The following is a 72,089-nucleotide window of genomic DNA, read 5'->3' as shown; positions in this document are numbered from 1 at the left end:
ATCAAGCATGCAGCTTCCTATTTTACTTATTCATAAATTCAACCCCCGGTCAACATGACCATGATTCCGATGACTTTATGTAGGCCCTACATGGCATATAAAACCATAAAACTAACTATGAGTATGCCTATAGGTATAGTGACGATGATGAGGGGAATATCGCCAAGATTTCGCAACACATAAATTGCAGATGATGTGCCGGCGCGAGCACCTCCCATGGGTATTATTATAGGCCTATGTATTTTTCCGTAGGACCTACATAAAAATATTCAAGAGATGATTATTTTTCCAAAACCTGACAATTGGTATAAAAAAGCTTTTTCTTCCATAAGTTGACTTTCAAAAGTGCTTATTTTCATACCCCAAACAATGCAAAGTAGGCCTAGGCTCTTTTATTTTGCAAATTTATTCCCCTATAGGCCTACCATGTGTTATACAGGAGACTTGCCAATATTATTTGAGCCGTTGGCACTGATGGGCAGTAGCTGAACGGCAGATGAAGAAGTTGGTTCAGAAGAACATGACATGCAAGCTGTTCTTGAAATAAATTACGAGGAGCGCCTATAAACATACATAGGCCTTCAAAAAGGCTATATGCTACAAACTAAATGGGAAATATTATAGGCCTACACTTATTTTAATCCATGTATGGTTAGGACCGGGGTAGGCCTAGGCTGTACGAAATTGATGTCAGTCATTTCTAAAAACGAAATATCCAGCCAGGCGCGCTGTATTTTACAAGATTTACCCAATCAACATTAACTTTTAACTGTAGGCCTACCTTTGATAAAACTCTCGGACACTTTGCACTTTCAAGTATCCGTGGGAGTTGAGATTGGATTAGGCCTATACATTTCCCCCGGGCATTTCCATAACGTAAAATAAAGGCGGACAGTAAATATTGTTCATATGATTGTTTGGAGTGGCCTTTATATGTTCCTCTCGTGGTTCTTTATCTTTAAATTTGTTTCTCATTTTTCATAGGCTTTTAAAAATAAATAAAAATAAATTTTGGCTTTTATATAATAACGCCTTTTCCCAGATCTCGGAGGGTTCAAACTCAAAGCGCTGTAATTTCGCTGCCATGGTACTTATCACAATCACATCGCATCATCTAGACTGGATGCTGCCGAACCTGTCGCAAATCTAGCCGCACTTGGATTGTAACATCCGCCAATTATCTTTTCAGCTCCCCAAATTTCATTGGGTGAAGGAAGTTTTGATAACCAAACAACTAATCACCGATTTTTGAGAAGCAGGAAGAAACTGGAGATCCCGAAGAAAACCTGCGGGATCGAGATAAACCAAGTTCACATGAGGTTTAGGCCGGCCGCGCGCCAGGGGCTTGAAGTTGAACCCGGGACCTCAGTAGTGGTGCAAGGCGAGGAAACAACCGCGCCAACTCGCTCTCCCGGCCTGACTTTTGTTTTGAGCCTGGTCCCATAAGTGTGTCTCTACACGGAGCGACCGTTTAGAAACAAGCAACCCACTTTAATCACTCGCAATTCAACTTCCAAACTTCGGAGTCAGTATCGGCTTGCGTTTTAGGCCTGGCGGTTAAGGCCGTAGGCCTATATAAAATTATTGGGTTTTTTTTTATATAGATTTTTCAATTATTTTAGACTTTGGAATGATTTATGAATTTTTCATACATAGGCCTATAAATAAGTTCCTATAACCACTTCCAAGTCTTTTTGTGGTAGGGCCTACTCTAGGGGGTTTATCCCTCAAAATCTCACATTTGAAAAAAAAAGTGCGTCATCGTTTCCTCGAGCACTGTTGGAAAAGACCGAAAACTGCAGACAATGCTGATTTTACACTGAAAAAAACACCTCCCTCCCTCATCAAGTCATGAAAAGCCTCTGGACGATAACCAAAATATTAGTTTTATACGGCCTAACCTAGGCCGCACGCCCGGGAGGTAGGCTAATCAGGCCTAAAGAAATTAAGTCGCTTGTCATGGGCTAACCCGAAACATCATTGTCTTCTCTTTCCTATCCTCACCAGATATTTCAGAGGAAATATAAATAAAGAGTTGCTATATCAGAATGCCTCAGTCAAAACAAAATGATACTCTCTTGCAAACGCCGAGCAGCTAGCACTGACAGCTTTAACTTTGTCAATATGAAGGCCTAGGCCTAACTTACTTTTGTTTCCCCGTTGTTGGCCAGCTTTGTAGGCCTAGCTAGAATTTATATATAGGCCTATCATAGAAGTCATTGTAGCTTTGTAATTTATATTATAATATCCTTTTTAATATACTTGTTAGGCCTAAAAGAGCTCAAAAGGCACATAAAAGTTCATTGCTGTAAACACGTTCATGCGTTGGTTTAGGACCAAGTCTGGACTATGCAGTGTTGCCATGCAGCGGAAAGAATAACCACTTTGACGTCACAGGGGTTGCCACGTGTCTCTGCACATATGAATTGGGCGGAACGACGCGACATTGGGCGCTTTGTCTTTATTTGCTGATTTGGGGGGTACAATGAAGGAAAATTGCGTTTATCATTTTAGAAATGGATTCTATATGTTATTAGCTTTATTTTGATACCAAATATGTTTTTCTTTCAATGGTCCTTTAAACACTGTGATTATCCCCTTATTATAACTATTTTGGATAGTTATTTGTGAAAAACTAAAAAAAAATAATTACCTCATCAATTATGCAAATTAGGGCATGTGTACAATTGTACACATTGTGACTAAGTGACGACGTTTGCAATGATTTTTGGATACAATTGTACACATTATGACTAAGTAATGGCAGTAAAACAAACTTAAACCCTTTGTTTCTTTTTTCTGTTGTCTTCATACATCCGTATCGGTAGGCTCTTAACTGTCATTAATTTGGTATAAAATGCTAATAAACAGTTCTTGTCTTTGGAGAGACCGAGAAAGACATCACACTTAATAAACTTGATTTCTGAGACTAATTTTGTTACTCCACTCTACACGATCCATTTTCGGGCCCATCACCGACCAGTTACTCCTAACTATTTCTGTAATAATAGGCCTACAGAGTGGTTTTGCCAAAAAATGTATCCAGAGCAAATTATAAACTGAATGGAAGTATTAACAAAAGAGTTAAAAAATTATTTATAATGATGTACAAAGTATACTAAATAACTCCTACATATTGATAAGATTAGTCACACTGTGTACAACTGAACGCAATATATTGTGTATATAGTTACAAGGTGAGACACAATGTGTACAATTGTACACACCATTTAAAAAAAGATTCTACACCACATATGTTTGAAGCATTTGATCAAAAATAGTGTTCCGTGTTTTCTACAGGTCTTACACTAACCCACCCCCTGACTAGAATTTAGCTTGTCCACAATGATATTTCATATAAAATTAAAAAGGGAAAGTACCCGTCTTCTGGCAACGTGCTGTAGTGGGTGATGCCCTCTTAGATTATGAAAAGTGACATTCAGTTAGGCGAGGGCGCTCTGCACTGGAGGATAGCATATGAGTACACAATTGTGCACATGGTGTTTGTTTGCAGTAATAAGCTTCCCCTGGCATACAGGGAGCAATAGAAGTCCATGTGTACAATTGAATATATGAATACAAAAGCCACCCAAGTCCATACTTTGGCCAAATTGAGTTAAGCATGGGAAAGTGTTGCTATACATAAGCCTGTCATATGTATGAAAGAACAACTCAAATTCATCCTCTGTGTCTATTGAGCATGTGAAAAATAGCATGTATGAAAGAATCAACCCAAGTCCATGATTTGAGTCTTGTAACACATTGATTGAAATCCAGTATGTATAAAAGTCCACTTGTAACACATTCATTGCTGGAGAGTGAATTTTGAAAAAAAAATGGGTTTAGTCAAGGAAAGTATGTGGTTTATATTACATGGCAGAATGCTTATCAACATTATACATAACTGTGTGCTTTATTTTGTATTATCTTACTAGTGGTAATCTCATTCCAACCTTATTGTCTTAGTATATGATTCAAAAACCACCCAAGTCCAAAATTTAAAATGAACCCCACGAAGTCCCTGAAATGCTAATCGTCATACCTAATACAGTTTAACCCACCCATTTGCACGTACAACTTACCATATTGACCAGGTAAATCTAACTGACGGAATTAAAATGATACACATGTTTTTTTCTCAAAATCACTTCCCATGGACTTGGGTGGGTTTTGGATTCATGTATTCAATTGTACACAGTATGTACGAAGGGGGTATTTTCCAAGTGTAAGGATACTTTATAGGCGCAGTATATAATGTTAATAGCGATACATATATTTTTAATAATTTCACTCCCAACAAGTGATACGCATTTGTTAACCTATATACAATTAACACACGGCTTTCGGCTTAACCACGAGAAGGATATGTCAGCACATACACAAAAGTGCCAAAATCTGACTATTGAGGATTTTTAAGATCCTCCGGATGAGCAAATCAGCAATGAGCTAAATAGATTGAAATAGATTTGTGGATTGACTCTCATTTAAATCATGAAAATCTTCAATGGAAAGATTTAAGAGAGTGAGTTTGAGCCGGATGGGAAAAAGGAAAGAGAGGGAATATACAATCCGCATTAAATTAAAAATTCCGCTGGGAGGGCGGGTTAGTGTAGTCTTCTCAATTCCGGGTTCAATTCCCCGCGGCGCCACATGTGAGTTTGGTTGCCGGTCCATGCTCGTCCTCGCAGGTTTTTCTCCGGGTGCTCCGGTTTTCCTCCTGCATCTAAAATCGGACCTCTTCCCATATTCCTGTCCCGTCATATCCGGATGGCGTCCCTTAACTTTAATAGCCTCTGGGCACTATTGGGATTAGCCTGGCTTCGGCCGAATGTTATAAATAAAATAAAAAATCTTCACAAGCTTTGAGGCATCTTCCGTGTAGTTCATTTCCATATCCAGATATCAACAGGTGCAATTAACTGTTATTACATTCATTTATATTTTATCCATTACCGATAGTCATTAGCAAATATCATTGTACTTATATTATAGCAATAATAATTATGTCAATATCAATCAATTACACAGATCGGTTTTGTCTAAGTTATCATACTTTTGGTTATATTTTTGGTTTGTACCGGGTGTCCCAAAAAAGGTAACACGTAGATGGGCATTTCGTGATCCACAGCATCCCCCCCCCCCACACACACACGTTTCACTTTTCTATATATAAAAAAAAGTTAAGATTTGTATACCACTGGAAACCTCTGGCTACATGTTTATTTACAAAAAAATTCTTGCAGATTAATTCGTTAAGCAAAAAACATTGTGAAATTTAAATTACGTTTTGGTACACCAGAACGAAATTACAACACATCGTCTATGGAGCAGCATATAATAGACTAGACATCATGCATAACATACAAATGCAAAATCGGAATGATGTAGATATCCACGTAAAGAGCTTATTCCCCAAATTTCAGTTGATTCCGCCGGAATCAATTGAAATTTGGGGAATAAGCTTTTTTCGTGGATATCTACAGAAAAATGTTGTAGAAAGAGGATGCTAGGATCAGGAATACTCCTTTAACAAATATTAATGTCCTTTTCATGGCATAATCTATGTAGTCTACAAGAACCATGTGAAAAGTCAAGTTCACAACCTACATACATAGCCCGCATTCCTGAGCAAGCTGTTTACGTGACATAATGCAACATTACCACCATCACAGCCACCGAGCATTTGGCAGGACTTTTGGGTAGGCCCAGCCATATCTAAGTGGGCACACCTGACGTTGAAATCACGTTGAAATTTCGATGTCCGGACGTTGAAATCACGTTGTATTTGTAAATGGACTTCAATCTGATTTCAACCTCCTTAATTTTTGTATTGAAAGTTGGTTGAAATCAGGTTGAAATTTCAACGTTGTATCAACGGTCATGTCAAGGTCATCTGAGGTCTGCTGTTGCATGCTACGGTACGATCCTTTGATGTGTATCAAAGGATCGTACCATCGTACCGTACCACACGCCATATGTGATGTGATCAAGCAAAATGAGTCTGATGTCGGGAATATTGATTTTGAGATGTAGCCAATAGGCCTAATAGTATTCAACTTCCTTTGTATTTAACTGTTCTGAGCAACACTAAAATGGCTATATCTCTGGACATCACATATACCAGGAAAGTTGAAATAGAAGGAGGGAGAACGGAATTATATCCTTGAGATAATCCCGTAGGTAATCCTGTCGCGCCTATTCATAGTCCTTTATTCTCAAGTAGTTACACATCTACTTGAAAGTAGCCTTTGATGTGATGTGGGTTGCCGACTACGGTTGATTAATTTTCACTCCAGAATTGAAACCATATCCAATGTTTCTATAGAGAATCCCTTGAAAGTATGACACGTGTGTGTTAAGTACCTGATGTTGCTCTGAACATGAAGGTAGTAGAGAAGGAGTGAGCTCGCGTTAAGCTCATTACGTAAATCCTATTGTAAGCACAATAGAGACAGATATACCTTTGATCTAATGATCATTGCCGATAATTTCTGGAATGACTCCGTCTAATGGGGGGTTCATATTTAGTAACAAGTAAGTCACGTATGCGCCAAACATGTATTATGGATGCGCATACATTTACTTAGCTGTTGAACTTGAATATTCATATTTCATTTTATATATGACGTTTTTTACGAATAATATGTTGAAACATGTTGTTCCAGAATGTTTCTAAACAGTTTATTATGGAATGGTGCAGTTCACACACATTTTAAGGACGGGTAAAATTGTTTTTACCACTGTTTTAAAAATACGAAGATCTTATTAAAACAAATTGCACATTGTTAAGTTGAGGAATTCTCCCATCAAACGAGAAGTATCTCAGTGTTGCCCGGTACTGCCCGAGTTGATCCGATTTTATTTGTTTACCCAAAACTTTAACAATTGTTCCTCCCCCGAGGTTTCAAAATAAACCGCGTCTTGAGCCCTCTTTTAAACTAGGCAATGAAAGCATAATGTGCATCATTCTCTGTTTAGAATGACTTATGCTGTTTCAGCATATTTATAGCGCACACAAGTGTGCGACCATGCATGTATACAACACAAAAGATTATAAGTGATAATCGTGTTACATAATCAAAAAGTTGATCTGGAAACCTCAAAGGGCGGCAATTATGATTGTACAATAGAATGCGTGCGAGCTTTCTCCTTCTCTACTACCTCCATGCTCTGAAGGGATGCCACACGTGGATACTATAAGAAAGAAATGTAGTTTTGTAAAGATTCCAAAAAAATCCGCCCATTTTGGAACATATATTAATTATTTAGGAGAGTGTTTTAGGATTTTGTTAGAAAAGGGATGATTTTGATCATCTATATTTTATTGTTTTATGTATTTTCCTGTCATTTCCTGCTAACCTAATAAAGATATTTTGATAATTGAAAATAGGCTGTATCATAAATCGTAGAGGTTGAAAGCGTAACCAAGCGTGCAAAATTATTATTTGGAACTTCGGTCATATTTTATTTGAAATAAACTGGATGTTAGGATCTGCATGCATGGTATGCATAGTATTGATGGTATACAGACACTGACCTTTCCCTAAAACTAGTAAGCAGCAACTTGTGTATCACACCCGTCATGGGTTCGAACCCTTTTGTTGTATTTTATTGTTAAACCTAAATAGCGTGATTGCTTTTGAATGAGCGGCAACACTCATATTTTGTTTGAGGATAGCTGGCTCTATCTCCTTTCTTTACATCTTCTCTGCATATACGAAGTGTGTGTCAACATCGAGTACGCGTTCGATCGTGATAAACTGATAATTAAACGACGTTATATTCCTGCGTTTTATTCAAAATCTCCGATTGTCACTAAATTAGAGGACCTAGATTCTTGATTTTTACAGGGTATGTTAGTTTCACAAAGACAGTACATTATAATTATGTAAAAACAGAATTTTTATCATATCAAAAAGGACATTGGGTTATTCCAGAAAATAGGTGCACACCCCTATAGAGGAGTGAATTTTCAATCAAAGAAATGTCCGGATTTCCAAGTCTACTTTCTGAAAACGACTGGATTTCCAGTTGCCAATGTTACTGGAAAAAGCTTGGAAATCCAATCAAATCAAGGAAAAATCACGGAAATGTTGAAAATGAGGTCTCAAATTGACGATTTCGGATTTTGAACTATTTTTCTGTCGGATTTTTTTGCCTTTGGGCACTTTAAAAGTCTGGATTTCCAACAGTCACGACTGGACAAAAAGTCCGGATATCCGAACTCCTCTATAGGGGGTGTGCATCTATTTTCTGGAATAGCCCATTCCTCGTAGTCAGAATGCAATTCAATATGTCTGGTGTATATCTGACTCCTTAACTACGAGAAGGATATGTTACATGTAGCACGTCCATGATACTAACAAAAGTGCCAAAATCTGAATTTTGATGGTTTTTATGATCCTCCGGATGAGCAAATCACTGAATGGGCCTTTAATGGTTACTGAAATCTAATAAGATTGAAATAGATTTGTGGATTGACTCTCATTCTAATTCAGTTTTAGATTGTATTACTATCAAATCAAGTTTTATGTTTACACCCATTTTTAATGGCATGCGTTGCATGAGGTTGGAATCAGAATTAATATTTTTTAGAGTGAACATTTTCAATCCTTTCGACTGAATATTCAATCGGAAAAAGATTCATCCGTAACTTCAATCATGAAAACAGGTGTTTTCAATAAAAACTGTTATTGCATTCATTTATATTTTGGGCCATTACCGATAGTCATTAGCAAATCTTAATTGTACTTTTATTATAGCTATGTAGTTTTATTATAGCTATAATAATTCGTCAGTCTGTTGATATACTGTCGCATGACGATTTTTTGACAAAATGAGTTATATCATAACTTTCAAAATCTTTAAATAAAGTTTTGAGACCTAAATGTACTTAGTTAATGAGATATGGCACTAATTATTGTGACACGCCATGGTTTTTATGAGACCGTCGTCTATTTCAGTACATATTTTTCAACAATTAAGCCGTATTCAGTTTTGCATGGTGGGCATGTATGTGAATTCGCAACTTTCATTGACATATGATTTGATAGCAAACATACAGGCCTTCGTCATGTACCAATACGGGCATTGGCATGAATGGCGGTGTTTCACAATACTGTCATGATGTCAAATTGTATTCGTAGGTAACATTCGGTTACCGAAATTTACCTACGAATACTTGCTTTTATTGTTGACATCTCAGAAATATTTAAACGCAGGCTATTGAAACTTGGTAGAAATAAAGAGTGTATTACCCTGCACCTATTGCCTAACTATTGTTTACTATTCTCTCACTTTGTGGAAATGACACAGCTTTTAACATGTATTCGGAGGTAATGCATATTTTTTACCAAACCTACCTTTGTGCCATTTAGAATTTCTGGCAGCTTAACACAATAATAAAGATGTCCGAATGCAATGCATTTCAGTATTGGACATATCAAAGCTTGTATCAATTGCGCATTTATTAGTGATTTCCATTTTTTAAAGATATATCTAGTGCTATGAAAAATTGTATTCGTAGGTAATGTAAAAAATACCACTCAAAAAATTATCACAAAAAATTCATAATTATGTACAAATATGTGAAAAATTGAACAAGCAATCTTTGAATACAAACTTTTCAGGAAATCAATTTAGATTCAATCCAATGACTTCTTTTCATAACTGATTTAGATGTTTTTAAAAATACTGTAAGAAATATTTTGAAAAAATGGGTAAAAGTAGCATGTTTTGGGGTCTCTGTGTCTAAGTTTTTCACAGAAGGGGGTCTTATTATATATGGCACGAAGCGTATGATCAAGGCGAATAAACACAATGCAAAAACGAATGCCAATTGATTAATACTTTTAAGTTATGGCCCTGAACATGCCGTGTACACTTTTCGTTGGATTCGACCATATGCTTGTAGACGGGGTTTTACGGTATTCGTACTTTGGTGTTTTAGTGTATGTTATAGGTAATAGTACATTGCCTAGTTAACGTCGCTGTGTGAAAAATAACCGGCCAATATTAAAAGTTCTCTTCTAAAATTCTAGAAAATATAGTTTTGTAACTTGTCCTAAATTTTTAGCTAATTTAGATGTTTGGAAATATGCGTACTTTGGTGTTTTAGGAAGGATGTGTAAACGACAGATAACACCAAAAAATATGAAGAAATTATTTCCAAACCGTGTTAAGTCAACAATCATTATGTTGCTCATTTTCAAGAATGCTGGTTAACAAAAAGCAGACCATTGTCTCATTTCGTGAACAAAGGTCCACATACCATTGTTTCCTTGCGTTTCCTTTATAATCGGTTACCCAACTGAAGCTATAATACCAGCTCATTGCGATACCGCACATATAAAACAGACACATGTGCACAACCAGAGAAGATATGATTTAATCAGGTGAGCTGTTTTCAATGAGTGTTATCTTGGTTTAATAGCTTTTAATGGGGTTTAAGTCCTGCAAAGTTAAAAAAAAGAAAAGAAAAGCGCAGTGATTTATAGTGCGCTACGCACAGGCACAACGCCTAGACGTTGATCCACAAGCCTCAGCACACTTTACAGGTTGTCGCTGACCACTACGGCCCACATCATTCCATAAACCATTTAACAACAAAGTTCGCGGTGAATTCTACTGTAGACATGACTGCATCATGTAAATGGCAAAAGTAGCATTGATATTTTACCAGTGGTGGCACCAGAGGGATTTCTGTCCCAACATTTTGCATTGTCCCCCCCCCGAAAAAAATCACCAAAAAGTCACTATTTTGGACCATAATCGCCGAGTTTTAGGATATTTTCCTGATTTTTGGTGAAACGTAGCTAGCGATTAAACTATGCATTAAAATATTAGTCTAATGTTTAATTGATTTGCACTTTTTATTATGTTTAATTGTTTCCGCAATTAACCCTAGTTATACCATTCTTTCGATTTGAGTATTAATTTGCATGCATGGCAATTAAACGCAAAAGTACAGTGAAATCATGGAAGTCTTGAAAGTATATAAATGGAAACGAATCGGTGAGATAGCATAACGCTTCACCGCAATCTTTCTGTTGGTAATCCGTAGCGTCGTTATCTCTGGTATCCAATTCGCCTAGTTCTGTACAACAAATCAAGGTAAGCATTATAATAGATTCTAAAAGATCTTTGAGATTTAAGAAATAGATAATTGTATCTCGACCATTGCCCGAAACCGGGTATGAAATAGGGACCAAGGAAACAGCGTGGTTACTACTCGTTTGTTTGTGGAACGAATTATAAAGATGAATACAAAAAGTAGTTGTTTTTCACGGAAGGAAAATTTGAAGTATGCCATTTTACAATTATTTTATTCCAAAAACACACAGAGCATATTCCGATCTCCTGGTTGAAAAAGTGGTATTTTGGAGGTCCACTTTCATGAGTGCATAAGTGGAAACTCTTTGCTTAACAACATGCAGTGAATCGCCCTAGCAACTTTTTGACTGAGAAATCCAATCGATATATTCTGGCGGCGTTAAAGTTGAAGTTAATTTTGAAACTTCATTTCGCAAACTCTCTAGTGTTTACTTAAAAAGTTTTTCAATGGGCATACGTAGTAATACGTGAGTAAGAGTCTTACAATATAAATACTACAGTGAGATCATTCTTTGTGCATCTTTGCCAAGATTAACGATTTGTTTCTATTTCAATTAAAAGCCATTTCCCGGAAACTTTATGAAGTGCCTTCAATTACCATGTTTAGGAACCTAAAAACATGTTCACCGTATTGGGCGCATCCAGATATTTTGGCTCTCCCCCTAAAGAAGACATGGGAAAATCTTAATCTTTTTTAAGATCTGACCTCGTAAATCATAAGACAAATGAAATAAGAAAAAACAAAGGAAAGATCATAGCCAGCAGTAGTACATAGAGTATCATGCATTCGGATTTCATCACAGTCTTACCTTAGCACGCTGGTAAGCAGCGTTTGAGATGGTGTTAATCGATAGTCGATAATCAATGATCAATCAGCTATGAATATTTAATTGGATTCTAAAAATAATGATCACGGACTCGCATGTTCAAATGTGTGTGTGTGGGGTGTATACCCCCCTCGCATGTTGGTGCTCGCAATTGCTGAGGACGGCTTTTTACCCCTAAAGAAGACATGGGAAAACTCAAACTTATTGAGAATCCCATGTCTTCTTTAGGGTAGGTGCCGTTAATTTCTGGAATAGCCCATTCTCATCTGATCGGTTCCTTTAAAATAAGTTCCTATACGTGATGACTCAAAAACTTTTTTGGAATAGATTCATCAGGATTGTATAAAGTCATAAAGTTCGTTAATTATGTAGTCAAATCCAATTTTCTACTCACGGTTAGACACGGTGTCATCAATTGGGAGGGGGCAGCATAATTGACAAGGACACTAACAAGCCAACTAGATGGATGCGCGAAGCACTTTGGATCAGAAAGTGGGGCACTGTGGAGGGGCACCCAGACTATCAACCGTGACGAGGGCATCTTCTCTCTAAATTACATGTATGATCCCCTGTTAAGAACTGTGCACCCGAGGAATGAGAAATTTCCGCATTACTGAAGAAGTCAACCGACCTGGTTGACGAAACTGTCTAACCATGAGTAGAGTCAGTAGACTATGCCATAGTCGATTTTTGATAAATAAAAGCATGTTATTAATCATGTTATTGTTAATCATGATGAAAGCATTCAGTTAAACTCAAAATTACACTAATATTTATTACATCAAAATATTAGTATAAAATTGTTATGAAAAAGTTTATATAATTATATTAATATTAGTGACAGTAAAAGTAAACATGGTAAAGTGTACGTAGGATTATATTATTGAATGCAACATATCATAATGTCATAATTATATTGGCACTTCAATACTGAACAATTCTGATTTTAGAATCTACCAGTTTATTAATCGCGAAAATCCGAGTTAAAAATGCACTTGGGAAGCTAACAAACAGAGGGAGTACGGTGACTGAAAAGATCAGTTATGAAAATCTATCAATTGTGCACACATTAATTAAATCAGAGTTTTAAGCTTAAATACAATATCCAGAGTATGCACAATGGGCAAGTGGACTACGGAGTAGTCTAAACCGTGAGTAGAAAATTGGATTTGACTACATAATTAACGAACTTTATGACTCAAAAACTGTTTGTATATTTAATTTTGACAGGACGATGAAGTCACTCAGTACATTTTTCATAGTTTGTGTGCTTTTAACAGTCGGTGTCCTGATTGAAGTCGATGCACGTAACCTTTCTAAAGAAGGTAAGTATAGGTATAGAACCGTAAGTTTGTATAGAATTCACAATACAAGCAGCTATAGACGAATCCAACGAGCCAAGTCATGGTCAGGATTTGGTCGGCCATTACTGGGTCCCCGCAGCACCCAACTAGTGTTGCGACTGCCCAATTGGGTGGATTAAAGCCGCTTAAAATTCGATGTTATATTCTTTTTGTGTTGTAAACTGTCATCATTCTTTTGTCTACGTGTAAGACGGGTGATAGAATGCAGTTTAAAATACCTTCCAATGCCGCATCATTTCACATTTTAGATGAGATGGAGCCGACGGGGACCCAGCTATGGCTGCCATTGAGGTGTAGTACTGCGTGAAATTGGATTCGTCTATAGTTGGATAGATTTGCATAAATATGATCTACATAAATGGAAGTACACCTCCCACGCGAAGCGTGAAAGCTTCGCTTCATTTAGTGTTCAATAATTATTTTCTTTTAGTTTGTGTGAGAAGTTTCCATGGCAACGGCCATTTACAATCATTTTTTGTCAATTTTACTGAATTTAATCAGGAAATTTGCTTGAAAATGAGCATAAATGGCCGTTCTATTTGAATTCTCTTAATAGCTTACAATTTAATTAAAGAAGCCCTGTAGGCCTATCTTAATAATATAAAGTGCAATTTAAACTTTTGTAATGCAAGGAATTGCCAGAAATGGTCAATTTTTGACCAAAATGACCAAATCACTAAAAGCGTGCATTCTATGTCTACTTTTGAATTTCAAGAGGTCATAGGTCAAAAACCATAGATCACAGAAAAATGCTGTGATTGACATTTTGTATACATCATGTTAATAAATTGATACAGTTGCATGATGCAAAGGTAATTTGTTAAAATATTTCCCGTGTAAAAAGTTGTCAAAACTGCATACGCACATCTATGTGCGTGTGTTCTGCATTTTTTAAAGAAATAGTCACCTGAATACATTTTTGACAAAAATCCTTAAATAGCGCAACCGTTGCAATGCCATTGATTTGTCCTTTTGAAACATCTGTCCTTACGATTTGGAATTATGTCTAATTTCCATTTAGATTGATTTCTCACTAACCATGTTAACATATTGAAATTAGGAGTTCCAAATCGGTGTAGGCCTATTTCCGAAGATATCATCAAAAAAACTGTTGAAATAGTCGAGACTAATTCGATAATTTTTAATGATTTCTCCGGAAATATACCGATTTTGAATGACTAATTTCAATATGTTAATGAGAAAATATGAGCTTTCACCTGATACCAAAATCTGCATTTTGATGGGGAAAACTGAGGGGATGAATTAATTAACCATCACATCCAGGATCAGCTTGTACATGTAGACCGTGAAAGTTAGCAGTAAGTTCCTTGCCAAGGGAAATTTCAAGCAGTAGCAAAAACCGAATAATGTTTGCCCATTATAAGCCAAACAAACTTTAGAGTGAGAGTTTTGGTATGCTCATGATGCTAGTCACTTGTAAATAAAAAAATTTCTTTAAAAGGAATAGGGCGAGAAAATTAAAAAATGTCAAGAGAAATGAAAGAATGAGTAACCCTTCACAATTAAAAACAGGGAAAATATGACACAACATCGATTTCCAATGGAGGAATAACACAAAACATTATAAACAAAGTTAAAAGAGTTTTTAACTTTATACGTTTATGTTATTCCCCCATTGGAGGTTGTGTCATATTTTCCCTGATTTTAATCTGATCTATTGCTTATCCTTTGGTTCCCTGCTGGTCAGTTGGAACGGATTTTCCCTGTTTTTATATTAACCCTTCACATCATAACAGAAGACGTTTTATATTAACATTACATATAAAACATTGTTATAAAATTTTTGTAGATAATAGATATTTAAAACATTTTCGTAATCAAACCTAGAGGTTTTTTTTTATCAGCAGATAGGAACACTTCTGCTCATCTTCTCTGGTGAGACAACATGGCTGGGGTGTCTTTCCATCAAAGTTAAAGTATCAAAGTTTAAAAATCTGTCATATCTATTTCCTCAATATATTGTTTTGATACAACTTATGAGGGGAAAAGTTTAATTTTACAATATTTCGATATTATTTTTTAACTTTGTAACTTTATCATGATTAACATTACTGTATTTCAAAGCGTCAAACTATATCATTATTTTGTCCCAACAAATATAATCCAGGGAATAAAATATTCATTCATAGGTTTATTTATTTTATTCAACCTGGGCCATTTCTACTGGTGCTAGCACAAGATTTGAAAAGTAAATAGCCTATGTACACACTGAACACAATGCACATACAACTGTACAAGCTATAAAGTACATAGCGAAGCTGTCAGTATAAAATTATGACCTTTACGATGCTAGTAATTTAGCCCAAAGATTAGGAAAACTAGCAAAACTGGAGAACTGGTACTGTTCAAATAAAGACATCTGCAAATCTTGCTGCAATTTCCGAATAGTATTTCTATTACTTTAATAATTATTTTTGTTATTTCTTTTAATACAAACACATTACTGCCTATGATGACTTTATCGTATTACTTAAATATCAAAATCAAGTAATAATTACAAAACTCGCCGTAAGCGATCACCTCTGTGGGTTTTGGGGTATATAACCAGCACAAATATTTTCTGCAACACTGCATGTAGGTCAAAAGTCAGGCTAATACAGGGTGGTGCGGCGTACCGCACCTCGCCCAACAAAACATTGGTATGGACAAGCAAACAATCTTTTTGGTCTTATTATGCATGACTTTGTTGAGTTCATTCTAAGTTTGGCCCTTTATTTTTATTCTTATTTCGGCCCTGTATTTTGAGTTTATTTTTTACATGCATCAATATACCGAATACACATAAAATTATAACATGCACACCAAGCCAAGTTTGAACTTTGGATCGTTACCGCCTTGGCACATGACAAGCTAGTCGCAAGCAACACTTGTGATTTCCAGTTACAGAATAATATACTAAAACGATCAAACGTAATTATTTTCAGGGAAATATCCTAAAGTTCTTAAGCTTGTGGTTCCTGACGAAGTGGAAACTGAGGAAGTTCTGGGTTTGGCCCATCCTATGGAAACGGAACAAGATCTGCGTATGGCCCCTGCAATGGAAACAGAACGAGGATCTGCGTATAATGGCCCCGGTCCCAATAAGCGTAACACCGTATATTATTTAAGGACAACATTCTAAGTTATGATTATCGAAAGCTTTTGTGTATAACATTTAAATCTGTGGCCTGTTAACTTTTGGAGCTTCTAATAATTCTGCGTATAGCCTCATTTTCTGCATGTAACCTTTTATGGGACACCTTGTACGTATGTTGATAATCGGACAATTATAAGCCCGGCAAATGGTTTTAAATCAATTATATCTTCAAATGTTGTACACGGTAGTTAATAAATACAGAAGACTAATTAATAAGATTAATTAAGTTAAGCTCAGAATAATAAACAAATCATCTTTATATCATTTATTATTTAATTTTTATTCGATTTTTCTTAAAGTGAAATTATCTCACTAAGCGTGTTTATAGTGTAGTGGGATCATATGTTCCGGTATACGACTCTACAAGAAAAACTCAATATAGCTTGCTATAAGCACGCTTCTCATTCGAAATCGGTTTTGGAGTGTAATAAATAAATTCTCATAAAGCCTTATATTTTGTGCGATTTTTGTTTTCTTGTCTTGAATATTATTAATTTGTTTTAATACACACCTATGACGTCGCGCTATTGTTTTACCGCTCCATTATTTTCCACGAATGGAGCGATGATCACAATAACACGCCATTCGTAAATGCCTTTCTCTTTTCTCTGAAAAGCAAATACTTTTCAGGGAAAAAGTACTGGCATTTACGAATGTAGTTTTAATATCAATTGCACTTTTGAAAAGCAAGTATTTGCGAAAAGTGCAGTATTGTTATCATCACTTCATTCATGCAAAACAATGATACGAAAAACAAGAAAATGATTTTCATTAATACAATAAATTTAGGAAGCGGATAGCAACATTTGCACAGTATTGTTATGGGACCTGAGAGCACATCAGACATATCGAATTGCATGCTGAATACGAGGATTGTCCCTATATCCAAAAATTATAATAATTTTGATTTTACATTTTATATTTTTCCAAATTTAACAGTCCTCGAAGTAAACTTTATAAATCTATGATATGTAATTAAACTATAGGCCTATTTAGCTGGGATGAAAAGCCGACTCAATTGAAAATTTGACCTTTCATATTGAACTTAAACATTTTTTTCCAAAAAGACCTTCATTTTTTAGTGTTTTGAGGAAAAAATCTATATCTTTAATAATGAAGGTCAAAATTTCCATATAATTGACAGCTGTTCAACCCAACTTCATACTCTTTACTGCATATCGTTAGATTTATACAATTTACTTTGAAGACTGTTAAATTTCAAAAATATCAATTTTTAATAATTTGTCATAAAATGTGTATTGTATCGCGAATTTAATAAAAAATCTAAATTATTTGATATCAGAAGGATGTGTCTGATTTGCTCTCAGGTGCCACAAAAAAAATATGTAAAAACGTCGCTATCCGAGCCCTTACAATGCAATCTGTGAAAAGCAAGGCAAGATCAAAACGGGCAGGTTAAATTGTTGGCTAAGTTGTACTTATTATGCAAGATGTGTTTTTACCCTCACTTTGGAAAATGCTTATTTAGGCTTTACTTAGTAGGCCCTTACTTTTATTTATTTGGACCTTTCTTTCTACATGTACGCTTACTGTTTTTTATAACAGTTTTTTTTCTTCTTTATATTTTATACGTTTTCAGTGGCTTATAGGCCCTACATATAATATTTTGGGCAACATTGCTACATATACATAATACACATTCTGTATCAATGTATTTAGGCCTATGAATCTGTTTATTTTCAAATCGTTCTCTTTGGGCATGTTTAATAATGATAAAAGCCACAGTAGGTCTATTTTCTGTATAATTTTTATTTGTCATTAGTATATCTGATGTTTCATCTGATGGTATTTTGGCATGCTTGAATATTTACTTACATCGATCAGTAGGCCTATCCGATACCGTAAAATGGGGTAACTTTGGGCACTTTTCAGAGTTTTTAAACCACTGCTTCCAAACAAAACCAAATATATTTCTAATTATCTCTTTTTTTTATGACATTAGGGTTCCCTTCTACACCTTGAAGTTGAAAAAGATTTTTGAATAATTTTGAAAGGGTGCACTAGGGGTTGAAAATAGAGTATTACATTCCATGAAAATTGATCTTCGCTGTATATGGGCAAGGTTTTGTTTTTTTGTGACATTTGACCCCTTGCAAAATTAAGCAAACACGCATCCTTGCTCACAAATATCGATTTTTATTTTGTCTGAAAAAATGTAAAAAAATGCTAATTTTTGGTCAAAAATGCCAATATTTTCGTAACTTTCAAAGAAATTGGACATGAGCGACTTTTATTTCTTCCAAATATATTTCTTAACAAATTGAGACCAAATATGACTAAAAACAATATTGCTGTACGGAAATATGACCATTTAAAAAAATATATTTGAACGACCAAAGTTACCCCGCTGACCGAAGTTACTCCCATTTTACGGTAATCAAATATTACAATGTTAGGGACGCTCCATTTGATTTCGGAAGGGGGACTGGAAGTTGAGGTGGCTTTTATTAGTATTTCGCGTCGAAGGCGGCGAAGTTTGTTTTGTTTTTTGCCGACGAAGTTCAGGGACATAGGCCTAATAGGCCTAGGTAAAATGTGTTGTAATACATTTAAAATTTTCGTACCTTTTCGTACCTGATTTTGGTCCTTCTGCTGCGAATCAACGATATATATCCTCGGAATGATTCCATTACAAAAGTATCCAAGATAAAAAATAGTGTCCATAATTGCATGGTTGTTCCAAAATCGAACACTCGATTCACAGAGAAGAGTATCATTGCTCAGGTATAGCGATAGGTGTAGCATTCTTGAGGTACACAACTGTAATGACCATTTCATATGAACCTATATGACCTTTTTGCCAATTTTCCTTATTATGCAAAATAAAGACCTAAACGCAACTACTTCAATAGTTTTACGCATTAGAAGTGGGCATAAAGAACTATTGATTGTCTAATCACTTGGATGATTTTACGAATCTACGTTTATTCAATTTGTGTAACAAACATTTTAAATCTTTATAATTCAAGAAGGTGGTTCCGGATGATTTGAACTAAACACCTGGATCGTGATATGATGGGTATTTCTATAGAAATTTTACATAAAGCTGAGTCGGACTATTTTTGCACTCGCACCTAAAATTTAGTACGATCATTATATTAGTGTATTTGATAGTGCATTGTCCGGCATCAATGAGTACTTGATCAATTTGTAAAGAGCAACCTATTTCAATAACACTCCATTCGTGAACAATAATGGAGCGGTAAAACAATAGCGCGACGTCATAGGTGTGTATTAAGTCGGTTAATGGCCGCGGATTAGAACGTGAGTGGCTAAGAATGGCCTAGGGCCTCCGGCCCACGGCCATTCTTAGCCACTCACGTTCTAATCCTTGGCCATTATCCTATACATAGCCCCCAATTAATCCATAACTTCGGTTGGCATGGTTGGACTCTTGTATTTCAGCAGTTTCTTCTTCTTCTGTCAACATTTGTTCTTATAATTTGCTCTAGCTCCATCATTATTTGACCGATTAGGATCATTATTATGTTTTGATGAATCCAAGTGTGTGAAACTATTGGATCCAAAACATAATAATGATAAAATTGGATGCTTTACGCCCAAAATTTATTGGTCTTGCTATGAGTTTTAAAATACTACAGTATTGGACTTGACTACGCGTCTCGTCCAATATTAAAACTCATAGCTCGACCAATAAACATGGGCTCAATCGATCCAATTTTATATCAAACTTGGGCAAAAAGCTCCGCTACCCCAGCCTTTACATTTGACATGACCCATTTATTATGTTTTGATGGATCAAAGTGTGTGAAAATATTGGATCCAAAACATAATAATGATAATGCTTTACGTCCAATATTTATTGGTCTCACTATGAGTTGTAAAATATTGGACTCGATTACGTCCCATCCAGTATTTTAAAACTCATAGCTCTACCAATAAATATGGGCTCAACCGATCTAATTTTATATCAAACTTGGGCAAAATCTCTGCTACCCTGCAGACTTTATATTTCATACTCATTTAGGGTAAAATGTCACATATAAACTGAGCTCAAAAAGAAACATATAATTTTTCACAAGGTCATATCTTGAAATCCTGTCCATCAAATTGAACGAAAATTACACACAGATTTACTTCAATACTCTACTCTTAACACATGTCAGTAACCAAGCAGTTATCCAACTGACACAACAGCAAAATGCACTGACATGGGACAGCTTCCTGGACCACATTCACAGCCCAGCCCTGTTTCATGAAAAAAGTGTATGAAAAGCAGAAAGCAGCACCGTTTTATCATCTGTGCAAGGATCTTGTGTGCATTCTCACAGATTTTTTGTCCTAGGTGCCAAATGTTGGGCTGTGAAAGTCCAGGAAGCTGTCCCATGACAGTGCATTTTGCTGTTGTGTCAGTTGGACAACTGTTTGGGTACTGACATGTGTTTTGAGTAGAGTATTAAGGTAATCCTGTGTGTAATTTTGGTTCATTTTGATTGACAGTATTTTAAGATATGACCTTGTGATTCACAAGTTGTAAAAAATTATAAGTTTCTTTTTGAGCTCAGTTTATGTTAATTTCTACTTAAAGTGTTGTTTTTACCCGAAATGCTTCTTCTCCTATACAGATTACATGGTACAGCAATGCTATTTGAACATAGACATTGGCTATGGCCGTAGACTGCGCTGCATTCCTTTTTTTTTTTTTTGATAAACAATTCATATGTTTCCATGCATGAAACCATTTAAAATCTGCCCTGCCCAGAGAAAAAAGCAGTTTTCTCATGGATATCTGAGCTGTTGAATCAGAACAGGAATGATGACTTTTCCATGGTCAGGTCAGAGAGATTAATTTAGGGAATGATAAATTAAACTGGTCTACTACAGTAGACTACTATGGCCGGGGCATATGGGGTCCTCACAGATTTGGGGTCAAAGGTCATAAAGGGTGTATTTCCGGTACATAACCAAATACATTCACAATGCTTTTCCTACAGATTACATGGTACATAGATGAGAGTGGTGTCTATGGGGTCCTCACAGAATTGGAGTTTGGGGTCACACAGGGGTTAAACCAGGTTGACTACTGAAATCACTTTGAAATTCGCTATTTGCTACAGATAAAGTGTTGTGATCATCAGAATAATGCCAAAAGGGCTCTAGGTACATATAGCGTTATAGTCAAACATGCGAGGAGTATCTTTTAGGGGTTAAAATCTTAATTTTGTCCAATTTGAATTACAATTAATATATGTGATCCTGATATGATTCAAAATATGATGGAGGTCATTGCAAGGCCACCAGAGGTCAAGCAAAGGTCAAAAGGGATCAAATTCTAAAGTTTGTCCAATTTGAATGTAAATTAGTTGGGCCTATATGTGATGTTGATATGGTTCAAAACATGAGGGAGGTTACCAGGTCAACCAAAGGTCAAATTTGTTTACAAGATAGATTGTTATAAACTTTTGTGCCTACACTTTTCACAAAAAGACAATTCTGTCTCAAGCCATTTCCAGGTCAACAGGGTCATTTCAAGGTCACGGCTGGACTTCGTGATCTTATAAGACCGCAACATAATCTAGTTACCTTTATTTAATTTATTTGCCGCATTTTACCATGTTTACGGTCGCCCTGAATGCCCACTAGTCTAGTACCCAGCTATTGTTCCCATGCACCCAGATGATGTATTTATCTAACCTATTTCTTCGTAATCATTAAAGTCCCAGTACACCAATGTTGTTCCCAAAACAAAATATTGTCCCATGGGTGGGGGAAAGGTCATTTAACTTTACATAGTGTTACGAGTCGTACTGACTCAAGGCCAAATCACCTTTTACCCGAACTCACACGAATGCACAACACAAATACAGGGTGTCCCAGAATGATCTATACCGGGAAAGATGGAATTTTTTAGGTATGAAGGGAATGTTGAATGGTCATATTGTTTTGCATTTTAAGTTCTACATATATTTAGCTTTATCAGATTTTTTAGATTTTAAAAATTGGACGTTTCTAGTAGAAGTTATAGAAGATTGCGTAAAAATGGTGAATTCTAAGTTTTGACAACACAACCTATTTTGAAAATCTGTAACATTACTAACCGTTCAGCACAAAGTTATTTGGAAAAAGTTATGCAGGTATTTTAGTTGTGCCCTGTTCATATTTCCACAACATAGCCGATATCTATCTATTATTTATGACGTTACGAAGCAATCATTATATGGAATTAAGGATTTGTGGCCTAATCCCATTCTCTCTTTGGCGGTAGTTTTAAATATAGTTATTGTGGTGTGTGAGGTCCATGTCATTTGAAATGCTTGCAGAGATCGAACTGGTTGTGGTACAGAAAAGACGGCTCCTCAATTTACTGTACAGCAGCGTGGATTTCTTTCAAAACTTACTGGCAAACCGGCAGCTATGTTGAGACGCAAAGAAGATTCATTAGACGATAGTGTATAACGTAAAGAAGTTTGACGAGCACGGAACTGTCGGGAATCGGCAGAGTGAAGCTTCAGGTGCTCCGTAAGACTGTAAGAACTAGAGCGAACATTGCAGCTGTCCGGCAAGCTTTAAGGCGCAACCCCATCAGTAGTTGTCGTCGAAATGATGTGCCAAACATCCCACGTTCTTCATTTAATCGTATCGTGCCATTTTTCAAAGGTATGCGAGTCGTTTTTCATCGATTTTACATTATTGCATGTCACGCCAAAACAAATAAAGGTAGCGTGCTGAAATTAACAGAATAAGTAGGAGACATGTTCAACATTATAATGTTGGTATCAAAAATAGATACACTGCCCGTCTTCTATTTTTAGTAATTTTGGCAAACACGGTACAAATCATTCTGGGACACCCTGTACACTGTTTGATTAAGCTAACAAAATTTAAATCTTTAATTGAAAACAAAGTATGATTGGTACATATAACAACAATTGCATGTACAATAAAACCACACAATCACAGTTTTATTCTATCAGTACTTAACCAGCGGTCTTCTTGTTGGTGATCATAGAGTTCTTGCAATGTTCTGGACGACTGATGTATATATCCTTATTCACTTGTCCGGCGAAAATCAGCGAAGTACATTGTACACTTGCGTTTATAAATAACCTTATGTATGAAATCCTCACACAAAAAATTCGACAGAAGAACTTTAATCCTTTGATGAGGAAGGGCACATTTGTGTACTCATAAATCTCCTTCGTTGCTGTATTAAGGGCAGAGTAATGGGAGAGAACATGGACCTTTTCGAGCTTCATTATTTCTGAATTGTATGTCCAAAGTATATAAAACTATACATTTTTGGAAAGGAAATGAGTCAAGGAATCCCATGGTGACGTCAGATTTGTTCAAAAATTTTCACTTTTTTACCCCAATTTTTTTGTGACAACTTACAAAAAAATCTGTTCGGAGTAAAATAAATTCAGTTAGCTTTTCATGAAGAAGATACATGAACTTAGGGAAGGTTTTTTTTTTTTGAAATTTGTCTCTTTTTTCGAAATATTGAAAAAACATGTGAAAGAAGCCATTTTGTCACTCTATTAAGCTAAAAATTGGACATAATGGTGTATATTTTTGTTTAAAACAAATATTTTAAAAAAATGAAAAAACCTTCCCTAGACTTTGATGTACTCTAAAGGATAGTGCAAAAAGTTTACCCTTTGCTTGCATATTTTTTGAGTTATCTTGTCACAAAATTCGTGCAATATTGTCAAAAGTGAACTCTGAGAAATCGACGTTTTAGTAAAAAAATGTCAAAATTATGCACAAAACGTCCTTAAACTTTAAAACGGTAAGACTTTCACACTTGCAAAAGCTGTATCTGGTGCATGGTCTAAATATGCATCTTTTTGCACCAATGAATCTATAATTTCTGCTTTCAGTGCGCCAAAATTCAAAATAATTAAAAAAAAGTGGCATTTTGACTGCAAATTTTTGTTTTGTTTACACCACATTTGCTGGCGTGAACAACATACCGAATTCGCCTTGACTGCGTTGGACATACGCCAGAGAGTTGCGCCGGCATCACGCTTGACGCGAATCGTGCAGTAATCACAATATTTCGCATTCGCACATTTCTGACTCATTATTTCCTGCCAATTTACTAAGCTGTCTTGAGCCATGTGACTTTTTAGAGTTGAAAAGAGTGAATAAATCAAGCAAAAATACGAATAAATATTAGCAAGTTGTATTTTATCAGTTTCAAGTGAAAGAATACATCTTAGTGTTGATAAATATCAAAAAATCTCAAATTCGGTCGTGGACGAATGTGTCTTCCATTACTCTGGCCTTAAAATAGCTCAATTATTGGCTATGTAAACTGGTTAAAATGTACTTCTTTTTTGAAGCACGAAAGACCAACACACACATGTGGAGTTTTACAATCTCCCATGACATTCTGTAATCAGCAAACTGAAGCTCTCACATTTTTATACTCCCAATCTATTAATAGACCATTCTGTCACATTTACTTCCTGGGGGATATTTCCAAAATGATCTCCATTTCACAACCCAAGGGATTTTCCCAAGATTAATTATACACATTAACCTTTCACATTACATCACTTTCTGGGGGATTTTCCGGGTGCAATACACTGAACTGGGGATTTCCAAGTTCCAAACATAGATCTGACTTTGTTTACAATAATTGGGGGGGGGGGGGAAATCCCACAATGAATTTACAGACCAACTCTTGCAAGTGCAAGGGGGTTTACCATCTCATGAAATACTTTCAACTTGTAAACAAAGCTAAATAATTAAATTAAATTACTCAGGGCACATCACAATAGGGTCAAATTTCAAAATTCATCAAATTGTGTTGAAAACATTACTAATGTATTCCTTTCAGCTAGAAGCTCACACAGCTCTTATGATGTTATGCACTCAACTGTGTAGTGTAAACAAAGACTATTCACTGCTTGCTTGGAAGCTATTGGACAAAATTGTGTGCTCAGATGTATCGAGGTGGAAACTGTGCATAGATGCGATAAGAGAATCGTTTTGTAACCAAACCTTTCCATATGTATACTATCACCATACCAAGTTTGAAGTTGATAGGTTACTGAGTTTAAGCTGCAGAGTGGATTCATGAAAATGCAGGCAATATATGCAAATAAGCTCATTAATATTCATAAATATGCACAAAACTATACAGCACATCAGGCCACCATATATTATCACCATACCAAGTTCTGCATAGTTGATTAATGACAAATTGACAATGTATAGGCAAAATATGCAAATAAGCTCATTAATATTCATAAATATGCAAATAACATGACATAAAATTATACAGCACATCAGACCACTATATACTGTATTGCTATCACCAATAGCAAGGTTGAAGTTGAACGTTTGCTGTGTTAATATGTTTGCTGAAACCAAGTATAGTTGGTAGTCCCAACTTAAATTGTTTGCCCTGAACTGAAGACTTAACCCCCTGGACACTACTCGTCATCTAACAGCATTTCTGATTGATAGATAATTTATGCTCATTTTAATTGCCAATTATGACTAGGCTTTAAACTATTTATGGTCAAACTTGCATTTGCAGATGATCTTATTAATAGCCTCCTTGATTGGTTCCAAATTGGACACAATATTCATATTGGCCAATCAGCAGTTAGTTCTCATGGGGTTAAAATGCAAAGTGCTATCTATACAAGATACATATTTGGTGCATACGCACCAATATGAACCTCGCGCCAATCGATTCGTGTTCCACGACTCTTTTGGATATTTGGTTCAAAGATACAGGGTTATGTGCACTATAAGTACAAAAAATGAATATATCTCATTAACCAATGATCATACAGATATGCGGCCACTGACCTTTTTGTTCCTTACGACCGGAGGAAAAGTTCGACATATCGCACGACTCTCTAGGATATTTTGTTAAAAAGATACAAAGATATGTGCACAAAGTACAATAAGTGACTATATCTCATTAACCAATGATCGTACAGATACGCGATCACTGACTTTTTTGTTCCTTATGACCAGAGGAAAAGTTTGACATACAGCACGACTCTCTAGGATATTTGGTTAAAAAGATAGAGGATTAAGTGCACAAAATTAAAAAGTGACTATATCTCATTAACCAATGGTCCTACAGAGGTGTGACCACTGACCTTTTTGTTCCTTATGACCAGAGGAAAAGTTCGCCATACGCACGACTCTCTAGGATATTTGGTTAAAAAGATAGAGGGTTAAGTGCACAAAGTAGAAAAAATGACCGTATATCTCATTAACCAATGATCCTACAGATATGCGACCACTGACTTTTTTGTTCCTTATGACCAGACGAAAAGTTTGACATACAGCACGACTCTCTAGGATATTTGGTTAAGAAGATAGAGGGTTAAGTGCACAAAGACCAAAAAAGTGACTATATCTCATTAACCAATGATCCTACAGATACGCGACCGCTGAGTTTTTTGTTCCTTAAGACCAGAGGAAAAGTTTGACATATCGCACGAATCTCTATGATGATTGGTTAAAAAGAAAGAGGGTAAAGTGCACAAAAGTACAAAAAGTGTCCATATCTCTTTAAACCAATGATATTAGGCCTTGACCACCGACGTCAAAAAGAACTATAGATTGACCCAGTATAATACCCCTAACCAACCATGAAACCCTTGACCCACCACTTACTCTCAATTACACCTCTTGACCAACCATGACACCCCATGACCCACCCCGACACACCTTCACCTTCTGAGCACCTTATTATGGCACTTGAGAACCAAAGATCCAAAATAAAAATGACAGACACGTCCCTTTATAAAGGAATTTGATCAATAATTGACATTTTCAAATTGACGTATAAGTGACATTATATTTATTGCTTTTAAGCTTTCCCTCCGGTCTTTCCTTTTAAAGGGAATTTTACGAACGAATTTCTCAACACGCATGCTCAATTCAATTAATAAAGCAACCTCTATGCAGAAAACAAATTATCGTTTTGTCTAAAAACACTATTTTCTCTGAAAATAGTGAAATTTTATGTTTTTTATATTACACACTATCATTGCTTGAATATTTGTTTTAATAAAAGTATCATAAATATTTAAATGAAGGTAATTATAATTTACTATATTCAGGCTTTCCCCATGTCCCCACGTTCGATTCAGAAGTAAACACTAATACCTCGCGCCTACCGGCGCGAGGAATAATCATTGCTGCCTTGTGTACTGTCATCTTTTATTGTTACTATTAGTGTTATTTTTATAAGTTAATGTGTATTACTTCTTGAAAGAGAAATTGGACTCAATAATTGATGCATGCTGAGATGTTGACTCATCCAATGCACAAGCTCCGAGGGGGAGTACATTACATCAACATTTAGCGCAAGTGCATTATTGTGTCCAATCTCTTAACAACAATAATAAAGAGATTGAGATGTTCCAAACCCAGCACGTGGACCATACGTTTTTACGTACGTTAATACGGTGTTAAATATTGCTAGCCTCCGTTCCAAACTGGATTGTGCTCATTCATCATGAAGGAGAACAAGTCGACTGGAATAAAGACTATAAATCTGATATAATCTAATCTAGGTCGATAGAGGGCATAGTGATTGAAAAATTAACAGTAAGCGCAGGCTACTGAGTCTCTGCCTAATTCAAACAGCCCACTTTTGATTTTGACTAAAATTTTGACTTAACATGCTGCTTAATCTTAATTGTATTTTTGTGCTCCCCAAATAATATAGTTGCCCAAAAACATATATTTTGGTAGATTAAAGATCACTACATCCATATATCATGACTTTACTTTCAAAATGAGAATTTTTCACCCTGAAAATTGGGCGCGTTGCATGAACTTCAACATGAGGTAAAATCAGCATATTTCAATGTAGCATCTGCGTTTTATACTATGTTGGAATCCAAAATGGGAAATCACAATGTCATTTTTTGTACGCAAAGTATCACATACATTTCAATGGGCAATCTCTGCGCATGGACATCGCCATTAGTCGATTTTCAACACATCGCTGTACCTTTGTTATAATGATTTGTTACAAACAAAAAGGATCATAATAGTAATTGGACTTTCCTTCGTATGTTCATTATCATTGACTGTTTTTAACATATTGTGAAATGGACAAATTTTTTGCATTTTCAACAATTATATAATGTATCTACGTTTATTTCTTCAAAACTGGCTAAATATGTGACCTCACTTCGATACAGAAAAGTGGTTTTGAATAGATCAATGTACGTCCGATACCTATGTTAGGAAATCGCAATCTCTCTAATAAACTGCTCAAATAAAGTAAGTCCGCAGTCATGTACCCTGTCCTACACCAAAACTTGATCTTGTTATGACAATTTGATTGATACGGTCGTACGCAGCATCTTGTTAGCTCCAATTTGATACCACATTTGCTACCAAACACTCAAAAGTGACAAAGATTGATACCAGTTTATGGCATTTGGTACATTTACAAATCAAACTATGCACGCGGTTGAAATTGCTCAGCGTGGCAATTGCTCAGGCTTGCTTACCTACGATGGGCCCCTGTCGACAATCCCAAGTGAGCGCTTTATTCAATTGTTAATTTAACACGCATGGATTGCTACAGTGCTTTACTGATGAATACTAGGGCACGATGCGATCGATATGACCCAGGCAATCTCAATGGTCGTGCTCTGCCATTCACCTCCACACTGTAGAGTCTACAGGTCCGCGTGATCCGCTTTTAATTTGCAACTTTTGAAAATGCACCAAATTTCATATACTGGTATCAATCTCTCTGAATTTAGAGTGTTTGGTAGCAAATTTGGTATCAAATTGGAGCTAACAAGATTTTGTACACAACCGTATCAATTAAATTGTCATAACAAGATCAGCTTTTGGTGTAGGACAGGTTACATGACTGCGGACTTTCTTTATTTGAGCAGTTTATGTACTTATTACCCTACTTCATACATGAAAAAGATTTTCTGCTACTTTTATATAAACAAAACACTAAAACTAAATATATCAGAAAATTTGACCAAAATTAATGTACCCACCATCAAGAAAAATGAATCAATCTTGCAAGACGTGCATGCACAAAGCATAGTACACATTTGTGTGAGAGTGCAATTATACAGTATTTATACATTCTGCATATTTTTCTAACAGCTTTTCTGATTGACTATGTGGTTCTAAGAGTGTATGAATATTAGTGCACATGTTTCCTTTTTTAATTGAATCCACCTTGACAGTGCACATACCAGACTATTCAACAAGCTACAACAGTCAAAGTCCCTGTGCTTTGTATGCTGTCAATTCTCGCATATTCATAATGGTTGATTGTTCCATCGTATATGCAGGGGCGTAGCCAGCTTTCTTGGTTAGAGGGGGCAAAATAAATTTTTTGGGGCACAGACAAAAAAAATTGCAGTTGTTTTCAGAGAGACTGTAGGCCTACTCTTCGAGCTTCCAAATAAGGTTTTATTGTGACAATATGCACGGGTATTTTGGCCCATGATCGGGGTGAATTTTGGTGGAAAAGGGGCTCCTTGCCCCTTTTCTTTTCCTTTGCCCTCCAGATTTTCTCTTTCATTTTTTGTCAGAGGGGCACTTTTTTCTTTAAATATTTGTCAGGGAGGACACTCTGCCTCCCCCCTCCGCCACCCGCTGGCTACGCTACTGATCGTATGTGTCTAACAATCATGCCAGTGTTGTGTGCCTTTACGTATACACGTAAGAGTATTGCGTTCCTTCGCAATAAGACCATAACAAAGGCCCTCATTATCAGGTGATGTTGGGACTTTGGTTGTTTGTGGTTTAGTCTGTAGTAGTCTGTGGCACCCAGAATTGACCTTTTTGATAAATCCCATAAGCCTTCGCGAGTACACCTGAGATGTCGTCATTTGACGTCATGCCAACTTGCAGTGCGTAGTAACGATGTTCGATAAACAATAGGTGCATTGGTGCAGATCGGTGTGACGTTAAATGACAGCATCGCAGGTATACTCGCAAAGGCTTATTGGATTTACAGAAAAGGTCAATAGGAGGTAATACAAACTAAGTATGGAATTCAAATTTTTTTAAAGCATGTCGTCATGGAAATCAACATCACTGAGTAATGTCATCTAACATCAAGAGAGTTTACTGTGATGGGATTGGCGTTGCATCATCTTCATCTATAATACATGTACAATCACACTGATCAATGACACCATACTGAAAATAAAATGACAAGTCAAAACAAAAATATTAGTAATCATGTGATTTTATATCAAGCAATTTTAAGCAGAAATTTATCAACTTACTATCTAAACTAAAGGAATATGATTTAGCTATGTTTCATTTGGCAAAACAGGATAATAAGTTCTTAATTAGTGCTGTATTTTTCTGGAATAGCTAGGGAGTAGAATACTAAAAAGTACCGACCAAGACACAAGATATCTTCCATCACATTAGATATACCAATAACAGTTGGAGGTACCCATAATTTTCTGGTTCAGCGGTGTCTAAAAACTAGTGCAATAATGACATTGAGCACCAGCTTAACTGCCCTGTTTTATCAGTCTATAATACCAAATTTATTAATTTGTTTAAAACAATTCATTGATGCTAGCACTGGTAGTGTCCATTAGTGCCAGTAGACAGGAAGTCTAGAAAGGTGACCTCAATGCTGTGGGTGGTCTTCCTGTGCTTTTGAATGGGACAGCAGTAACTTTGGCCAATTTTCAGTGAAGTTTTTCATTACATATTAAAGGCAGAGACCCCTGCTGTATAATAAATTGGTTAGGTAAGTTTTGAGTAACCTTGATGAAAATTTGAGTGCCTATTCTTTTGTGTGTGTACTGTCCCTCACCTCTCACTTGGTAGTCTTGTAACATGTCTAATGGCGCTGCCCATGTCCACTCGATGAATTCTTTAATTCAAACTAATCAATTTGATGTTATAGACTGTTTATCCATGCTCAACCCTGTCTTACCTCCTTGGTTATCTGAGTACCATTCATGCAACTCATATTGACGCTAAAAGCACGGATGACTGTTGCCTCGCAACAGTAGCTGCTTAACACACCGCACCCACCATCACAGAGACCGACATCTATAACTCCAGGTGTGCTACATTGATTATCATCGCTGGTAATATTCACAAAATGTTCCATGACAGAACAATGTAAAGGCTCCCCACCAATATCACCTTTATGAAAAGAAATATCATTTTTGAGACGAGTCAACATGGAGATTGTAGACCAATCTGTGTGATTTAGGGTAGATTTGAGAAGCCACCTCCAATGGTACTTCAATTTGGTTTGAGTGGCGATGTGCCTCAAAGGACCTGAAAGTGAACCTATATTTATACCAATTTTCCAAGAAAAGTGGGACCCATCTTAATACATGAGGCCCATATATTTGACACTGAATGGCACAGCATTTTATTTTGAAATTTGGGTCCCAGTGAAATTGGGGTATTTTTTTAAATAATTTTACAAAATGATTATATCAAATTTACCTAAAATAAATGGAAATTGTTAGAACAGAGCCCGAAAATGCAACCCATATTTACTGATTAGTGAACTTTTATGTACTGCTGGTCTATGATATCTTGGGAAGCACCGGCCCCCTGCTGGCTACAAGTTTACAAGTCTCAATTGCTACTGCCATGGTAAATATTGAGCCCTGATGAAATGCAAATCAATAATTGAAGCAGAATATTTCAAATTCCTGATCTTACCTTGATCACAACCTCCCTCTCTTACGACTGCTATGCGTCTTCCATATCGACACGCTACCCTCATCATGTGACATGCAGATCTATATGTACGCTGATCTGATCCACACACAGGATTCAATTCCAAGTCAGAACAATCTGGACATTCACAGTGAGGGAAGTTACCCTCTCCCACAATGCAATTGGAGCCGTATGGACAGTCTATGTCTTCACAAAGACCTGAAATTAATATAGGTTAAACTACACATTTTCTGCATCCTTATGACAAAAAGAATACATTGCTTTAGTTAACACAATTTGAGCATGTTTGAAATTTTACCCTATATAAAGTTTGACCTTTTCCCACCAAAAGCTAATCTTGTTCAATCACTATCACACATTTTGTGGAGCCTTTTACTTAAAAGAATCAGAATTATAACTATACTTCTTGGGAGAAACAGCACTGTGTCACACTGACTTGCCCAACATATTTACAACTTAGTATTTATACGAGTACGCCAACGGTTATCACAGTACCGGTGCAGCCGGTCCCTGTGTGAGTGGTCGAGCTTCATTAGATGTGTCTCTGACTTCATCAGGACTGAGGAAAAGTTGAAAAGCAGAAGTATTTATATCTTCTTCACTTCCTGTGAAGAAGTCATAACTTCCTGTTTAAGAACAATGTTGTCAATCATTTTGTCTTCTGTCAATCATACAGACATACATTATACCTACACATTTAAATACTTCTACTTTTCAACACATGTGATGAAAGCTCAACCACTGACACAGGGACCGGCTGCACCGGTACTGTGATGAGGGCGTACTCATAGAACTTATTATAAATTCACATCAAGAAAGCCTATCTACTCATATGTTTACAACTCTTACAACACCTTTTCCATGACCTACGACACAGCTATCAGAAAATTTCATTGGCAACTCTTCTGTGGCGTTATTCCAACCCTGTCGCAGGTCAATAGTTTAGCACCAGCCCATTTGGCCTGATGAGGCATCTCAGATGAGAAATTTCCTTTTTTAGCCATCAAAAATCAGATGAATAGATTTCGATATTTTGTTTACTATATCTGTCTACCTGAATGACTGAGAACATTAATATTAACACTTTGCTCTCTTTCAAATTCATCAAAAATACAACTACAATAACAATTGCTGTACTTACTTCCAGCACATGTGTCTAGGCTACACAAGACAGTGTGTTCCAAGTCTGGACAGGGGGTACTACCCTCTTGTTTATCCTGGATAACATATCGAGATCTGTCTTTTACCCCTGATCCACAAGTAACGGAGCATTCAGACCAATCAGACCATTCACTGACTGTACAATCTAAAAAAGAACATTTCAACACAAAAATAATGTTATGAATATATAATGCTCATTGTTTAGTTCAAGCCCTCTCAACTGGCGGCATGTGCACCACTTGCGGCGCTTGGAGTCAGTCGAAGTGGCGCCGGGTAATTTTAATAATTTTTTCACATGAATCTTGAACAAAAAAGGGGTGAAAATACCAAATCTGTGCCTTTAAAAAACCCTTAAAATCAAGGAGCTTCCAGCGGGCACTGCCCCATAGACCCCTGATAAAGCACAAGCTATGCGCCCGCTCTAACTCACAAAGTTCTCAGGCTCCCTTAACATGTTGGCACTTCATGATCACTGACATTTTCTAGTTGAGAAGTCCTGGTTTAGTTCTATCTATCTGCCGATAAGTACCTCCCTAAATTTGAGGATTGTCGTACTTGAAGGTGAATTATAGTTCAGTCACTACAGCTTCTCAGACAAGATGTTAAACTTGTTAAATTCCTATTTAACAGACAGGAAACTAAGCACACAGAACCAAGGCACACACACACATAATAAAGCCAGCAAAAAAACTAACCACACATCACCAAAACACACAATACACAGAACCAAGACAGACAAACAAACAGGTAGAACTAAAAACAAAAAAGAGAAACTTGGGAAAAACAGTGGCATGATTGATGCGAATTATACAAATAAACATAATTTTTCACCAACTTCTTGTCTCTTTTATTATTTGCGACAGCGAACCTGGTGAAAAATTATGTTTGTTTAAAAAACGAGATTGACCAACAAATAAAAACAAAGAGATACATACCGTTTGAGCATTCACTATCACTGACTGCTTGGACAAGTTGTCTGCTTTCACATACAAACTGATTCAGTTCACATAGACTTTCGTAAGTCACACCATTAGAACCACAAACTGGACCTGAAGTATCTACGCAGGTGAAAACAAATTGTAAAAATCAATTCATTAGTGTAGAATTAACTCATGGGAAATATTACACTCTGATATCTACTATATATTACACTCTTTCAGACGTTCATAACATTTAAGTGTGTAATAAATGTGGTAAATAATAAGGGTAAATCCTATCAACATAACTAGTTTTTATACACTCATATATATAGCAACCAATCAGAAAAGCGGTTACACAAATATGCAGAGTGTATTGATAGTATCTGATTGCACTCGCATGCACCTGGGCGCGTGCACTCCCCATACTCCGCACAGTGCTTTTGAACACATTCACATTGCTTGCATAGGATTGATTCATTTTCCTTGGGGGTCGATACATTTATATTTTTAATGAATATTACAAGGGTTTTTTTTGCCATGTATAAAAAAGGTTAAAAACTGTATTGTTTGAAAAATTTGCTAAATAATGCACTTGTGCTGAGATAGGCTGAATGGATGTTTGGTTGGAGGTGCCCTATGTTTGGCTTGCCCCTCCCTGGTGAGGCACCCAGCATGTAGTATTTTGGAGTATTCAGGGTGATAATTCAGTCATATACTTGGTTCAATCAGTATACTTACCATCATCAGTTTGACAGATAGGACAAACACACTTTGCAGTTCCATTAGTCATCTGGCATTCAGCTCCCAAGCGACAGGTGTGTTGACTGCAATCAACTAGTGAACAGAAGGAAATTTTAATAGAGGGAGTAACTTATGTACATGATGTGATCAAGCAAAACCTTTGTCGTTTTTTCAAAATCAAAGTTCAGCTAATTTTCAGAGCTTCATTTTGTTGGACACTCCATCACAATTGGACATACAGTTCCAGAGATATGGTCACTTTAGTGTTGCTAAGAACAATAAAATACAAGTTGAATACTATTATCTCAAAATCCACTGTAGTTCCATGTGGTGCAATTGGATGAGCTATTGACCACTCGACATGTGACGTCATTGTCCGGCAGTATGCATGCAAATCGAGGCAATTTCCATTGTTCTTTGCCCTGCAGTGTGCGTGTGCATCGTATTTGGGTCAGAGCACATGCATTTTAAATCGCCCACCACATTTCAAAAAGTACAAGAAAGCCATTAAACAGTGTAGTGGTTCGTTCAAGCATATCAATAGACCAGTCCCTCGCCTTTGTTGATAAACGATGATGTCAAGTGGTCTATAAACTAGAAATCTTGAGTAGACTGGTTCTATCCCCATCAGTTCTTACTTTTTTAGCTCTCCCAATTTATTATATGTTGGATCTCTTCTTCTTCTGTTTATTTCCCTTCACCATTAACAAAACCTAATTGTAGTTCCAGTATTCACCATTAGGTGTAATTAAGCTAACTGTATCTTTTATCTCATTTAAATTTTCTACATGAAAATTAGGTATTGTTTTAAATGACAGTTATCCCAAATGCATGATGGGATATTGTACTTACCCACACATGGACCTCTGTATTCAACAGTAACCAATTCATCCATCTCACAGTTGTATAAATACATATCTGCTTCACTCTCATAAGTCTGTCCATTGCTGCCACACACAATACCAGGGATAGTAGGACAGGTATCGTCTAGGCAACCACAGATGCATTGTGGGATATTGAGCTCAGTTACCACACAGACTTGGTTTGGTCTGCAAATATCATGTTGGCAAACAGCTATGAAGGGGATAAAAAAATAAATAAGATAAATATTACACAAGTACTTCATTTGGTATTTTCGATTATTAATAGGATTATGAATTTCATTGTCAAGGTTATGCATTTTTATCAGTCCCAGTTCAACATACTTCAGGATCTCAATGACACACTTTCACCCAACAAATTTGCCCAAAAGATGGATTCTTTTTTGTGTATACAAAGTTTGAACAGTTCATTAATTAATTTTTGCAGGCTTATTTAATTTGGGATGGGGCTGTGATGGGTTTTTGGGTTTTTTTCCCATAAATTGTTTTCAAAAATCGAAAGGTGGGATGGTCCTAGAGGTGATTTTCTTTTCGCTGGCATTTTATTCTATTTACTTTGTCTTGATTAGTATGTGCAATATTTATATATAATATATTTGTCTTTGTAATTGTATATGAGCCAGTGATGAAGCATAATAAATATAAATAAATAATCTTTGATTTTGTCAGAGTGCCAGTTTTAAAAACCCTGTTGTTATGCTCCATGATTTTTTTTTCTCAAAGCTACACTTTGAGAAACTTCTACTTCCGAATCAATTCCTTAACCCCATGTGCACTACCAGCCAGATTATTGGACTCTCAAAATTATTTTGATTGGTTATAAAGATGGCTATACCATGTTTAGAGCCAATCAGAGATATAGTAAGAGTAGTCAGTAGGTCACCAAATAGATTCATCAGGTTTGAAAATATGTAAGTACAGAGATTTTTTAAAAATAGCCAGTCCAGCTGAAGGGGATTCAGCTTAAACTTGTAAAATTTAATCAAGCAGGGGCATTGTTAGAAAGGCAGTAGACATCATGGAGTTAAGACCCAATGCTTCCTTATGTTCCAAATCAGACCCCATAAGGCCATGTGTCTTGACCTCGCCACCATAAAAAGGTGGCGGTGTTACGTTTTTCCACATTAGACTCTGGTTAATTGATGATATCTCTGCGAAGCAAGAAGGTATTGCCATGCTTTTGGTCTCATTTTATAGCTAAATAAACATACATTAAACCCTGTAAAAAGAAATTCTTTAGCCTTTATAATACTAACACTGTGCTTCATAGAATTCAGAATGAGCAGGGTGGCAGAGGTGGGGGATGTGGTACACACAAACTCTATGGAATTGATTTTTTTAGTGTATATTCTGTATAACACTGCTTCTGTACTAGGCTGCAAATTTGATTTTGACTCTAATTAGCATCTAAATTATGCAACTATTCTAGATGTATGAAGTTTTGTATGCCTCTGTAGTGTGTTCTTTCTAAAGAAAATTTTATTGCAAGTTTTGCACTTATGTTTTGACGATGACGCTGTGATGTGGTCTGTGTACATAATCAGATCCAGCTTCATCTTACGGGTAAATAACTTGGCGCATAGATGGCACATAAAGTTTTGATTGTTTTTGTGTTTGTCATTTATATGTCACTGAAGATTAGTTTTTAATGAGAATTCATTTGAACAAATTTCACACTTGTACAATCCTCGGACTGCATGTGTTTGAAAATGTATCAAAATATTCAGATGCATTCTCATTTAAAACTAATCTTCAGCAACATATAAATGACAAACACAAAAACAATCAAAACTTTATGTGCCATGTATGCGCCAAGTTATTTACCCTTAAGATGAAGCTATATCTGATTATGTCCACAGACCACACCACAGCGTCATTGTCAAAACAAGTTCGTAAATCCCAACAAAAGCAAAAACTAAAAGAAAAAATTGGGGAAAAGATCAACTCAAGTCCCAAATCTAAAGCTGGCATTGTAAAACTTATGGCTGAGTCTCCACGGACGTGGAAACTGTTTGAGTCAACAGGACTACTCATGTCAAAAGAGAAACAAAACAGATATGAATTACTGGATGCAATTGCAAAAGTTCATTTTCTGCATCAATTAAAAAAGAAGCGAAGCAAGGAGCAACAACGTTGAGACAAAAGATCATGCTATGAGTATAGGACCAAACACACACAAAAGCAAAAACATGGTTAAAGCTGCAAAACTACTGAATTTTGATAAGAAGACAGTTTCAAAATTACGGAAACAGAAAGTTAGAGAAAAGATTATGTCTGGAGAAGAATCCGCCTTCCTTGACATTGTTAGGAAAACGTGTGGTGAGAAAATCTCAGGCCAATGGAAGAAACTCATAAGTGAGTTTTGGGAAACTGAAGCTAGCCATCCTACGACTGATTCAACCCGTGGCAAAGTAAAGAAGCAAATAGCCCCCAATCAGTTCCTATCCCATCGTCGCCATATCATGAGCAAAACCTACCGTGAAGCTTATGCAGATTTTCGAAATGCCCATCCTGATATCAAAATTAGTTAATCCATGTTTCGAAGATGCAAACCCTTTTATGTTAAACCAGCTACAGCACGAGATTTCCAACAGCGTTGCTGCCAAAAGTGCACAACTGTTAGAAAATCTTTTCGTGCAATGCACAACCTCAAACAAAGTCACAAATGTGCGCACTTTTACCCAGATTTGAAGTCCATGATTGAGGCAACTCTGTGTCCTAAAGCAGACCAAGACAAATTCCATAAACTTAAATGTATTAAACAAGAATGTGATGCATGTGGTATTGAGCATTTGAACATGTGAAAAAGAAAGTTCAACGTCAGAAACAACCTGTGTTACTTGGTATTGTTTTGAACATAAAACAAGACTTACAAAGTGTGGCAAAGAAACAAAATACTTAGACATTGTAAAAAAAGAAGAAAAAACAATTAAGCTGCTTAATCACCTGCAGGAATCCCTGGTAGGATATCCTTATCACTTATTTCTTACACAATGGCAACGAACTCAATGGAAAAATTTAATAGAGAATTTGCCAGAAGATCACCTCATTTTGGAAATGGACTTTTCAGAAAATTTTGACTGTAATTTGCCAGGAAGAAGTGCAATCAAAGCACTGGAATCCTCCACAGATAGCCATCCATTCATGTGTGTTATGGAGACCTACAGTGGAAACTGACAATTGCTCAGATAGTCATGTGAAAGAACACTGGCTTATGATTTCTGATGATTTAGTACATGACTTTGAATTTGTTCACCACACAATAAAAAAAGCGATTGTTCCTGAGTTAGCTTCAATAGGCTGCAATTTCACTACCGTCCATCAGAGAACGGATGGCTGTGCAGGCCAATACAAGTCCAAGAATGCATTTATTGATATAAGCTGCAGTGAGCAATACATCAATGCCAATGTTGTTGCCAATTTTAGCGCTTCAGGGCACGGAAAAGGCGAAGTGGGCGCTGCCGCTGGGTTTTTTAAGTCTGGCGCTCGTCGTGCCATTATGCGCAGTACAGATGTTGTAATTAGAAGTGCTGAAGATCTGTACAACTTTGCATCTGAGCATCTTAGCAGGGATCCACAAGGCCAGCTTCACAAAAGACGTTTCTTTTACATTCAAAATGGTGATATTGATAGGAAACGGGAGCGTCCTGCCTGCTCTACAATTGTTGGGACACAAACACTTCATTGTGTAGCTTCACTGAGGGTACCTGGCAGTATTAGAACAAGAAAGTTGACATGCTACTGCATAAACTGTTTACTTGGCAACTATGTAGACTGTGAAAATAAGGAGTATGTTCAAGATTTCAAAGTTGTGAAATTTTCTGACATCTCCGGAGGAGAGTCATCTGAGCTCAGTGGTTTTGAATCTGGTTCTGACATGGAAGAAACTGTTACCAGAACATCAGATGCTGAGATTTTTAACACTATGACTCACCTTAACAAAGACTCAGTGGTGGCTATAAGGCCAAGTACAGATTCTTTTTATGATTTTCTTCTGTTCCACATTACTTCAGAAGGTGTTGTGAAGATAGAGGACACTGCAGAAGATGACGAATTTATTCATCAATATCCGAGGGGAACTGAAGTAATATCCGGGTATTACTATGAAGCAGCGACTTCAACAGGGAGAGGACACAAATACAAGGCAAAGACTGAAACAAAGGCAGTAATCCCCAAATACTTTGTTCTGTTTGCATTGTTCAGAAAGGAGCCTCATTTACCCTGACCAACGACAACTATCTGGACATTATGTGTTCAATTTCTATGTAATTTTGCATGAATCATCTACCACAGGAGGACAATTATTGGTCCAGGTATACTTACCATGTATTGTTTTCAATTATATTTGCAAAAGACATTGATATTACCACTTTAGTAAATTATATTTCTTCCAAAAGTGCAAGATAAAGTGAGAAAATGGAAGTTAAAATGTGTCCCCTAAATGGTGTTGCTATTTCGTATTAGATTTTTATACCCGTAGTTATTGTATATATTTGCTTTCATGTATCTTTTTGGAAAAAAGGCATAACCTCACATAATTATTAAATTTGATTAGGAATTCAAATATGATCAGAAAATAAATGTAGCAGCAATCGGATTTAAGATATGGCTCTTACAGAAAACCTATTTTGTTGTTCATTGAAGTAAAATATTTTCAACCATTAAAGTGCCTCCACTTCACCCTATCAAATTTCTATTACCATGTTTAAATTTCTCATGAAATTTCCTTTCAGAAAATGTATACTTTTGTATAGGTGGGGTTAATACTTATCAAGTTATATTAACTTGAAGAAATACAGGTACGATTTTAGTTGAATCACGCAATGTAACGCTATGGGTGGCGAGTTCAAGACACATGGCCATAACCCTACATTTGAAAAGTCACTGCATACTGGTCCTACAGACCTTACCTTGACACATTCTTCCATCACCATAGTAGCCCAAATTGCAAGAGCAAGAAAAGCTGCCCTGAGTATTTTCACATGTAGCATCTGGTGAACAGTAGTCAAGTTCGCATTCATTGATATCTGTGGTGTAAAGGAATAATACACTGAAATAAAAAATTTCTATACATTTATTTGCAAAGACCTTTCACACTGCCCGATTTGGCAGTTTATGGCGTACACATAAAGTCGGGTTCTGATTGGCTAATTGAATCACGTCATCATCACATCAGCAAGATGTGACCTAGTTCTTTTTACGTAATCAGTCGGCCAATGCATAAAGTCTTTGCAAAATAGTGTAGAGTACCTATATGCCTTATTGTTGTACTTTTATTTATTGGAAATTGATTTCCTGTTATCAGCTCTGTTCAATTATTACACACCATATTTGGACCGGTAGTGACCTTTTGACACCATTTATAGTCAACATGTGTATCATCCTGTACATGTGCGCTTTACTCGGAATTCACGCTAATCAAGGGGATTGGAATGGAGGGTTTGGGGAGGAGGGCATTCAAGAAATACACTTCACTGTAAACATGCATGCGCACTACCCCAAAAGGTGGTATGTTATGCTATTTCATCATGGAAGATTTTATTACTCCGACCAAAATAAATCAGTTTGAGCCATTCCATTCCAGATCCCCCAAAAAGCATTGACCGCAGTTGACCAGTGACATTCAGCACATATTTGCGACTTCAGTATGTCTTAGCTTACCAACACACTTTGATGCGCCATTGTGTCTAACAACCTTATATCCATGCTGACATTGGCATTGGTAACCCCCTGCAACATTGACACACACAGCTAAGTCATGGTCACAGGCTTGGTGACTTACAGAGCATTCATCAATATCTGAAAACAACAATTGAGTTAATGGAGTGCAACAGATGTAATTACAGTGTTCTACAAAATCCTAAAAAGTTGATAAAAATATTTGAAAAACAGCATATTCCTATACATTTGTACAGGGAAGGGGGAGGAAAAATCCTGAAGTCATATTGAAAAAACCCTGAAATCAGGAAACATCCAGAGAATTCACACCCTGGATTACTTCAGAAAAACTTTCATGAAAAGGTCTTTGTTTTGCACAATGCTTTGATTAATTTAGGATAATATTGTACACACACTCACTGTTGAGTTGAGCATGAAAGGATCAGCCAATGCACTTAAGGGTGGTGTGATTGCCACCAAACAATTACTGCCAGATCATTAGCTGGACTAAAGATATGCCTAGGATTAGATGCAATATTGTAGCCACGCCAATGAAATGTGAGTCCAGTTGATCAGATTTATTGCTTCAATGTCATTTTGATTCCATACCTGGATGAATGACAACCTTCAGGAACATAAAAAGCATTTTACCTTCGCATATATTGTCTTCATTCTGTCTGAAACCATCTGGGCATTCACATGAATAGCTGCCTTCAAGATTAACACAAGTTCCCCATTTGCCACATATAGATGGATCTATGCACTCATTTACATCTACAAATTCAAAGAAAAAGTCCCAATTACAGAAAATCTCTTGAAAAGAGTGAGATATTGCCAAGTTGTTTGATAAGATTTGAAAAGGGAAATAGTTTGTAAAGTTTCAAAATGGGGAAACCTATGTACTATTATAGTCTATCTCATCTAAAGTTGAAAATAACGCCATGTTGGTTGGATGAATCACAAACGCTAACCTAATCCCTTGCACAGAAGGGCAATTTGTCCATACCTTGGCGATGCAACCACGTTTAATGCACCAATTCACATCTGGCACTGTGAAATCCAACATCACATTACTTTCATCACGTTGAGATGAGACATACTATAAAATGACAATTATTGGTATATTTCATGTCTAAATAGATTGGATTGTCTTTAGTACTTTCATTAACTAATAACTCACCAGAACATATTAATCACAAAAGCTCTTGTAGAATTATTAGAAGAAATATGCTTTAGACATTCAAAATGTGACCTCATTACTTGTCCGTTTCTTTGTCTTTGCACTACAATTTTTCACTGTTCTAGAGTGGCCAAATATTCTCGAGTTGTGTTCTCTTTTGACCATGCCTCCATTGTTTGCTTATTATTGTATTTTGTATGACTTGATGGAAAATAAATAATACTAAACTGAACTGAACTGAGTTACCTTTACATTGATGTCCATCTCCTTGGTAACCATAGTAGCCATGTTGACATTGGCATTGATGAGATCCTTGTAGATTGATGCAGGTGGCATTTGGGTGACATGTTCCTGTTGTCAAACACTCATTTATATCTAGAAGAGAAATCAAAAATAATTTTGAGGTAATAATACATTAATATGTCACAAAATTTCAAAAGCCTTCCAAAATTGAAGAAAATGGATCAGAATTCTTAATCATAGATAGAAGCTGCATATTACAATGTGGCATTTAAGTGATAACTAAAGTAAAAACAACCAAACTTAGTTACACCCCATACATACCAACACAATGATCTCCATCTCTTTCATAGCCTTCCATACAATCACATGAATACAAAGGCTGCATGTTGGTGCACACAGAATTCAATGGACATGTGGCTACAAATGCTGATCCCTCCGGTTGGAGACACTCATTTATGTCTGAAATTACACAAAATGTATTAAAAATGTAATATTTAGTCAATTTCTGGTACATGTTATGGTTATGTCTCTATTGAACAGAATTTTTCACACTACAAAAAGCATCACAGCAATTGTATTTTTTTAACTGCATAATTTTAAGTATAGTGGAACTTCCTATACTTACCGATACATTCATGTCCAATCTGTATATAACCATTTCCGCATACACATATATATGAACCTAGCTGGTTTACACAATCACCAATAGGACAAAGTGATGGGTTCAAACTGCATTCATCAATATCTATGATTAAACAAAAATAACGCATTAAAATGACAATATCAATGGTGATCAAATTTCAAAATTAACAACATGTAGTAACATATAGATAGGGTCCACAACTTTTAAGTTCCCCTGTATACTTTTTAAAATAAATCAAAAAATATTTGACGAAATGCAATGTGTAAAAAGGTATGGGTAGCCTCATTTGTTTTACACATATGGACCAAATTATAGCATCTCACATCACTGCGTTCCATCACAATGGTTCATTATGTAAAAAAGAGACCATTTTTAACAGTGTTAAAGTGGCATCTGAGTTGACATAGGGGTCAACTCTCAAACAATACAGTAGGCCAGGTCTATTCATGTGTTTGTTGAAGAAAACCTGACTGCTATGGACTCAGGTGCAACTTTTAAAATGGCCTCTTTTCTTACACAATTAACCACTGTGACTGATCCCAATGATATGTGACGCTATAAATTGATCCACAAGTGAAAAACAAATAGGGCTATACAAACCTTTTTACATTTTGTATATTTTTCGACTTATTTTACAAAAAGTATTAGGGGGGGGGGAAGTTGTGGACCCTCTATGACATGAGTAACATTTGCATGTGGTTTTCAAGCTAGCTTTGTATTGGTGGCTTCCACAATCTAAAATTGAAACCTCAACCTAATAGGGAAATGCATATAAGTATATTCAGATATTGCCTGATATAAGAGGGGGGGTGGCAATTTTTAGCAAGTTAAAGGTAGGGGCTGCATTTTTTGTCACATAAGTACTATCTAATATTACACACTAAATAGGTGTGAAAAAATGATTAAAAAAGTTCAAGCATGACAAAATTTACTACTCAGTGCACGCCTATCACACATTTAGACCATATAAATATATTTCAATGTGCAAATTTGGTATGTGTCAAGATTGGGACTACAATTTTTTGTACGTACCTATGCAGTTGATTCCATCTCCTTCAAATCCATTTCTACAAGCGCATTCATATGAGCCATAGGTGTTAAAGCATTTTGCAGTAATAGGACAGCTATTGCGTCCTGTTTCACACTCATCATCATCTAAAATTAAACAATATTATGTAACATTTATTTTTTTTAACTTAACAGACAGATATGTGTGCTCAAGTTAACTTATATATAACTAGAATTACAATTAATGTCCATTCATAAAAAAAAGAAGCATGAACTATAAAAGAACAATATGAAATACAAATATACAACAATGATAATAAAAATCACACTAGGCAGCCTTTTGAGACAGTATGTGATACATACATAAAAAAGATATTTATAAAGCGCCTTTAAAATTTATCAAAGCGCTGAACAAGGAGAGAAAGGATGGAATAAAAAAGAAACACAGAAGGAACAAGAAAGAAGCTAACTGAAAAGGTGAGTTTTCAGTTTCTTTCTGAAAACTGGAATTGATGGAGACAAGTTCCCTGATGGCTTTAGGGAGTTTGTCCCATTCCCTCGGGCCAGACACGGAGAAGGTATTTAAACCAGATCCTCTATGTGCCTTAGGCTGACTAAGCAGAGTCTTATCGGAAGAAGATCTCAATTCTCTTCCGGGACCGAAAGAAGCTCACAAGGATAATTAGGGGCATGGCCCTGAGAGCACTTGAAAACATAAAGCAGAAGTTTAAAAATGAGAAGCTTAGAGGTACCAGTTGAGCGAGGGACAGAGAATATCAAACGCACAGCGATTATGCAGCTTCTGCAGTCTATTTCTTTCACCTTGAGTGATACCATAGAGGATTGCATTGCCATAATCATGATGCAGACAAGGAAATGGCAACTTGATGTAAAGACCCATATTCAATGTGCTCACTGCATTGCTTCATGTCCCTAGTTCTGAAGAATTTTCACTTACTAGTTCTGAAGAATTTTGAAAAACTAGTTCTGAAGAATGCTAAAAATACACTTTCATTTGTAAAATCTTTGCCTAAACATTTAGCATTTGCCCATATTTTTCAGTACTTAATTTCTGCTAGCTGAAATCTTGGGCTAAATCTTACTCCAGAAAAAGAAATGAATTTTAAACAGCTTATTTTAAAGTTCCTACTTTTCCAACCTGAGAGTTTTTGGGCGAAAATCGCGAAGCAATAAGAAGAAATAATTGTTTTACAGCTTCCATGAACTAGCATTACTTTTATGCAAATCAGAAAATTGCAACAGATATTTTTCATTTCTCTCAGACTGAGCGGTATTGCCAGATTATGCGTACAGTTGGGCTACATTAATAGCCTCATTATAGTTTTATTGATACTGGCAAAATACTTGCTTGCATGTGCTTGTTGTTTTACTATAGCGTATAGAATATGTTAATGATACTTGGCCTTCACTTGGCTCTGCTGATGTAACATCAGTAACGCCCTCACTCAGGCTTGCTGGTTTAACGAGAATCCTTTAATCGGTGTAAATGAATAAGTGGAGCTAAAAGGCGCAAGGTACCATTCGGAAGTAAATTATTATACATGTACCGTGCCAATTGGACTTTCTGAAGGGGGTAAGATGAGCTGTAAATCTGTGTATATACTAGATTGAGAGACCTGATACTGCTAATAATATCTGGGTAAACGTGGAAGTTAACTTATAAAGAACGTCATTTATATTATGACACATTTAAAGCTAAAGACAAAAATGACATGTGAAAATGTTATTCTGATGAAATTTATTGTTAGAACACGGAGATAAAATAGCATTGAATTGTTAGAAGATTTATGCACTTCTCACAACACATGCAAGTCATTATCATGGTCATCATGATATCAGGTAAATTACACGATTTGATCACGCACTTCTTCCACTTGACTTCCACTTACCTGTGTTTTCATTGGTCAATTGTTGTTGATGTGCATTACTTACAATTGAATACATGAATACAAAACCCACCCAAGTCCATGGGAAGTGATTTTGAGAGAAAAACATGTGTATCATTTTAATTCCTTCAGTTATATTTACCTGGACAATATGGTAAGTTTTACGTGCAAATGAGTGGGTTAAACTGTATTAAGTATGACAATTAGCATTTCAGGGACTTCGTGGGGTTCATTTTAAATTTTGGACTTGGGTGGTTTTTTGAATCATATACAAAGACAACAATGTTTGAATGAGATTACCACTAGTAAGATAATACAAAATAAAGCACACAGGTATGTATAATGTTGATAAGCATTCTGCCATGTAATATAAACCACACACTTTGCTTTATTAAACCCATTTTTTTTTCAAAAGTCACTCTGAAGCAATTTATGTGTTACAAGCGGACTTTTATAGATACCGGATTTCAATCAATGTGTTACAAGACTCAAATCATGGACTTGGGTGGTTCTTTCATACATGCTATTTTTCACATGCTCAATAGACACAGTGGATGAATTTGAGTTGTTTTTTCATACATATGACAGGCCTATGCATAGCAACAAATTCCCATGCTTAAATCAATTTGGCCACAGTATGGACTTGGGTGGCTTTTGTATTCATATATTCAATTGTATTCATTGGATAGTTTTGGTGATAAACTTGAAGTAGCGTCGATATCGATCGGCGTGCCTTGTCAATATTGTGACAAAGACTTTTGATGAATCTTCTCAATTTTGTGCCTGGAGTCGAGACGTTAAGGACCTATACATCGATTTGTCAGAATTTTTTGCAATAAATACGGCAATAATTTGTTAGCATTACTAGATTTACTTTCTTATTATTGTGCATCGATTTTATAGTTTCTGTAACAAAGATAGAAACTGCATCTATTTACTATCCTATAGGAAACTTAACAAATGTCCTATAGCAAATTTAACATTTCAAAATTCCAACTTCTGCTTGATGACATCACATAATGTGTATTAGTACAACCTTTACAACTTCTACTCTTAATACATATTTTTAAGCAAAATACTTATTTCTTTTCTTTTTTAAACATCTCTCTACCATGTTCACAAATGTCACCTTGTCTAAAATTTATATCAACAATTCTAAGCAATTTATGTACCATCATTTAATAATATATGTAATGTTGTAACTTACAAACATCAGCTTCAACATTATGTTTCTACTTATACAATGTATACAATGTATATCAGTAACTTCAAAAGCCTGCCAGTTACAAATGTAAATATGTACATAATTAAAATTACTATAACAAGTATTTTTTTTCAGGTGACTAACTTTGGAATTTAAAGTGCTCAAACCCATTACAGGTGAGGGTAATTACCAAATTCAAAGTATAGACCTCTGGAAAAACGGTTGCCTTTTCCAGAGGTCTATACTTTGAATTTGGTAATTAAAATTACTATATATTTTTGCACTAACAAAATTACTATATATTTTTTGCACTAACAAAACTCAAAATAATGCCAAACTTTCACTTTTAAGTCTTTCATCTTCATTATAATTGACTTAACAAACACATGTAAACAATTCATATGCCAACCACCACTAACCTTCTAATGACATTCATATTTTGTTATGGATATGACTGATGCACATAAACTTATTTACATAATAATGTCAACGTAATAACTGTGTTATGATGGTGCTTTTATGTTATCTCGATCTTTATAAGATTCTTTTTCCAGTATTATTAAAATTACATTGCATGTGTCTGTAGTAATTATTTGTGTTTCTTTTGAACCACCCTTTTGACAACAATTGCCTATCAAGAATTATGCAGTGTGTTTTTACTACATGCCCTACTTGTCATTTGAAAAACGTACAAAGGTGCTTATTATGAACAATTCCATTTATAAAAACAGTTCGAATAAAATAACTACACCTTTATCTTGGCACTTCCTCAGTGGCTCGCCCTATTCCTTTTTAAAGGAATTTTTATTTCAGATTGTTTGGTTATTGTTATCAAGGCTGCATGTTATTAAGGGCATTAACAGCAACACCCATTTAGTAACACTGACAGGTTAGTGTCAAGATAGCTATAACATCCAGCTTGAAGCTCTACAAAATGATTTGAAGCTATGTGCTGGTATGGCATTCAAAATGCCTGCAGAGTATGGGATAAATGATCTTCTGTGAGACACTAATTGGATATGGGAATTTTAACCAGCATATGAATGTAATTTTGTTCAGTAAATTCACTGGGCATTTATCGATTTTCTCTGACCACCATCTACTGTTCAATACACACAAAGCAATGCAAACAACATTTCTATTGTTCGATAAGAAATTCCGCACACACAGCGCTACTGGATCGGAAAACAGTTGGAAATTGATGAACATATTTTTTTGTTTTTTCGTCATAGCCCCCCAAGAATTTATTTTTATGACATTTAAAAACAACAGTAAAAACATACACATTTTCAGTTTTCTGTGCATATAATATTGTGTATATATCTACATTAGCAAGGTTATTTTGATCGGAGGAAGCCGAGTCCCGTGGCCGAGTTTGTAAGCAATTTGGGCACCCATGCAAACGCTATGGAAATTGCTGATATTACGCCGCTTCGTATTGGTTAATATTTTGAGATTTACAATTCGACGGTGCTTTATTTTAACCTATCAGAAAGAATTTTATATCAGCATTTGCCCAAGATTGTCAGTAAAATGATAGGGCTTTCGTCCAAAATAAATAATACATGCCGGAGTATTTATACACAGAGGAGGCCGGTCACCATGGACTAAAAATGAAGAAATTAAATGACGGCAGATTTTGACAAGATATAAATATAAATTTTATACTACAAGATCGGTGACAAACTAAGCTTCAACAAACCCTTTTCGTCCATGAAAAAAGACCTTTCCATTCAAAAGAACGGACTAAAAGTAGCGAAAAACAACTAGTTCCAATGCCCACAAAAGTGCTAAACCTGTAGAAACAACATGAATCAGTGCGAATACAAAAGTGCACTAGAACAAGTGATGAAAATAACAATACTTACCAATGCAAGCTTTATGATCACTTGTACTCAGCTTACCCACTGGACACAAACAGTAATGTGAGCCCTGTGTGTTATAACAGGTGGCACCTTCACCACAAAGATGGCTGCTAAGTTGACATTCATTAATATCTGCAAAATTTTAAAACAAGAAACATATTCATATGATACTAGAATATTGTATTATCCATTGTATTTTCTTTTATGTGATGCAACTCCTTGTAAACAGGAGCTGTCAGTGAAAATAAAGCGAGGTAAAACTGGAATAATTGAAATTGGTGCCACCATATAACATGGTTCTTTTGGTCAAAGTAATGCTAAAAACTACAGATTTAACATATCTTGTATAAGCTTACTTTTTTTCACATTTTAATCATGGAATCAGTCATGAAATGGAATAGCCCAATATATCCACGCTTAAATATCCTCAGTGGTGTTTCGTGCTGCACTGTGGTACTTTCTCAAATTGACGCCACCAACGTCAAGTTCCAGCAGGAATCAGACGAGGAGTGTGAGAGTTGATCAGTCAATTTGATATGGTGCTACGGTGTGGTGCGGACCGTCATTGGGGGTGTAGGGATCTTTGTGCCGGGTGTTCTTGGATTTGTGCTTGGGGGAACATTTGCAAATTGTGAACTTATCAGTTTACCTACCTTGTGCAATTTCACTAATGTTTATTAAATTATGCAATGTCTTTACCCTATATTTGGCAGCTAAATTTTAGTATTATATTGTATTTTTAATGTATTTTTTTTAAAATATGTTTATAATTATGTACTGTGTAATTTTAGTTCTTTTATTTTGGTGTGTGTATAAGGGCCCCCATCCAGTGGGCCTCATGTGCCTGTTCAGGGTTGCCCTTTTGCACCACACAATCGCATTTTGATATTTTGTGCAATAAAGGTATTAAACTAAACTAAACTAAATAAATGAAAACTGGTAAACCTAATCCAATAAAGACACAAAAATCACCAAATTCAATTAAGAAATGAATACAAAAAACTTACCAACACAGTATCCCTGCAAATTTTCTTCATTCCCAGTCTTACAATAACAGGAATAGCTACCTTCAGTGTTAACACACACAGAAGAAAACACATCACAGCCATGGGTACCTAGTGTACATTCATTGATGTCTAGCGCAAAGGGAAAGAAGAGATGAAGCTATGAGAATTTCAAAGTATAAGTCATATGCATAGTTTAACAGAACAAGCAGTGATTTGCTGAACTGGAACACCCTAAAATATAATAAATATCAGATTTTTGCATTTTTGGAAGAAGCATGGGATTAATACAACTTGCAAATGTGAACACAATCCTTATAAAAGACAACATTTGATATTTGAGTAATTCAGTAATTTCTGACAATTGTGAGCATATGCCATCCATATGATGCTTAAACTGTGTAGAAATTGTCATATCATGATGCTTCAATATGCTGTGCCTGTATGTACAATGCAGAGTAGCACATTGTGGTCATACAAGCCCCTAGTTGCTACTGGTAGTGTGCTAAGTGAAAAGTGTTAAGCAACTACATGATATTATGTGTTGCTGTAGTCCATCATGTAGTGCCTATTTCCCAACAAATGAAAAAAAAAGTGTCACATTTAATGGACCAAAATGACAATGATACTGTACAGTGCGAAATTTTAGTGTCACATTTAATGGACCAAAATTACAATGCTACTGTCTTCGACTATTCGCCTATTGCACGGTTCCAGCATATGTGGGGAGAGCCTCGAACTGGTAATAGAAATAAAGGGAAGTATTACATAACTTTACGTAATGTTATATGACAGGTTCAATTCTCATTCATGCATGCTGCCAGGTCGAGGCTCTCCTCACACATGGCGGAACCATGCAATGGGTGAATAGTAGGAAATGTTTGTGTCACATTTAAAATGGACCAAAATGACAATGATACTCTATAATGGGAAATTTTTGTGAGGTTATTATTTCACACTTTTTAAGTTCAGACTCTCGAATTTCAAACACTCCCAAAATTGACTCATTTTGTTTAAATGTGTATCTGTTTGAAGCTATGAATAAAAGAAACTGTAAACTATATAAAATTTAAAGATAATTACACAAAATTAATATCTTTAAAATATCCTACTCATCACAATCTTATATGTAGGCCTCATACACATCAAACATCAAAAACATAATACATATATATAGACATATAGGGCATTACAAAATTCCTATCAAAAAACTCCTCATAATCTTATAAAAGGCCTTCTAAGCATATCAAAAAACATAATACATAGCTGCCCTATGTACTTTGAGTATGAACTTAAATATTTACCATCACAATATTTGCCATTGCCAATGAATCCAGATTTGCATTTACAACCATAGCTGCCATATGCATTTATACACTCTGCGTTGACATCACAGTGAGAGGAGCTATTACGTGCTGAACATTCATTAATATCTGAAAGAAACAAAACAACAATTACTCATGATGATGTGAACAAGTATATCATCACAGAGGATGATGGGATACCAATCATTCTGAAGAAGTATGTGGTCCAAGACATACGAAACTGTCAGGTCAGTGTCAAAAATTTTGGTTTTGTATATGAAAACTCCAAATTATAAGTATATTTTCACTTGCAACATGCATGGGTAACTGCTATAAACAGGTGCTTTGGCCATTAGCGCCAATCCGGCTTTAAATGTTGACTAGATCATGGCTTGAAATGTAGACTGAATGATTTTTGTGCCACCCTTCATCTAAAGTCTGTATAACTCGAGTCAGTAATAATTTTCATATGTTTTTATTATATCTCTTAATGTAATGATGAGAAGTATATAAAGGTAAACATTTTCATAAAGGAAATGATGCAAGGAATCCAACTAGCATAAAAGACTCCTGCAAAAAAAAGTTTTTGAAAAAGTCTCAAAATTTGACTTTACTACCGACTCAAAGAAGGTATGTAGACTATGGTCTCAGTTTCAGACTTCAGATGGCTGGTGGCTCCTTTGTGTCCAGAAACAATGATGAAACTAAGAAGCCAAAAACCATTTGCAGTGGAGTGTAGTCTCGATCTACCACAAGTAGCAATGATTCTTCAGATTCTATTTAGGCATTTACTACAGAGGGTCCTAGGCTGGTGTCATTAAGCCAACATAAATTTAACTTTATAAAATCAAAAGTTTGCAGGAACATTGATTCAGAATAATTGATGCATTCTGCACTCATAGATATGTAGCATTCACAGTACAACCTACCTTGACATGTGATTCCATCACCAAGGTAACCATTTTTGCAGGCACATTGATATGATCTAGGCAAATTGATGCACATTGCATTGACAGTGTCACATTCTGCTATACCTGATGAGCACTCATTGATGTCTAAGACAAGAAAAAACAACACCAAATTCAACACCACAAATAAAACATGAAATAAACAAAGAAGCCAAAGAGTGGTGAAATAAATTTTAAGAAATGGTCTAAAGTATGCTTTAAAACTACTATGTAATCAGAGGGCTCAGCTTTCGATACTCTAGTGACTGTTACCATCAACGACTGTAAGACCAACATGTTACACTGTATACAGACAACCATGCCTGTCAAATGACATGGCCCAAAATGTTTAGCTATATTTGTATTTCACTGTTTTGATGATGTTACGATAATTCAAATTAACAATTGATGATATGCAGTTTGTGCCCAGCAAAGTTTTGACACTAAAGATTCCTACCAGCTCCCCATCACCTCTAGGTGTAGCGATGCAAACAAGTACTTTGAACCTATAATCTTAGGAGTATAGAGGTTATCCACTTTAATCATGTATGACTTCTAACAAAAGGTGTTGGTTCCCATAGTATTCCTCATTCAAATCAATTCAATGCATGACCTCGGAGTTACCTGCATGACTTTGGCGGGCTATTTCATAACAGTCATGGTTGCATAATGCAGGTACTTCTTAAACAAGGTATAGCAGTCGCTAATAGGATAAGCAGCTTATAGAACACAGATAACCTCTATAAATACTTGACTGTACCAAGATGGTAACAGAATTATGTGATCCCAAACCTGCTGAAGGCAAGCTTGACATGATGTTATAGATTATAGCTTACCAAATATTCAGTTTCAAGTGAAATAATATTATGCAACCTACCTTCACAAATATGTCCATTGCCATGGAAACCAGCAGGACATGAGCATGAGTAGTAACCAAGGTGATTCTCACAGTCAGCATTCACATCACATGAGGAAGGATCCTGACATTCATCAATATCTTGGAAGAGAAATTATAATTATCAAGAAAACCCATATTTAATATTATAATAAATAAATAAATCAGTTTGTCAGGATTATGCTATATGCAAAAAATGGAACTATGTGCTGATTATGCTAAATCAGATTAATGGTGTTACTGTTCAATAGGAAATGTGATGTGAGATTTGTGGAGTCCTCCTGAACATGGAGAACAAAACTCTGGTAGAACCAGTCAACAAATCTCTAAACATGTGCAAGCTTCCACCAACCTATTACATTCACATTGCTTAAGCATTTAGGTATAGGACATAAACTTTTTGACGACAAGGTCTTATTAGTGAAACACATAATATAACTCTCAAATATTTAAGTTTTTTTTAAAAACAACTTTAGGTATAAGCAATGTACTCACATTTGTACTTACACTTACATTGGGCGTCTTAGGGTATTTAAATAAAGGCACTTAATTTAATACCCACATGACCAGATGGGCGCTGACATTACAGCTTCTAGACAGGATATCTGGAAAAGTGACCTTTGGCACAGCGGGTGGTCTTCCTGTGTTTATTTCAATTGGAAACGTGGGATGCATGTCCAAATTTTCTAGCAAATTTGTCATTTTTGTGCAACTTTGTAGCATTATTGTAAGAGTTTCCGTCGATTTTATTTCCACCGGTAAAAACTTCCAAAATTTAGTTCTTGAAAACATACTAAAAAGCAGACTCCCCCAATGTGTAACTAATTTGCCTTTCAAATTTTCAGCAATTTTGATGATATTTGTCTGAAAAATTCCTATCTCTTAGCATTGTAGCACATCTACTGATCACTTGGTGGTCTTGGTATGGTGGCGCCCATGGGTCATGTGGGCATTAAAGTTTAGTGCCTTTTATTAAATGCCCTATGGTGACTGTACATTGTTTCAATCATAGTGGTATGTCATGCACTACATATTCATTGAGACCTGTCATTTAAATTATAAATGTGTCTTTTTGAATTATAAAATGTCCGCTTTGAAACAAAGCTGATTACCCTGATGGTAGACCAATTGACCTTTTCGGTAAAATCCCATAAGCCTTTGCGAGTACACCTGAGATGTTGTCATTTCAGTTATAGACCAAGTAGCCCTTCATAAATACATGTTATATTATGTATACTCACCTAGACAAGACCTATCATTTTCCCTGCTATATCCATCCTGACACAAACAGGTATACGTGCCTGGTTGGTTGACACATATTGTATTGATATCACAAGCATCATCATGATGACATTCATTCACATCTAAAAATTATTGGAATAATAACAAATAAAAAGAAGAAGAGAACAATTGAGGTTCACTTTCTACCATCAAATAGCTGTTCAGATTGGAAAAGTATTAAAATGAAAGTAGTATTTTAGTCTGTGCTTCAATTGTGGTAATTTCTGCTAAAATAATGCAACAATTCAGTCCACAGAAAATCGTAAGAGAATATGTTATACAGTAAGTAGCATTTTCCAACTGGACACATATTTCGTATGTATATAGTAGCAATGATTATTGTTACAATGCAATATGTGGTTGAAGTACCTATGTACCTAAGGTTTGTCCAGAGTTTTTTCTCTGGTTTATCTGCCTATGCATTGTAATTTCATGTCTTATTGTGCTAGTGTGCGATGCGTGGTTCTTCTTTCCTCTGTATACACAAATCCGTCAAATCCTACACCTCACTGGTGGCCATAGCTGGGGTCCATCCATCCATTTTATGTGATGCCAGTATCACAGGCGTGACACCATCACCTTGGACTTAGCAATCTAAAGCTTACCATTACACTCTAGCCCCAATCCTTCAAAACCGTCATCACAGTTGCATGTGAAGTACCCAAGTGTATTCGCACAGGTTGAATGCTCAGGACACGGACTGTTCAAACACTCATTTATATCTGTATAGTAAGATAAAAGTACAGGTTATCTTCAGTTCATGATAAAATAATTTGGGGAAAAATGGCTAAATACACAAAAGAACATGACACATATATCAATTAAATGAACAATATTATTGGGTAAACTATGTACAAAATGCTGAATGACCATTTGGCAATTTTGTATGCTGTACAATACTTATGTATTATATGAAGGTTCCTGTGATATTTCTGCAGTGTCACAAAGAACATCTTCAACAGGTGATTTCAGAATGCAAAGTTTAAGCTCCTTACATTTGGTAGAGCATACTGAAGTGAAGTATCCTTTGCATAATGAAACAGTAACACTGATTGGCCACTTTGCAACAATGTATCAAAAGTTGATAATGACATTAATAACAGGGTTCTTTGTTTTGAAAGTTATTATTATTATTGTTATTATTGACTGTTTTTGTGCCTAAAGCATATGGAGGAAAATGTGAAACATGTTCTGCTAACTTTTGCCCCATTCTGATATGGCTGCGCACAATAAGCCAAATCGGCATTGGAAGTTTGCAATGCATTGTAGGACAGTTTTTGCAGTTTTGGGACACTTTGTCCTTTGACCTTTCAGAAAATTCAGAAAAATTGGGTTTTTGTATGTACAAAATATAATCTAAAATGTTTTACAATAATTAAAACAAATATAAAAAATATTAGTATTTGTGACGTGTCATGTCAAAAGGAGACACTTTTGGGCAGGTTATGAATTTTGAGGTTTTTACATATCTTAAATATAGAGATATTTTGCTCCACAACGCCGCTTTTCCAAAATGAATTTGGATATTCCTAAGCAAAGATATTGAGTTCGGAAGTTATGGTATTATAAAATTGGAAATTGAGAAATCGGCCTTTAAAAATATTATTGACAATGTTGAGAGTGGGAATTAACTTGAAAAATGTCTCAAAAAATACAAGATGCCAGTTACATTCCGGTCTGAAACTATCAGACAATATTTTTAACATTAATAACATCACAAATTAGCAACAAACCCAAATTGTGAAAAAATCACCCACCAGCAGATTTTTGGCTATTTCTCCATTTACGATCCTGCCCAAAAGTGTCTCCTTTTGACATGACACGTCACATTTTATAAATTAATTATTTAGTATTTTTAATGATCAACATTACGACAATAATAAGAAAATTAATAATAATTATGTCAATTTTCCCGATATGTCATAGGTCAAAGTGTCCCAAAACTGCTCTCAAAATACGGAAGTTAGAATGGCGATTGGGCTTATTCCATTCCAATTACCTTCACAATTTCCGGTAGTATTATTGAGTTCAAATCCTGGTTGACAGAGACATACAGGGGAATTCTCAACAAAAATACAATAGGAATTTGGCCCACAACTAGCATCATCATCCTGGGTGCAATCGCCAATATCTGAAAACATAAAAGATAAAAAGACACTAAGCATTGACGTTGTGATTATAAAGTCACAGATTCAGCTTGTGAGTCTGAAGATTTCACACCACCAAATAGTATTATACGGTTGTGCGCCCTGAATGCATTTGATTTCTCAGAAAAAACCATGCATAGCCCAAAGTAAGCATTAAAATGAGCAGAAATTTGCATAACTTTGGCTAAATTTGGATTGGGTCATGATTAGTAATATCAAATCCTGCAAGTGTACCACAGATGGGAGAGATCAAGTATTTTTTAATGATTTTAAGCAGTCGTTTCTATACAGAAACACTGGCATGATTTAGGAGGTAAACTAGGTAATTCCCAGACATCATAGACTTCGACGGCCGGTCGTAAAAAATAATGGCGGTCAACCTATATTTTTCCCAGTCAGAGGGATCAGGCCAGGGCTAATTTCAACCATCATAACTGTCGCTACAAACTGAGTCGCTCTTGCGAAAAAACAATTATTTTTTCTTGAGGCAAATTTAGTACATATCTCTATGGGGATTTATTTGGTGGTGTGATATCTGAAATAAGGACCCAGTAGAGATAATACACATACATGAATAGAAATAGAGCATTGAATAGATTTTGTTATTGACAAATCCAAAATTATTACTGTTTTTAGACTTTTGTCATCGTATTGCGATTGTAGGGTGTTTTTTTTCACCAACTTATCATGTTGTGGTTTGTTTTGTATTTCAAATGCAAGTGTCAAGATTCAAGCAAGCTTATTTATCGATGTCATTGTTTTTGCCCTTCTCTATTTGTTATGGCATGATATTTGGACAATAATTTTGCAGGATTTGTGTTTGACTATAGACACAAAATCCTTTTCAAGTACAGTAAATCTTTACAAATGACGCTTACGTTGACATAGGAAACCAACTTTTTCCAATCCCTCTGGACAGATACAGGTAAATCCAGACTCTGTGTTGATGCATACGGAAGAGTATGGACAGTTATGGGTACCTGTAAGACACTCGTCAATATCTGACAGGAAAAATGGATAGAAAGAAAAATATATGTATATTGTGACTTGGTCATGTAATAAAGTGAAATCATTAAGTAAATACTACATAACTCAAAACAATTAAGGTTACATACCACTAATAGGCCTGGGCGATACATGAAAATACAACAAATAACTATTTGTTTGCATGGCATCTGAATTAAAAATCGCTGAAATTGATCAAGTTATATAGCAAAAAAAAGTACTTCTTCAGGTTTGATGCTTCAAAATGGTATATTTTCTCTCATTATATGACATTTTTGTTGTAATAGTACCAAAATTCATACACGCACGGCTTCAGTTTTTAATAAATATTTGCCCTACCATATTGTAACTTTCAGCTTTGAGGGCGCACTGCCATTTTAAGGTGTTTACGGTTCAGTGCATTAAAATAAGAAGTCTCAGGTCAACCTATGTTGAGTTTTTGATAATTTGGCATCTAAATCATATGGTTTAGCCTGATATTAGTGGCATTTAACTGTAAGAGTTCTGAACATGAGAAAATTCCACCCGGAATTAGCCATTTTCCCATTGAAACCTGTGTAATACATAATTAGTGGTTTTTAACCTTAAAGGATTAGACTTATTAGCATTTTTCAAAAACAGCATTGGCATTGTAAATCATATGAGTATCATTTCATTCAGTAATGTTCAGGCAACAGAACTGAAGTCCCATGACACTGGAAAACATTTTGGTCAGCACCGTGAAAACAGAAGAGAAAGAATGCAAATCAGGATTGTAAGTGTCTGATCTGTTTAATTTCTTGAGTAGTGTACCTGCTATTAGCCATATGATGGCATAAGCAAAGTTTGGTATTCTCAGTGCACAATCAAGAATGTATTGCCAAATTTGGCCTGAGCAATTCACGACAACTTGGTTTCTGCTTGCTTACTTGCTTGAGTCAAGAGGGGTCCCAAAACCAAAGCCATCCATAGCTTCCTACAAAAATTTGAAAATTCAAGTATTATAGTAACCATAAACTTATTAAACCTTCTACCATCACAGAAAAATACACCAAAATTGTAACATCAAAAACATACATTACCTTGGCAACCACCATTCCCATCATCCTCTTGTCCAAGTTGACATGAACATTCATGGCTGCCGTGTGTATTGTAACATGTAGCTGAGGCAGCACATGGTGAACCAACAGATGATGAATTACACTCATTGATATCTAGCATGAGGAAAAATGAGTTACAGAAATGATGAAAGACAAACATGTCATTGAAATGACTTAATATGGATAACAAACATCACCATGCAGGTGTATCATACAAGCCTACACATTTGCTGCACATTTTCGTAATCATGTGTGAGTAATTTTTAAAATATGCATGTGTCCTTCTCCAGCAAAATTCATTTTCCAATTGCCAATAGTTTTCTACTAAAAAAATAGACATTTTAGGTAAGTTTGTTAGGTTTTTAAAAAGGTTAAGATGAACCACATTTGAATAAATATAATAAATTATTTCATGTGCATCATGTGATCATTCATAACACATGTATAACTTTTCATAATCTTAACTAGGTGGTAGTTGGCCATTTTTGACCCAAAGAATCTGAAAATCTTTCTCTCTGCTGATAGAATGCAAAAATAAGATCATGAAGAAACTAGACACCCATATGGCCATGTTTGTAATCCAGGGCTTCGATATTTGCAACTTAAGTTTTTATCATAAAATTGTGATAAAAGTAATTCAAAATTATATAAGACTGATTAAATAAGGCAGGGCCGTAGCACGGTTAAAAAATGTGGGGCGGTCATAATAAATGTGGAGCGGCCAAAACACAAATATATGCCCAAATTGAAATAAAGATATAAAGAAAAACATAACAAATTTCTCAAAAAGTGGGGCGGCCATGGCATCCCCGACCGTCCGCTTGCTACGGCCCTGAAAGAAGGCCCCACGTATTTTGCTCCTTGTTTTTACCTATATACTCAAATTCTTAATTTCTGGCGTAATGCCAGAAATTTAGAATTCATCCTGCATTACCTTCACATATTGCCAAGTCATAGTTGAATGCAAACCCTGTAGTACATTGACACTCATAACCACCATCTATGTTAACACAATGAGAGTTGGGTGGGCAGGATGCCTTGTAGGTGGCACATTCATTAATATCTACGACATTAAAAAAAAAGATTAATTATATTGTTATCATCCTATCAAATCAAAACAACATTTGTCCAAAGCCTTAAAGCAATATTGTAACATTTCCACAAAAATTTTCTCTGTCAGATATCTGCCCTTTAAATATGACGTCAAATTCACAAAGTAAGCTGTGTAGGCAATCTTGCTTTACATCACTTGTGATGCCATTCGAGTGACACAATAAAGCTGTCACAGTTGTGTTTTCTTCCATAAGCTAGGGGGCCAACTTCTCTTGATGATGCTATGGGTTACGTTAGACTGACGCCCTTATTCATCAACTTTCTGTTCTGGGTTGACAACTGAGAAACTTATGTGTTATAATGAAAGACAGAGATAAAAACATTAGTTCACGTCTGACGTCACGGCAAAGATGCACTGTGATTGGTTACTGACCTGCACAGTACGGCATTTTCTGTCTAGTTGTCAGAATTTCAGACGCACACTAGTCTTTTTATCTCTGTTTTATTCATTATAAAAGTATGGGACTTCGCAACAAGATTCTGGTTGCATTGAGACTGTGCAGATGTGTCCATTTTGACTGAGTTTGTTATTGAACACATATTTTTAGAACTTCAGAGTGCAATCTTGTCACAATGGCATGGCACATGGATGCAGATAGGCAGTCCCGCTATGGCGTACAATAAAACTTGCACGAGAATATTTTCATGAGCCCAACACGATACGAGCAGTAAGTTTTTCAGTCTTCACTACAAGTATAAAACAAATACATCCGTAATATAGATGACTGATGGATTAAGTCTAGCTGTGGTTGGCAAAACACAAGTTTGCCATAGATCCATCTTCAGAAAAAGTCAATTGTCAAATATTAATTCTTTATTATATCCACTGACTTATCCATTCTATTCAAACCTGCATGACAATAACTACAAATATTCTCAAACTCTTCAAACTCTTGGATTCAAGAAACTGAATCAATCACATAAATATGCATGATCTAGATTCAATTCCTAGAAACTCAATCAATCAAGTCCATAAGTACCCAAGCAATCAAACATTACCTGTACACCCAGTCCCATTGATCTTTCCATCCCCATCAAATCCAGCAGGACAACGGCAGATAGCACTTCCATAAATGTTAAAACAGTCTGCTTCAACCACACAGAAGTTTCCAGTTTCACACTCATTGTCATCTGAGAAAAATAAACGAATTTGTAAGACATAATTATGTTTAACTTTTCTTATTTCTCACAAACTATGATTGCTTACCAAAAGGAAGCTTTCATCCAGAATTATCTTTGTTTCTGTTAGGCCAAGTAAAATAAAATACAAGTTTCTTGTCCCCGCCCGCCTCCTTTTTGGCCGCCGCCTGATTTTATTTACTATTTACTATTCAAAAAAATAAATAAATAAATTTAAAAAAAATTCAAAAAATCAATATTTTTTAAACTGTTTTTCCTACCCTTGCACAAACTCTAACCCACCCCCAAACCTTACTACATGTATGGAAAAAATAGCAAAAAATTGAAAAATAGTAAATAGTAAAGCCCTGCCTCCTCCTTTTTGGAAAAAGTACGGACGAGAAACTTGTTTCTTTTTTTATTTGGCCTTACATAATTTACTTTTTTCTTACACCAAAATGTGTCTTTACTTTGCTACAGTACTTTTAGCCAAAATCAGTGACTTTAGTCAGTTCAGATATTTCCTCTTGCTAGTTCACTACATCATGACCATGAGCTCAAAGTACTGGTGCAAAAATGCGCATATTTATGTGCATGTCTACCTTAACACGTTGACATCACTGAATGCACTAGGCCATATAATAATATTATAAGAGAAATGACAAAGACAGGGACTGCCTTTTGAGGAGAGCGAGAGCAATTGCTCTCTACTGCTCTCCTTAAATCTGATAAAGGAGAGTGATTTTTAGCTATCCTTAGTTGACTATTCTCTCCTTACATTCTATTAAAAATGCTATAAACAGCTCTCCTTGAAGGCTCCAGAAGAGCTATTCAATCCTCTCCTGCTAACTCCAAAAGACAGGCCCTGCAAAGAATTTGATAAAAAGTCCAAATAAAAATTTGCAATTGGGAACCTAATTTGACCTGCCTAATCAGAAGCTTACCTATAAGACATTTTTGTCCAGAGAATCCTGGTTTACATGGCCCACATTCATATCCACCTTCATTGTTGATGCAACTTGTAGTACTTGGTGCACACAATGATACATCTTCCCACTCACATTCATTAATATCTACACAAAAAGTGATACAATGAAACTGGTAAATTTAGACTACATTTTTGCACAACATAATATAATAAGATAATGGAATTATGAATAAAAAAATAGGATGCATTACAATAGGCATTATAAAAGCTTCACCACTTTGCAACCAAGTATTCTAGGGATGTAAGGATTACAGCAATACCAAGTTTAAATGTTGGGCATGTTGAGGATGCAAGAACTAATGTTTTTAATTACCATAGGTCACCCAAAATAATTGGTCAACTTTAGCACAATACTTATAAACAGGCATGAGAATGATCATCCATGAAAAAACCTGAAAAGTTTGAAAAAGCCTAAAAATGCATGAAATGAGGCTAAAAAGGCCAAAAACGGGATGAAATTTAGACACAAAAAAAGCAGGAAATTCTGCAAAAGCAGGAAAAATCTCATGCCTGTATAAAAGTTGACAGCTATTGTAGACAGAGGCATAGCATCATTGGGGTACATCCCTCCCCATGGATGTGAAAATTTGAATGAGGCTTGGCATCCCATCAATTAGGCTTAGTGCTACATCTTGGTACACCTAAATTGGGCTTTGTGCCCCTGTCAAGCAGTTCAGTAACCCACCCCACTCTCCCATGACTCCCGCTCCAATTGCAGATATGAGTAGATATATGATATCACCATCCATTTTGCATACATACCTGTACAGATAAAGCCATCCCCTGTATAACCATCATGGCATTGGCATGTGTAACTACTTGGTGTATCAATACAGGTTGCAGCATTGCTACAATTGTGTATACCCAGTTCACATTCATCAACACCTGAAATGAACGGAAATAATAAAGAAAACTTGATATTGGAAGATAGAAAAATGGCATTGACAAAATTGAAGATACCATTCTACTAGATGGAAATTGGACAGTCCTTGACTAATAACAAGCTTTTAGGACAAATTGAAATGCAGAACTTTTTAGTCACCTTTAAAAGAGTAGAAGTTAGTAAAACTTTGCCCAATACTGCTTATCCTTTAAAACATTCAAATTGTGTTTTGTTTTTCTTCAACTGAGTGTTCAATCAAAATAGACTGTATCATGCCTGTATGTTATGTGACCTATTTAGTGCCCTCCTGCTAAATTTATGGGGCGGTAATTTAAACGATGAAATGAGAGTCAACATTGTGAATTTATAAATATAAGCAATAAAATACAGTGTGTCTGAAGTTCAACTGGAAGGTTTTGAAGATTTTAGTTTTATCTAAACAATCTCCAGAATTTAGTTGTGCAGGTGAAAGAAAAGTTGCTTAGACAGTTGCCACTTGGAAAAAAAATCCACCCATTAGGGAAGGGGCCCTACATTTTGTACATACACATAAAGGGGATTGCTATTCATGTTTGAATACAGAAAGTCATAATCGATTTGCTATTATTATACACCTCCTGATGATAAGAATTGAACCTGTCCTTTAAGAGTTTGAAATATTTTAGTGGAAAATTATATTGTACAGCTTTATACAAATATACATTTCTATTTCTTCTAAACCACATAAATATTTTGTAAATATCTCGATGCACTGAAACAGAGCTAAAAGAAAATATACAATGCAGCAAATTAACAACATCATAACTTCTATATAAAATAAATTGTAAGCTTACCCTCACAACTTGATATACCATCACCATCAAATCCCAGCCTGCATACACACTTGTCACTGACACACTCCGCATACTGATGACAGGAATTATTACATGGGGACTCATCTGTAATGCATTATGTGATTAAAGCAACAATCAGATTAATAAATTAATCCTACTAACATTTTGCAAGAATGATACTATTTGGCGATGAAAAAACACCAGCTGTATGGGCCAGCCTGACAGACCCAGATTTTGCATTTTGGGAGTTGCTGAGTTTTTTGTTGCTGAAATAATGTAAAATCAACCATTTTTGGCCAATGTATTGATATTGACTAAAAATATTTCAAAATTGCATAGCTTATGGCAAAGTAAACATTAAAAGTAATTCGATTTTGCATTTTGGGAGTTGCTGAGTTTAATGTTAAATCAACCATTTTTTGGCCAAAATATATTGATTTTGATTAAAAATATTTCAAAATATGTTTGCACTAAAACTTCTTATGAAATCAAGCAGAAACTACTTTGTTCCCCTTTTAAAGCATATATGTGACATGATCTGGTCCATGGGGGCCAAGGCGGCAAATTTGAAACAGACATAAAGGTAAAAAATGGAGTAAAAAAATAATGAAATACATAAGAAAAGAGGCATCAAAAACTTGCATAACTTTAGAGCCAAGTATGCTAGACCTTTGTGTTTTCAGTAAATGATAGCCTATTGTATGTATAATGTAATAATCACAGTAAGTCAATTTTCAAAAATGCCTCCTTTTATTTGATTTTTCATTCCTCAAAAATATAAAAAATATTCAGGTTGCCTTTTAATCTACAACTGAAGTATCAGGAACTGCAAAACTACAAAAAGTACTGCTTAAAATTATTACAATGAGGTAGAAAAAGAGGGTATGGTAAGGTCTAACAATTAAAATGGTTGACAACATTGGCCGACTAAATTCTTAGGAAAAACATTGACTTACTATAGCATTCCAATCCATTACCAATATATCCTTGGTGACATGTGCATGTGTGGTATAGGCCTTTGTCTATACAATCCGCATTGATATCACAGTCATTGGTGGATGGATCTAGGCACTCATCAATATCTAGAAATAAACAACACAATGAATTAATTATAGGTTAATAAACGTGTATCACTTGTTGGGAGTAAAATTGAAGACTCCCGCAAGAAAAATGAAAGCGTCCAAAAGTACTGCGCATAATACGCGAAGTGCGCGCCCGTACAATTATACAATATTTATGCACTGCTAGTAATTTACTAACATTTGCTCTGATTGGTTCTCACTATCTAGGAGTGTATGAATCCGATGTATTTATACATTTATAATGATACTAGACACAAGTGTGGCAAAATTAATTATTCATTATTATGGCTACACTCAACACAAAGATGGACCAGCACTAGGAATGGATTTTTCACTAACATTGGGCTATTTCAGTTGAAATCCATCTAGCCCTTATTTATGGAAGACATGACCTTAATCTTCTATACAGGGAGTGTGAATTTTAATTGTGAATTTCAATTGGGGTTACCTGAATGGGTGACTCCATTTGAAGTCAACATCCACTGTGTGGGAGATTCCTTAAGGGGTGTATGGATTTCAACTGGAATAGCCTATTTCTGATTGTATATATTCATCACAGCTCAAACCCATAATAAACAAATTGGTTTGATGTCACAAAGAATATATAAATATACATTTATTACAGAAACGTAACATCAGACTGCAGTGTATAGAGGTAGAACTCAATCAATCAGAGTGTGTGTGATGATTAAATTAGTTCATACCATGTCATAATTGTGACATGATCAAGGGGAATGAGTCACATGTCGGCGCTGGTCGAAAATGAGTTTTACACAGGTGTCTAAAGAGGACATTTAGAGCTTTCAGAAACTGAAAACCCCATGTTGATATGACTTTTCGTCGTGAAGTTACGTCAATTTATCAATCGCTGAAAACAATATCAACACTTTCTTTGCCAATATCTCAAAATCAATATTAGCGACATCCGACTCATTTTCCTTGATCGTGTCACAATTTGGGATTAGTCCATTCTTAAAGAAAGTATATTGTTTAGTTGAAAATTACAATCAAAGTTGTCTTACATCTACAGACATACATGATGAGATGCAAAATAAATTATTATTTTTGTTTCAAGTCTTCTGAAGAGTGAGGGCCTAACGGCCTTAACGAAACAGATCTGTCAAGACATGTAGTAGTACAAGTCCAAATTTTATGTTTTTATAAGCTCCTTTATGGTTGAGCACTTTACCATTTTTAGATGGTTTCACCTCTATTTGGAATATATTTTTGTTTCTATATATTTTGCTACATGCACAGATATTGATACACACCTTCACAGCCATTCCCACTATCATGATATCCAGGTAGACATCTGCATATATAGCTGCCCTTGGTGTTAACACATCTAGAATTAAGACCACAATTAACTTTCACATCAGGGTCCTGACATTCATTTATATCTGAAAATAAGAAATTGAAGAGAAGTTTAAGACATTTATACAGCGCCTTTCACATGTATCAAAGCACTTCACATTTATTCTGCTGTTGTTAGAATAAGTCAGCTGCCATACAATGCCCAAGGCATGCTCATACCTTTACGTGGTGCTCAATGGACAATATTCACAACAGCTCCCCATTTCACCCTGGTAAAGAGAGGTAAAGTGCCTTGCGCAAGCGCACACCACGTTGGCACCACCGGGCCAGAACTGGCAATCCTCTAATTGCGAGGCAGCACATATACTGCTGCATGCCCTTAAATTCCAATGGAAATCTACACTCCCGCTTTGGAAGATTTATGAAATATATTCCAGGGGGGAGTATGAATTTCAAATGGAATTAGCACATTAACCATCTCTGTTACCTTGATTTGAATCTTTCTCAGGTTTGACCTCATTGAACTAACAAAAAAAAAAGAGAAACTTAATCTCAAAACAAAATGGATCAATGGTCCCTCACCATAGACCAATGCCCTCGTCAGTTAGGCATTCAGTGTCATTCTTGACGACTGAGAAACTTTCACGTTATTTTTGTGATAGACTTTAAATCTGGAGAACTGGATAATGCAGTTATCCATAGATCTTGAAAAACATGTTTTGGAGGTCTATGATGTGATCCTGTCACAGTGATGTGGAAATACACCAGCTTGTTGGAAGTTGCACTATGACTCCCAGCAAAAGTCTCACACATATATTTTCTCATATCTGTCACTTTTAGAATGATATTTGCTTCCAATCCTCACAAACATGCATACTACAATGACATATATAGTTAGTAGAGGACAAAAGATTCAGTCTATTATCTCTAACCTATTGTCAAACAGCCCCACTTACCATAGCAATTCAGGCCGTTGCCAAAAGTCCCTGCTCCACATACACATTGATAAGATCCTTCTGTATTCACACATTCTGCTAGCTCATGGCAACTAGTATTAAGACTTGCACATTCATTGATATCTGAAACCAATCATATAATATCTCCCTTTATAATAAAAGCTCCAACAAAATTAACAGGCCACAGGTTTATAGAGTTATCCACAAAGCTTTCGATAAAATATCATCTTCAGTGTGTTAATACTACAACTGAACTACTCTCTACAACAGCAATCACAGAAATGACTGCAATATTTAATCTTACACTACTACTACAGCTACTACACAATGATGAAAGAAAAAAGCAAATCAATATATCAATAAATATCTCCCTTTATAATAGTTACATGGATTATCAGAGATTTTTAGGACAAAGTATTTGGTCTAAGGCCTAAAAACAATTTTTATTGCCCTTTATAACCGACGCTAAAATCTGAAAAAATAGGGTCACATTCATTTTGTTTTCATATTTGAATTTTCATGGGATACTGGTATAAAATTCGCAATATGTTTCGCCTGTTTGTATATCAACAAACAAGCCTGGCAAAGCTTATAAATCATTCTGTACCATCATAACATGTTGCGTACTTTGCTTATGTTGACTCTTGTAGTCGGACTCCCATAATGGCTCTCCAAACTGCTCTGTCAAGCATACATTTTTTGATGTCTGGGCCTGTTAAACCTGTATCATCTGCCAACATCTTGATATAATCCTTCTTGGGTGAACCTCTTGTTTGCTTTCCCTGTTTGGGCTGCCACATAAGAACAATTGAGGCTGCTTCTTCGCTTCTTGCACAGTGCCCTGCAAACTTTAACCTTCTAGTCCTGAGCCTCTCAGAGGTTGGTAGCAGATTCCCATATAGTTCTTTGTTGGTGGTGTGAGTTTGCCATGAGATATCATATCATGTGGTGAGCTTTTAATATTGTATGTGGCAATTTTTTTTAAATACTATCCGACAGATCCAGACTTTGGAGCTTCAAGGGCAATATTATTTTTCCTATTTAGACCTAACTGCACCACCTAATGATCAACAACTATACATAGACCAATTTGATCATCATATCTCATTGCGATGAATTCACACTCAGGGGTGTGAGAGGCCACAAACCAAAAACAAGGAAAAATGCTGAAAACAGTGCAAAATTGGGGTCAAAATGCAAAAATATGGGCTGATAATAAAAGAAAAAGGCATAAATTTTGGCAACAAAAAACAAGGAAATCAGCTTAAAAGAGGAACTCTCACACCCCTGCACACTGTAAAAAGCCATCCACAGCATTGATAGCTTGTACACATATGCTAACCATAGTATTCAAATTTGCCAGCTCATTATCATGATACAAATACTTTTAGCCTTCTTTTCTTTTGATATCAGATTTTGTCTTTGTTAGATTGCTTTTCGCCAGCGTTAGCTGGCTATGATCTAATTCGGAGATCGTCTTTGTTTGCTAAAGAGATTACGGGGTACTAGCATTGGTTTGAATAACTTTGCGGAACTTTTTATGGTGAAAATATATAATAGACCTGTTATTCGATTAGTAAGAAAAAGAAAGTATGTTTTGCCGTTTCAACGAATGAAAACAGTGAGAATTTCAAAAGTTATGGTTTGAAGGAAATATGACATTAAAAGTTCATGCCAGGCCTATAATAGTTTCCACAGCATATCAACGAAAGAAAATTATAGAATCCTTGTTATCAGGCGTTCTTAGATTTACATTCGCAGACCTCCTGGAGATCAGCACAGCATGAGATGTGAGTGTATTGATAACATGATTAAAACCTTTATGGACGTAAAAGTCAAAGTAAAAATATCCTATAATCTGTATCGTTTTATGGATAAAAATGACTCAAAATGTCATTTATGAAATAATTTATATCTTAAACATCAGTTTTGTCTTTTCAACGGGAAAAATTGATGCAATTTCAGGGCCTATTTTTGATATGGGTATAATTTATATACATGTAGGCCTATTATAATTGAACAATATCAGTCTTTATACATTTTATAATGTGCTATATTAAGTATAAATTGCGAATTAATATAAAATTAATGTGCATGTATAAGGCAAGTATGATGGCAGTTTTTAGCCAATTAACTAAAAACTGCATTTCTTTATATTAATAATGAGCTAAGGGTAGCCTAAAAGGCAGAAAAGACAAAAAGACAGAACAATTTGGAGTAATTAATTGACAGGAAGTTATAGGAGTTGTTTGGTTTGCTGTTTCTGTGTGCATGTTCTCATCATTGATGGTTTGGTGGACTGTCATGAAACATGATGGATCATAAAAAGAGTGATCCTAAAATGCCACCACCCAAACTAATTACAAGGCATCTTCTGCATTGAAGCTGGCTTTCCCTTTAAAGGGAGTTTTTATCATGTTTGCTATTTATTCGCTTCATTATCACATTCTATGCTTGTCCCAAACATTGCAAAAATCTGAGTTTTAATGAAATTTAGGGTGTTGGTTTGGCATAAATCAATGATAATCATGTTAAATTCAATATTTGTTCATTGGGAAATAAGCATCGTCTTGCTGACAAATTGCAAAGATAGTAAAAGCTCACCTATTAAAAGGTACTCATATAAAACAGTAGAATATATACTCAAGTTACTACTACTCACCTTGACAAATGCCCTGCAGACTAAGTTGATATCCCGGCTTACAAATGCATTCATAGCTACCCGCAGTATTGAGGCAAATTTCTGAGCTACTACATTGTGATATCTTACTCTCTACACACTCATCAATATCTGGAAAGGCAATATGAAAAATCAAAATATTATTCAAAAAACCAAAAAAAAAATAAGTTCCTTTTTTTTGTAAAGCAAATGATGTGTGTGCATCACTTTTACTAGGTGGATAATTTTGTGGGTCCCGCATCATCCCTCTTATAATGACAATTATTGTGGCAAATATGTGATATGATCAAGCAAAATGAGTTGGGTGTCAGGAATATTGAGTTTGAGATGACGCTATGTAAAAATGCACCCAGTTTCAAAACCAGTCCTATAGTCAAGTTACAGTGCAATGACAAAATAATAGATGTTCATTATGAATTGATTTGAATTTCATAGAAGATACATATTTTGACTTTCAACAAAGTAAGTCTTTCAGGTGGGGAAAAATCCCATTTAGCATATACATGATATAAGACTGGTTTTTAAGGTTGTGTATACCCAATGTAAAGGTAAGGTAAAGTTAAGGTTTCATAATAAATCCGGATATCTCCAGTTTTATTCAGAGTTCACCGATCGAGTGTTTAGCCATCACTTGATTGGTGAACTCTGAATAAAACCGGAGATATCCAGATTTATTATGAAACCTTATATTTTACTGTGTATTATTGAATCATTGATGTATCAACTGTGTGCATATGACTATTCGTCCTACATCTTGGCGTATAAACTGTTTTGCTATTCCTCTTACAGCTTCTTTGAATGACCCAGGTGCGTAAAGCTATGCCATGATAATAATACGATCAGCAAGCTAATTCACGCTTGTAGCAAATTTTCTTTGTTTTACCTCATTTGTTTGGCTCAAAATTAAAAAGGGACAATATGATCAGTGAAAACTAACAATAAATAGGAATATATATTCTTTATGCAAAAAGACTGTGACTAAATGTAAGTGTAACACATCACTACCAGCAGTGACATAACTTCCATCCAGTCAGCTGTAGGATTATCACAACGATCCAGACTTTGAAAAAGTCAGTGGTCAGTAATTAAAAATTAATTTTATTATTACAAAGATTTATTTAGTGCATTTCCAAAGAGACCACCCACACATGCTCCAACATGCACACACACAGCTGTGAACACCCCCACATACCCCTCCCCCCAAAACATCCAACCCACACACCCCAACATCCAACACACAGACCCCCAACATCCAACCCACACACCAACATCCAACACACAGACCCCCCAACATCCAACATACACACACCCACCAACATCCAACACACACACACCCCCACCCCAACACTGGCACACAACTTTATCAACAAATATTAAGAAATATCTAAAAAACTTAAAAAGTAGCATTAACTAGAACTATGTGTTTTGTAATTAAGGTGAAAAGCTTAGGTGATCCCCACAAAAAGGTGTGTAAATAACAAAGGTTTGTAAGACAGCGTTCAAGATTTGACTTACGTTTGGCGGACACGCGTGTGAAAAAAGTATTTAGGGGTGAAAAGAACCAAAATTCTTGAATGTTTATATGTTTCCAAGGGTAAAATGTCATCTAGTTTCAGATTTTGGCATTTAAAACTCCCTATCTTTTATAGATTTTGAGAAAAAAATCATTTTTGGTCCGATTTTGGCGAAAATGGCCATTTTGGGGTGACAAAATTTTGACTTGCAGATTTCCTGTGAGTATATGAACATGAAAACTATCAAATAGTGCCTAATTTTCTATTCTAATTGTGTAACAAGGGTACAATTGTGATATTTAAAGCATTGAATGGGATCCATATATTTCTTTATTTTTGTAGCAGGGGTAGAAACTTGAGGGTTCGGGTGACAATTGATTTAGAAAAATA

The 72,089-nt window shown here is 35.7% G+C and overlaps 1 protein-coding gene and 3 long non-coding RNA genes across 4 annotated transcripts; 1 reads left to right on the top strand and 3 right to left on the bottom strand.

Moving 5' to 3' along the window:
• Positions 1-10,997: 10,997 nt before the first annotated feature.
• Positions 10,998-16,912, top strand: LOC140142096 (uncharacterized). Its single transcript, XR_011857512.1, has 3 exons — positions 10,998-11,112; positions 13,170-13,264; positions 16,249-16,912. It is a non-coding gene; the product is annotated as an uncharacterized lncRNA (long non-coding RNA).
• A 13,002-nt stretch (positions 16,913-29,914) lies between these two features.
• On the bottom strand, positions 29,915-55,527 carry LOC140142394 (uncharacterized). Its single transcript, XM_072164364.1, has 21 exons — positions 55,497-55,527; positions 54,947-55,069; positions 53,688-53,807; positions 52,793-52,918; positions 51,864-51,992; positions 50,563-50,691; positions 49,559-49,687; positions 44,604-44,726; positions 43,554-43,673; positions 43,250-43,387; positions 42,932-43,060; positions 42,157-42,279; positions 41,509-41,646; positions 40,758-40,874; positions 35,819-36,040; positions 34,964-35,059; positions 34,241-34,363; positions 33,286-33,450; positions 32,127-32,342; positions 31,378-31,592; positions 29,915-30,617 (listed from the first exon to the last, which is right to left on the bottom strand). Exons 1-21 carry the CDS (start codon positions 55,525-55,527, stop codon positions 30,543-30,545), a joined length of 2,787 nt encoding a protein of 928 aa, XP_072020465.1. The 3' UTR covers positions 29,915-30,542.
• Positions 55,528-55,599: 72 nt separating this feature from the next.
• On the bottom strand, positions 55,600-58,125 carry LOC140142460 (uncharacterized). The gene is made up of 3 exons (XR_011857514.1): positions 58,012-58,125; positions 56,986-57,117; positions 55,600-55,708 (listed from the first exon to the last, which is right to left on the bottom strand). It is a non-coding gene; the product is annotated as an uncharacterized lncRNA (long non-coding RNA).
• Positions 58,126-61,335: 3,210 nt separating this feature from the next.
• LOC140142532 (uncharacterized) lies at positions 61,336-63,316 on the bottom strand. The gene is made up of 3 exons (XR_011857536.1): positions 63,200-63,316; positions 62,394-62,522; positions 61,336-61,461 (listed from the first exon to the last, which is right to left on the bottom strand). It is a non-coding gene; the product is annotated as an uncharacterized lncRNA (long non-coding RNA).
• Positions 63,317-72,089: the final 8,773 nt, after the last annotated feature.

This window comes from Amphiura filiformis, chromosome 20, assembly GCF_039555335.1.
Source record: "Amphiura filiformis chromosome 20, Afil_fr2py, whole genome shotgun sequence".
NCBI lineage: Eukaryota > Metazoa > Echinodermata > Ophiuroidea > Amphilepidida > Amphiuridae > Amphiura > Amphiura filiformis.
Note: the sequence above shows the minus strand (reverse complement) of the source record. Positions and strands in the feature narration are given on the sequence as shown.

Excerpts from the sequence above, each read along its gene's own strand:
- LOC140142394 (XM_072164364.1), bottom strand. The coding sequence starts at position 55,527 with ATGGATGGATGGACCCCAGCTATGGCCACCA. Across the intron at positions 52,919-53,687 it reads CAATGGACATATTTGTGAAG|ACATCAATGAGTGCTCATCA; the intron begins GTAGGTTGCATA and ends TTCTTGTCTTAG. Across the intron at positions 36,041-40,757 it reads TGATGGAAGAATGTGTCAAG|CTGTTTGCCAACATGATATT; the intron begins GTAAGGTCTGTA and ends TCCCCTTCATAG.